Source organism: Danio rerio, chromosome 1 (genome assembly GCF_052040795.2).
Source record: "Danio rerio strain M-AB ecotype USA chromosome 1, GRCz13ab, whole genome shotgun sequence".
NCBI classification, from domain to species: Eukaryota; Metazoa; Chordata; class Actinopteri; order Cypriniformes; family Danionidae; genus Danio; species Danio rerio.
The window spans coordinates 18,536,741-18,608,829 of record NC_141021.1 but is presented as its reverse complement, the minus strand read 5'-3'; the positions used below and the strand labels follow the sequence as shown (position 1 = coordinate 18,608,829).

The 72,089-nt window shown below is 34.2% G+C and overlaps 3 long non-coding RNA genes across 6 annotated transcripts; 1 reads left to right on the top strand and 2 right to left on the bottom strand.

Annotated features, from left to right (window-relative positions):
• Nucleotides 1-50,502: 50,502 nt before the first annotated feature.
• Nucleotides 50,503-53,868, top strand: LOC147846779 (uncharacterized). 3 transcript variants are annotated; one of them, XR_015476461.1, is made up of 8 exons: nucleotides 50,503-50,537; nucleotides 51,258-51,409; nucleotides 51,826-51,881; nucleotides 52,698-52,882; nucleotides 52,967-53,074; nucleotides 53,153-53,209; nucleotides 53,301-53,469; nucleotides 53,563-53,868. It is a non-coding gene; the product is annotated as an uncharacterized LOC147846779 (long non-coding RNA). The 3 variants fall into 3 exon arrangements; XR_015476460.1 differs by having other exon boundaries at nucleotides 53,150-53,209; XR_015476462.1 differs by lacking the exon at nucleotides 51,826-51,881.
• A 2,750-nt stretch (nucleotides 53,869-56,618) lies between these two features.
• Nucleotides 56,619-59,792, bottom strand: LOC147846778 (uncharacterized). 2 transcript variants are annotated; one of them, XR_015476469.1, is made up of 4 exons: nucleotides 59,394-59,792; nucleotides 58,464-58,503; nucleotides 58,221-58,365; nucleotides 56,619-56,879 (listed from the first exon to the last, which is right to left on the bottom strand). It is a non-coding gene; the product is annotated as an uncharacterized LOC147846778 (long non-coding RNA). The 2 variants fall into 2 exon arrangements; XR_015476468.1 differs by lacking the exon at nucleotides 59,394-59,792 and having other exon boundaries at nucleotides 58,464-58,818.
• Nucleotides 59,793-62,059: 2,267 nt separating this feature from the next.
• Nucleotides 62,060-68,727, bottom strand: LOC147846777 (uncharacterized). Its single transcript, XR_015476463.2, has 9 exons — nucleotides 68,657-68,727; nucleotides 66,489-66,596; nucleotides 66,139-66,269; nucleotides 65,964-66,010; nucleotides 65,744-65,834; nucleotides 65,537-65,664; nucleotides 64,185-64,256; nucleotides 63,599-63,686; nucleotides 62,060-62,262 (listed from the first exon to the last, which is right to left on the bottom strand). It is a non-coding gene; the product is annotated as an uncharacterized LOC147846777 (long non-coding RNA).
• Nucleotides 68,728-72,089: the final 3,362 nt, after the last annotated feature.

The window sequence follows — 72,089 nt, the reverse complement described above, 5'->3', positions numbered from 1 at the left end:
AAATTCATATTGGCATTTTTGCTGCCTGCGTGTTTGTGTCTGCTCGTATTTCCTGAAACTGAGACAGTAAACACAGATCAGCTGATGGCGCCTGTGTGTGTGTGTGTGTGTGTGTGTGTGTGTGTCCTGCTGTGAGCTCCAAGGTTCAGCAGTGATTTGGCTTCATGTTTCACAACAGAGAACAAAGACAGGTGGAGAACAGCAGGACTCCAATAATACACCCCGTGAACAGCACTACATCCCGCCCACTCGCACACGCACACACACAGATGATCTTGCATATTGCAAACAATCACTGTTATAATTTGGGAAAGCATTTGGGGTTTGCATTGCTTGAGTTGTTTCCATTTAAACTTAAACACTTTCCCTGAGGTAAATGAAAAGGCAGTGCATTCAAGTTTTTTCTTCTTCTCTTTACTTCCAAAACAAAATACTTTTTTTTTTAACACATACTGTGCATCACAGGAAATATATTGATCCAAACATTTATTTTCATTCACTTCGCTTGGAAATGTTTCATGTATTTTTGCTTTTTACAGTACCACTACTACACTGTAGACTTTTGAACACTATGTGGCAATTTTATGGCAATCTTATTATTGTAAATCAGACTTGGTTCGAGTCTCAGCTGGGTCAGTTGGCATGTCGGTGTGGAGTTTGCATGTTCTCCCTGTGTTTGCATAGGTTTCCTCCGGGTTTTCCCCCAAGTCCAAAGACATGTATGGTAAGCTAAATTGGTCGTAGTGTGTGAGTGAATGGGTGTTTATGGATGTTTTCCAATGATGGGTTGCAGCTGTAAGGGCATCCGCTGCGTAAAAACACATGCTGTATAAGTTGGCGGTTCATTCCGCTGTGGCGACCATGGATTAATAAAGGGACAAAGCCGAAAAGAAAATGAATGAATGAATGAATAATACAATACAATACAATACAATATAATACAATACAATACAATACAATACAGTACAAAACAATGTAATATACTTTGATATAATAGTATTAATAATAATAATAATAATAATAATAATAATAATAATAATAATAATAATAATAATAATAATATTTGTGCAAATGTAGAATACATAAAATGTAATAATGCTGTTTGGTTTAGCTAGAAAATAGTACGTCTTTTTATTTATTAAATTGTTTTCTTAATGTTTTGGTTTGTTTGTCACATTAAGCCACTTTTGCTTCATCTGCTGTAAAATGACTTTTATAACTCATTAATTCATATTTTTATATTACATTACAGTTTTCTGGAAAATTTTCAGACTGTTTTTTACTATTTAGCATTACTATACCCTATACAGCGGGGGTCTTAAAGGGCCATGAAACCCCCTCGTTTCAGCAGGGTGTTTTCACACCTCTACTTTGGAAAAAGTCAGAAAAGTGGGAGTGTCCAGCTCTGTTTAGGGGGCAGTGTCGGAGGAACTAAAGTGGGATGATGTGGGAGTGTCTATTTGTGCACGCGCGAGTTTCAGAGTCAAAATACACACCCACACAGACAGGAGAAAGTGATGGTGTTTAACCTACATGGACATCTGTAGTCGAATTATTTGCCAAATTATTAAATGTTGGACTTTAACTGCAGTTTGGCACTTTCATTCAGGGAATTCATTCATTCATGCCCCTCGCGACAAACAAGATATTTGATTTGAGGAACTGCTGCAAGCGTGTATTTTTCATGCAATGTTTGATACCGCACGGCGAATGAGAGAAAAAAAAACTCTGCATTTCCCGGAAACTTAGATGCACACGACAGGTAGTGTCAGAAAGCCGCGTGTGTTATTCCGGTCACAAAATGCGGTGCTAACATTTCTGCACTCAGTGCAATAGTTAACTTAATTCGATACGAACAAACTGAATAAACAAAGAGCACTGGTCGCTCACTTACCAAATCTGTAGAGACAGAACAATCACCAGCAACTAGAGCCGCGTCTTTATGAAAAGAATACTACAAGCGAATCCGGATCTCAGCGTTTGCAGATGAGAACAGCTCTCAGGTAAACAATAATCCTTCTTAGACACGTAAGTTATTGTTGTCGCGCGTCGCGTACACTGTTAATCCACACGTGACTCAGAGCTCTCACAGAGAGAAAATGAAAACGAAACTTAACAGCAGCAAACTATAAAAGCAACACTTCACGCTTGTTTTGCCAACACAACGTGGCGTCTTTGTGGTGTAAACACGGTGACAATAATGAATATTAATGAAGTTGCACAATAGAGCGCGGTGATTGGTTTGACCCAAGCCTTACTCATGCATTAATGCATCACACTGTAAGACGTAATAAGACTCACTCTGGCACAGACGCCCAGTCTGCACGCTGGAATACACGCTATTATGTCATGGCTGCGACGCAGCTTCAAAAATTCGTTTCAAACAGGAAGTACAAATTTGCTTGAAATAACGAAAAAACAACCAATTTACAATTTTTTAGAGAAATATAGGTGTCCTAATAGTGTTTTTAGCAGTGTGGGACACATATACGACTGTCAACAGCTCAAAAAATGTGTTTTGGTGTTTCGTGACCCTTTAAACTGCCGGCCCACAGGCCATTTGCGCCCCAAAACATATATTGTTGAATCTCTATTATTGTTGTGCAGTCGCATATAGCTACTTGTGGGTTTGACCCCCACCTACTGGACATTGAAGTACTGCACTGTATATACGGGTTACTTTTGGTTTCTTTCAGTGTGCGATCGAGAGTAATGCACATGCAGATTATTTCTGGTGATGAGTTAAACAGTTAAATATACATCCATAAGTGCTCTATTTTTGCTAAAGCTATATTTTTGTAAATATTCAAGGGTCATTTGATTCTAATCAGTTTTATACTGCCTGCATTTTATTGTACGAACGCATCTCCATGTTATGCTGGTGGTGTAAATATGATTATCTTGCTAATATTCAAATCAAATGGTCTCTTTGATAGATTTTCTGCATATGCGTATTATGATTTGTATAAAAAAGTGCATTAGTAAAATTTTACTGCTGGCTAATTTGAACAAGTTAAAGTGAATGTGAATATGTACATACTTTTTTTTTTTTTTTACAAAAATAAAGAATGATATCGAGAAGAACAATTTACAGTAAGGTCACTAAAGTTATCTGCTTTTTGTTGACTTGCGCTATCTGTTAAACTTTTGGTTAAGCAACAATTGATTGGGACATTATGATGATAATAATAATAATTGTTATTAAATCTTAGTATTTCCATAGCAATTTAAAGTACCCCTTTAATATGTACAACAAGAAACAAAAAAGAAGCAGCTTTGACTGCATATACTCTGGGGGAGACTATTTGAGTGCATCAATTACATCAGGTTTCCAATTCATTCTTGTGCTTGAATGCTAAAATGGCCCTCCTATGAATTGTCAGTCACTGATATAGCCCCCTGCCAATTTGAGTTTGAGACCCCTGCTATACAGTATATACTGTCATAAGACTTTCTAAAAATGCACTTGAAAGGAAGTATATGAAAAGATCAACACAATCTCACAGCAATTCGTAACTCTTTGTTTTAATGGCTAATTTGTATGAATTTGTACGTTCTCATTCATAAAATTTAGTAAGATTTCCCCATCCCCCAACGACGGTAGGGTTTAGGGGTGAGGTTGGGCGCCATGTCTTCTTTTTAAATGTATACATTTTAATACAACTAAACTTATACAAATTCATACGAATTAGCCACTAAAATGACAAAACGTAACATACTGTAGTTGTTTCTTCATGATCACGCTGGACCAGACACAGAATAAAACGAAAATAAAGATACATCCAAGTACTAAAAATGGCAATATTGTTATTTTAGGTAATTATGAAGATTACTATAATATTATGCAACATGTGAAAATATCAACTCTACATATTTAACATAAATAAAACTCCAAGCTGTGAAAATTACTGCTAGATTGTTTTTCAATCGTCATTTTAACTTTCCTTTTTAAGTGCTTACTTAAAGTATGACCGTATAATGTGTATAAAACAACACAACTTGTTTGTTAAGTGAAGTCCATTACTTGTAGCCCGTGGAGAATAAATGCTAAAGTGATTTTTCGGGAGAAAACAACACCAAAATGCACAGTGGAAACTCATAAACACTCTGCTTCATGGAGAGAAGCTGTGATTCATAATCAGGCCATTTGTGATTAATCTGAATATAAATTTGCTGAAAACACAATCCCCACATGCATAACTATTTACAACTTAATTTGCTGTAGCATTTTATGTTCTTCACTGTCCTTGATGCAGAAATAGCTTATAGTTTTCCTCTATGCACGAGCTTTTATGCCCAAGCTGTGTGCATAATATAATGTTTTAATATAAACATAGTATGAAGTCTCTCGTTTTAGCTATTAATGTATAGAGAGCCCAATTCCAGAATTATTTTACTTTCATGTACTCAAGCTGTTCCTCAAAAGTGTTATATGAAAATATGCCTTCATAAGTAATACAGTGTGATCAAGAACTTGTTAAAAATGTTATTTTTGTTTTGAAATGCAACCATGTCCTTATAATTTAAATGGATTCTAATCGAGCTGCTTTAACCTTCTTTGTGTCTTGTTTAATGTTTGCTCAATTTCTCTTTTCTTTTCTCCACATAATAAAGCCAAAGTGAAATATGCTTTTTTTAATCATCTTCTGGTTTTGCTCGCTTGTGCTTCGCTCTCCATAACATGGCTACAGCCACTATCTCTGTAATTTTGTGGAGTGCTGCACTTGTCTAATCAAGCACTGACTGTAATTAACTTGGATGGCTCTTAACTTCCCGAGTGTTCTTGTGCTGCACTGAGTGTCTGCGTATTGCATTTATAGTGTAGAGATATTCATCAGCATACACTTGTGTTTGTGTGACTTCTAGTCCACGTATAAAGTATGCGCACAGAAAGTTTGAGGTCATTTTTAATTTTGAGTTTCAGTGTTGCGCAACAAATGTTAGAATAACCATTCAAAATAACACAGTTTCAAGAGTTCACACTTAGCTGATGATTTATAAAAGCTTGTTTGGCATGCTGTCCCGGGAGAGAGCCCCGAGCTCAAGGACTCCTCGAGTCCGGGGCTTCCTCCCGTTTGGCAGAGCGAGAGAGGAGCCCGAGCTTGGTGGATCTCAGAACTCCCCCGCTGCTGTAGCTAAGGGAACACAAGGGTTAGAGAAATGCTTAGTTTTTTATGTATATTGAATGTCTTTGGATGGTGGGAGGAAATCGGAGCACCCGGGGAAAACCCACGCGGACACGGGGAGAACATACAAACTCCTCACAGAAACATCCGCCGGTCTTAGGGGGCCAGGGCCGGCGGTGTTCTTGCTGTAGGGCTCGCAGTGCTAACCACTGGGCCACCGTGTCGCCCAGTCAGAGGTGAAGGAGGAGGAAAAAGGGGAGGAGGGGGGTTTCTTCCAAATGAAGATAAAGTGAATTGAAAACTGTGGTTATTTATAGTGGCTTAGATCTCGAATGATTGGAAGATACTGATTAACAAATTCGAGACCAGCCGTGATAAATCATAAGCACGTGATCCTCCCGAAACTAGTTTATGAATAAACTTCACTTAAAAGTTTAAAACAGTTGTGGCCTATTATTTGGTCCTAATAATTACATTTTTCATGCCTAGTATAATTAAATATTAAATAATAATAATAAAATAAAACTATTTATAAATATTATTATTATTAATTTTATTATTATTATTATTATTATTATTATTATTATTATTATTATTATTGTTATTATTATTATTACTGTTGTTGTTATTGCTACTATTATCAATAATAATAATAATAATAATAATAATAAAAATAATAATAATAAAAAAAAAATAATAATAATAATAATAATAATGCAACCTAATTTAAGAAATAATAAATAAACAAAGAGAAAAAGTGAAAGTTGGCATGTGCACTGTGTATAGGGAGCTTATGCTTGTGGAAATCTTCATTTTTTTTCATAACTGCTTGATAATTCGAAAACCATGCATGTATGTTTTCTATTCAGAAATCAAATGATGGCACTAAAATAGCATCACTTTTGAAATTAGCATCCATCCTACACTAAATCGTGTTAAAGAAAAATGCATACAATAAAAACGACTTTCCTCAAGCAACCGTGCCACCTTGTCCATGTACGGCTGTCAAACTGCGTTTCAGTGAGCTGCTGGGTATTTTTAATACTGTATGTTGAAAAACCAATAGGGAGACAGATATGTGATGTAAATGTGAGCATGCATTATAGTTTACATATCATGCCCTATATGGTGAATGTATTCGAAATGGAGAAAGTGAGTCTTCATTAAATGGATCATGCTATGCCCTTTTTACAAGATGTAATCTAAATCTCTAATGTCCCCAGTGTGTGTCTGTAAAGTTTCAGCTTAGAATAACTCGATGGTCATATATTATGCATGCTTTAAATGCCCCAATGTGGCCAACATGGACCAAATACTATACATCAAAACGAACCAAAAACAGGACATCATGTCAGAAGGTCCATAAAAATGGCCAAATTTTTTTTGTGTGAACGAACCGATACATTTTAAAAGTCTTAAAAGAAAAAATATCATTCATTTTCACACAAATTAATTTACAAGAATTTGTACAATTTAGACACTTTTCTGACAATATGTAAAATGGTTTTATTTTTTGTGAGGTATAGCTCTGGTATTTAATATCAATATCAATGCCAATGTCAATTTCATTTATCTTCATGAGACCCTCTCATTGACGTGTCCTCTTGTAGTGTCCTCTGTAGTGGACATTGTTTTTTCATGAACTTTCTTTGAATTTTTTGAGCTACTCTGTCAAGTCATGTTGTACTGTTCAGAGGACATCCTGGGCTTTAGTGATATGTCATTTGATTGGCCGGCATGCTAGAAACCACTTCTTACACTGCATCCAAAATGGCTGACATACAAACAAGCACATTTTATGGGAAAGAGAGAGGTATGTAAAATTTAGCTTTTTAAATATTTTTTTACTATTATTATATATTTGTTTATTAAACTGTCAGGAACAATACATTTAGCTTTCAAAGCTGTTAACTTGTTTTTGTTTCAAAATATCATCCTTTTTTAAATGTCCACTATAGTGGACACCAGGACCATCTTATTGTAATTAATGACTGCATGTTGTAGGAGGCAGAACTTAAGCAGAGAGGATTCTTTATAAAATAGTTGAGGGAGATTCTGGTTTAGAGTCTGACAATCAGACAATTAGAGAATTATAGACAATTAGAGATTGACAATCAGATTTTAATTGCTTGTATGTTAAGTTTGTTTTGGATTAACATCACTTCTTTTCTTTTCTTTTTTTTTTTTGAGTTCGGCTCTCTTTCAGACTAAACTGTTTCAGGAATTTCAATACAAAAGGAAAAAAAATGGCTTTTGTTTTGTTTTTGTTAAATTAATAGTGGATTTTTATACCTTTACAGCCATATCCTGTACAGTTTTTTTTTGTCTGAGTTTGGGGGTCGTTTCGAACTAAAATGGTCCTGTGGTCCACTAAAGTAGACATGCTGTAAAATTATAAAATGTAAAAACTCTAAATTGTAGATCTTTTTTACCCAAAGGATGTAGGAAATCACAAAAAAAAAATAAAAAAAAAATCTTTGCCTCTCATTTACAGTGGCCGGGAAGTGCAAAACAACATTACAAAGTTTGAAACACTTTTACAAAGCTCGAGACAAATTTACATTTTGAAAAACATTTTTACCTATCATCAGACACAAATTACATAGGAAAAACTATTTTACCAAGGACGAAAAAAATTTACATTTTTTAGAAAAAAATTAACAAGACGCAAAACAGTTTTACAAATCCCGAAACAAATTTACAATTACAGATTCCTTGAATTGAATTAATAACAAAATAAATAAATTGAGTGGGAGAGTTTAGCTGACGCGGTTAACGCAGTTGGGTCTGAACATCGCACTGTGAGTAAATTAAAAAAAGAAAAGGTCCGGTGTAAAGGTGTAAAATTTTGAAGTGTCTATAGCACTTTTTTCCACCACCACGATTACATTGGGAAAACCGACAATCGCTGCAAACTGCGCTTAAATGTTTGACTGGTCAACTGCATGGTATGAAAACCTTATAAACTAGACTAGACTAGACATGCGGATGATCCCATCCCTTACAGCTGTCATTGCATGGCTCAAAGATATTTTGTAGTGTGCAATTTAACATAATTGCCTCTAGGAGTCGCTAATAAAAATAAAACAAACACACACAAGAAACTCACATATGCCAGGCATGAAGTCGGCATGGACCAACGCACATTCTTATGTTCATTTCATCTTTAGTATATCCAAACGTGAGTATGAATTCTAGCGTACACAAAGTTTTTGTACGTACGCAGCGTTGATACATGAGGCCCCTGAAGTCTTTGCCCTATGCTAAATCTGGTCATAAATGTGTTACTTTAACAAAAGTAATACTCTACATTATATTTGCATCCTTTTTTTAATTTGGGCTGGGCTTGCTTGTAAAAATGAATTGTGAAGTGAAATCACCTGTCTGTTTCGTTGAAGGTGCAGCTCAAACAAACCTTTCTGCTGAGCCTTCTATTTAGGGTACATGAAAAAAAAAAAAAAACTCTTTACCAATAAATATTCTGCTTTCTGTTTTTGCACAGGTGACATGACTAAACGTAATCTAATTACACAAGTTAATTAGCAGTTTCCATATATCCAGTTTTTTTTTCTTATATTTATTGTTATGAATTGCATTTTGGCATCTTGATCTCTTCTCTGTTGGCTTTTAATGACAGTGGGTATGTCTGTGTATGTGTGTGTGTGTGTGTGGTCATGAGGTATAGTGTGGATGGAGGGCTGTTCAGAAATGGTAGATGAAATGCCAGTGTGGATGTGAATCGTTTTCGTTCTAAAATGCCATTTAATACTAAGACGTATAAGTGTAAACAGGATCTGAGTGTGTATTTTTCGCAAGCGGGTTTGCAATGGGGGCGGGAAGGAGGTTTGTGATGCAGGTTTAGCACTGTAATGTCTATTGGCCATTGACTCAACCCTAGTGTGAATGCTAAGCAAACTAGGACTTAAATGTATTATTTTTGTTCAGGACTATAAAAACAAACTGAGCTACAAGTATGAAAACAACTGTAGAGTATCGTAAGACTCTCTGAATTTGAACACAGATATGGAGATTTCTCTTTAAACAAATTCTGACACTTATTGGAGGGACACAAGCAAGGTCTTTTGTCTGTACGAGAGGGAAAATGATCTCAATTACCTGGTAATCTCAGGTTCACCTGGATGTGACATTGTTCAGGAGTGGCTGGACCATGCCTAATGAAAAATACAATTCCATTAATCTCTCCAGTCTGAATCAATCTAACACAAAGACAAGTTCAACCAAGCGTTTTAAAGGGGTCTGGCTTCTTCGCAGCCATCATCCAGCGTATTCCCTCTCGGATGATCCCCATTTCAGAAACATCATAGCATTTGCACTACTGCTAAACTGTGTGTTAGGATCGCATGAAGTCCTTTCATGTAAGTCTCAGAGTACTCGTCACAGATTAAACATGAAGCAGCTGCATCGATTCTGTTATTATCTATGCTCTTCAATGTTTTGGCTAATTGCATGAAAAGCAATTTGCATTTTTTTTGTCCATCTGGTCCTGTTTGGTACACCTGCTATAACGTAATGAGAAAGGAAAAGAAAAGAAAAGAAAAGCGTTAATGATGGTTGTTATGGAAGTGCAGGAAACAAAGACTGATGATGTAAAAGATATTTTAAAAATGATAAAAAAAAAAGAAAAAATAAGGTAAGAAAAATGGAGAAGACATGGAGATTTCTAACATATTTGTAGTCAGCTAGTCTTAAGGGGTAAATACTAAACACAATTCTGCTATAAACACCTTTAAAGCTGAAGTGTGTAATGCATTAAATACTCTCTCAGATCAACAGCTTAATATGCAGAGACAAGTAAGTGCAGCTGTTTTTTTTTTATTCAACACTTTGCCATTGCATTTATTTACATTAGATTAGCAATATGTCTATCAATTCCTAATGCATATCTTTTTGTGTGAGTTTATTTTTGCTCCCCATTTTGAAGCTAGCAGCTATCATTTTAAAATGATGTGCAAAAACTGAATTGTCACATGCAAATTGTTAACAACAACAACAGCAACAACAACAACAACAACAACAATAATAACAATAACAACAACAACAACAATAATAATAATAATAATAATAATAATGTTAATAATAACAATAACAATAATAATAATAATAATAATAGTAATAATAATAATAATAATAATAATTATTATTATTATTATTATTATTATTATTATCATTATTATTATTATTATTCAGTCTGACATTGTTTATTTATTTTTTTATTCATTATTAAGATTATCTGCCAGCTTGCTGTCGAATGTATGTCTGACCAATTGACACATACTGTTCTTTGCTTAAACTCGAATGTTGTCATCGTGGTCGACTCTGTTTTGTGTGTTGTTTTAAGGTGGAATGACTAAAAACAAATTATTACTGGGCTATTTTCATAGGACATAATTGCCTTCTGATTATCTTTGATGCTCATTAAGAGCAAAGACAAACCACATTTCAATGTAATAGTATAGACTGACAGTAAATTTAATTTCTTTCATATTAAATCAATTGTTGCTTTTTGTAGATATAAAAACACAATCAGTTTTACTTTTACATTTGAAGAGACATCAAAAAACAAATTAATTTACTCAACAGCTAATAATGTCACAATCTGCTGCTGGTATTTCAATTCATTCTTCAAAACAATATTTAAAACAGCACAAAACAACTCCACGTGATGGTTCTCTATCATCAGCAAGTGCATTGACTGAGTGCTGTCTGACACTAATGTGTTTTTAATCATGTGCATGACTGCATGTTCATTTTAATGTCACATTCATAATAATAAATTAAAAAATAAATGCATTTTCAAATTAAAATAGCATCGCAGCGCATCAAATATTATTACAATGGATGGCAATGTTCACTGCAATTATGACTAATAAAACCCTATGCCTATTAGTCCAAACAAAGAAAAGCGGTTTAACCAATGCTGTTTGTTTGACCTCACTGTTGATGTAGATGTAAGGTGTTTCTGGGGCACATTTTTGACATTTTAAATGCTAATGGGGTATTTCAATTCAAAAATTAAAATAGCTTTCCTGAAGTTTTTTTTTGTGCAAATCCATTGAACTGTTGTTTCCAAAGCTTCAGAAGGAATGCAAAGGCACCATAACAGTATCAAAGGTGAACAACATGTCCAGTCGCCTGAAGCAATATCATTTTTATGCAGAAAGTCATGAAAGCATTTTGTGCGACTTCATGATTTCTATAAAAGCTAAAATATTTTCTCTTGAGTCATTGAATATGTGGATTACGTTTGGATAACTGAGGCTGTGATGAACTTTATTAGATAAACAAAAAATTAAGAAATGTGGAAAGAGTAGCAGGTGCCATTTACAAATTTAGTGTAGACAAAACATTTGAAAACTTTTGAGTCATGGCTTTCCACAACCACTCTTTTATTAGTCATTTGGGTTTTGGCATACTGTTCCCTAAAGGTCTTTTGTATGACCATTGCACAAGCAGTACTTATGCCAAAAAAATATGCACAAAATATGCCCAGTGAGTGTATAGGCTGTATAATGTTGATATATAATGTTTGTATAATGTTTGACATATGTTTCTAGTCCAAATGTCTAAAAAAAATATTCAATCAAGAAGCCTTTTCTAGACGAGCAAAACATACTGGGCTCTATTTTAACAGTCTAGGCGCAAAGTCTGAAGTGCAGGGCGCAAAAAGCATTAGGGAGGGTGTCTAAATCCACTTTTATTTTAAGGACACATACTGTAAATACGCTCTGCACAGTGGCGTATGGTCTAACATGGGTTGTGCTTCTTCTCTTAATGAGTTATGGGTGTGTTTTGAGAATAAACCAATCAGAGTCTCAACTACCATTCCCTTTAAGAGTCAGTTGCGTTGCTCCAAGGTGCATTTGCTATTATATGGCGGACTTTGTAAGTGAAAAAACTGAACACTTTAAAACAGTTAAGAAAACAGTTAAACAGACCATATGCAGCAAGAGAATAATGAGCTTCCTCCGTTCTGCCTTTACTTTCACTTTCTCTCTTTCGTGGATAGGGAAACAATGTTGTACACTCTTAACTGAAGACATGCATTAGCCTACATAATTAATTTCATTTGTTAAGCGCAAATATTTGTTTCAAAACTATTTCTAAATTAATTTCTAATTTCCAAAGTTGTAACCAAAGACAAGTGCTATGCCCCACATAGTCCAAAATCTGACACGTGTACACATCAACAAATATAAATATACATATAATAAATAATACTAATGATAATAATAGCATTATGTAAAAGCAAGTTGTGGTGAATAAACTGAAAAAAGCCCCCTGTGTGGAGAAGGCATGGAGGAAGTGGTTTTTATATTTTTGTAGAATGTAATCATTTTTGTAACATTTTAATCCTTCAGTTCATTTTTATTTGTAAAGATATTTGCATATTGCTGTACATCCAGTGTGTTTTAAGTAATGTGTAAGTGAGGTGTACAATTAACGCGCTCTGGGCTGGATTTTAGACCTCTTTTCTAGACCAGGACACCCATGAGTCTACAAAGTCACGCAAATGTATTTGCTATTTAAACAACGTCGCAGAAAACTGAAAAATTAGGGTTGCGTTGGTCTGAAACTAGCAACATGTCTTGAAAACACGTCTTCTGCCTTATTGCGCCGGGTGTATGATAGGGCCAGCTGTTTGATTTAAAGAATAATATGGCAAAAGTTAAGTGAGTTTTTCTTCAAAACAAGTTAAATTATCTACCAGTGGGGTTAGCAAAATAATCTTATCCCAGAAGGAAAACAACATTATATTGCTTACCCTATTGGCAGATTATTTGGCTTATTTTACATAAAAATAGCTTAATTTTTACATATCATTAATTAAAACAAGACAATCTTTTTTACTTGTCTAGAAAATGCTGCTTGATTTTAGAATTTTTACATATTTGGACTAGAAACAAGACAAAACATCTAAGTAAGAAAAGCAGTTTTTGCAGACAACAAACATTTATTCATTCATTTTCCCTGGCTTAGTCCCTTTATTTATCAGGGGTCGCCACAGCAGAATGAACCATTAACTTATGTTTATCCAGCATATGTGGACAGTGGATGCCCTTCCAATTTCAACCAAGTACTGGGAAACATCCATTCACACTCATTCACACACATAATGTACACTACAGCAGATTTAGTTTATTCACTTCACCTGTACTGCATCTCTTTGGACTGTGGGGGAAACCGGAGCACCCGGAGGAAACCCACAAGAACACAGGGAGAACATGCAAACTCCACACAAAAATGCCAACTGTCCCAGACAGCACACGAACCAGCGACCTTCTTGCTGTGAGGTGCTAGCCACCGAGTCGCCCCAACAAACAAACAAACAAACAAAACAGTAAATACTCAAGTATAAATGTGGAGCGTTTTTATTTTAAAACAAAAATGCACGTCTGTATACGTAGTCTGAATGCACTTCTTGCAGGACTCTGAAGCGCACATTTATTGGACGCTTTACAATCCCAAGAGGTTCTGCTAAAAGTACACTTGTAGTTGTGTTACTGTCAGGTAACTGAAAAATGTAGCACTGTTATGTGCGTTGCACATAAATATTCCTGCCTCAAACCCTCCCCTCAAAAAAGTCAAGACAGGGGTTGACAAAAGAGAAAAGTTGACAAAAGAGCTCAGTTAAAATGCCAGTTGTAAGTGAGAATGTGATGTCCAACCTTGAAAACCTCAGCCTCCTATACTGAAATTGCTTTCATTGAAATCTCTTTTGTGTTTCGCAGTCTCCATTGGGCTTGGAAAATCCCAGAGAAGAGTAATGACAGAATTTTCATTTTTCAATTCAGTACCTAGTGTTTGCCAGATTGCTGAACATTCTGCAATGAGAGCACACACCAAAATGTAGTTTTCATTTCAGAATAGGCTCAATATCTTGGCCAAAAGCAAAGGACAATAATGCATTGTTTGCTCTGGTTCACAAAGCTTCTCCCACAGGCAGCGATGGCAGCATCATATCAAATAGCTGAATGAATCTGTGCTTTTGGTGGGCACCATTCCAGTCAGCTCGTGGGCTGCAGTCTCATTTGCAGTTTGCAAAGTCGTAGGATGTAAAAGTTTGACCCATATTCAAAATTTTCTTTTCTATTAGAGGTGGAGCTACTACTTTTTTTTTTTAAGTTGTAGTTATATCCATACCCTGCAGCCTACCCTTTACAATGAGAAACCATCAGACCTCTGAAAGAAAAAGTGCTTCAATCTTTTAAAAATGTTTCTTTTCTTTTCCCCACAACCTTATATTTCATTTCATCTTCTACCTCGTCTTTTCCTTTCAAACGTTCCTCTTTTTTTGCCTCCTCCTTTCTCTTTTCCCCTGTACTCCTCCTCCATCTCCTCTCTCGCCCTTCTCGCCCTCTCTCTCTCTGAACATCATCTATTTTTAGCGGTGGCGCTTGAAAAGCCATCCTCTTTCCCCATTTGCATCGCAATTCACTTCAGCGAATTCCTCTGCCTGTATTTCAATAATTCATGAATATTAATTGACGCATATCAGATGTGTCTGAAAATTTCATGTGCGTTTTAATGAAGAAAAAGCTCACCCACACTTGCTGTGCAGCACCCGGTCTGCTAGGCGAATCACAGCCAGCAAACAGATTTCTATTTTCTACAAGTTGAAACTGTTGACATGTCACCATAAGCAACATGCAGCGTATACATATTACCCAATGCATCATAGTTTCATCAGTGTGTAGAGGAATGAGCGGATGAGCGAGTTGCCTGTCACGTTTAGCTACCAGCAGCTGGAAACGGCAGCTTTCATGGGAGGCCCATGACTTCATCATCAAAGTGGTTCTTTTAATGTCATCCTCTATCACTATTACCAGGATAAGAGAGTGCAGGAAGTCCACGGGCGCTGCTGCCTCAAGTCTGATGTAAAACACTGTAATAACTTCCTGGGATTTTAAGTTTGGTATTTTCTTGGGAATTTGCTAAACCTGCAAAGATAAAGAGTCGCAAATAACTGCTTTAGCAAGTGGGAAACACTATCTTACTGTGGTTTGTGTTTGATATGATTTAAAAAAATCTAGTATTTTTTGTATTACCCCATTAACGAAAAACATATTCTGAACATATAAGTTTTGAAAACATTATATCTGAATTTACTTAAAAAATGACTTTTGCTACTTAAACTACTTATTTACTGTTTTTCTCAGTCGCTTGGGTGCATTTCTCAGATCACAATTGAAATTCTCAAAACTACTTGTTCAATCTTAACATCATAATGTCACTTGTGCACATCAGACAAGCAGTTTCTCATTCCTCTGAACGAGATGTAAATTCTTTTGTACGACCATGCAAATGATTATGTGCAACGATGTTCTCTGATGTTTCCTATTATCAATTGTTTATGTCACCTTCAGTAGAAAAAAACAAGATTCACTTATGACAAAATATCAAAATTTATTATTTTGGTCTCTGCTGAATAGTCTCATCCCACACAACATTTCACTTTCCGTTCATAACTCTTTACATGCAAAATCGCTGAACAAGTAGTCATAATATTTTGTAATAATGCATTTATCTATACATTTCTATTAGACTTGTTTTCTAAATCTGTCTACAGTTAAAACATTTTCCCAGGTGAATCCTGATTTTTTTTTTTTCTATTGAAGGTGCATCTCAAAGGAGATTGTCCTATACTTTTGTTTTTCCGTTGTGCTATGCAGTGCTGTCTTTTTCCAGTACCACAATGAAATGACCTGTCAACACCTTACAGTACAACCAGCAAAATCTAAAAATAGCCATATTTTACATCAGAACACCCTCCAGCAAACACTGTTATATTGACAACATGACTAAATAATCTGACTGCCTTAGCCATACACCATGACACGAGGACTTGTCGATCTGATAGCACTGACATGTTCATTGACAGAAATTTAGTGTTGAGAGATGAACTATGGATTTCAAGCAGGTAATCCATGATGTTTTGCTGTTTGTACATGTTGTTTTGAGAAATGCACTTACTTTTTTGCAAATTTCAATTCTGTTCTGAGAAATGTTCCAAATTGGAAAGGAAAACTGTAAAATAAATTGAAACATAACGATGCCTAGGTTTTTTTGGGGGACAACTTAACTATTTTAATATTCAATCCACTTCAATTGTGTTTTGTTGGGACAACATTAAGAATGTAATTGTGTTAATATTTTATATATATATATATATATATATATATATATATATATATATATATATATATATATATATATATATATATATATATATATATATATATATATATATATATATAATTGTTATATTATATATATAAATATAATTATTATATTATATTATATTATATTATATTATATTATATTATATTATATTATATTATATTATATTATATTATATTATATTCCTGTATCCTGTGTATCATAATATAATTTGTTTGTTTGATACATTGATTGATTCATTGATTGCTCACCCTATCATATTTGGCATATTTTATGTGGTTTCCATCAATAAGAGTCTGTGAGAATTTTTCCATAAACATACAGTGCATGTGGCTGCATATGTTATCAACTGTAAACAAGCTCTTTATGGAAATATATCATCATTAACATCAGATGTTGTTTACGTTAAATGGGATTTCATGTCAGAGTGAAATCTGCATGTTTTCCTACATGTCAGAGTTGCGCCAGTCTGGTGCATTTTTTCAACAGAAACAGACTTTTTTTCTGAACATTTCCGTGGGCTTAAATTTTGCATTATCAAATAACTGAAAACAGCATTACTTCAAAAATTCTGTTCATGGCTAATACTGGATCATTAAAAATAATAATAATAATAAAAAAAAAAAACATCTTCTACTTTAATAGTCTATTTCTGCGTGTTTTGTTTTTTTTGGTCTGTTCATGGTCTAGTTCAGTGGTTCTCAAACTGATGTACATGTACCACAAGTGGTACGCAGGCTTCCTATAGTGTTACGCGGAGGAATTGCTGAATAATTTTAATTTTTCTAATGTTTGTTATGTATTCTATCATTTAGGTTATTTTCCTCCCCATACTTGTAACAGTTGTTGGGGGAATATCTCATAAATTTTTATCCAAATGTTGACAGGTATAGTTTAATCACTTGGGGTTCTCTGACACACATAGACTACTCTAATGGGCAGTAAGCAAGATCTAGTTTCTAATTTAAATATATAAATGTATTTATTTAAAATACAAGTTAACGTTTACATTTCAAAGATATACAAATAAGTCATATATACATGCAACATATATTTCAAAATTGATCAAATATGTATATAACCTATATATTTATGAGGTCCAAGAAACATTTGCAGGTTTTGATGAATAGACGTGGGGCCCACCTGGGATGGCCAGTATTATTATTCATGATAATACTTTACATTTAAGTGCAGCAGTTTTCTTTTAACGCTTTAAGAACAGTGCCATTTTTAATTAATTTTTAAAATCACATTTCAACTAAACGTTGACATTTTATTTATCTTTATTTTTTACCTGTCAGTGTGTTATTGTTCAAACTATTTCTTATGTATAAAGTGGTTGACAATAGTACATTTTCATACTAATAAGAATTTATCTGCCAGGTTTGTGAACTATGCAGAGCTGTAGCCACTTATTTAGGCCTACTATGTATTTCAATACGAGTCATTATGGTGGTACTTGGAGAGACAATTTTTTCTGAGGTGGTATTTGGTGAAAAAAAATTGAGAACCACTGGTCTAGATGATTTAGTCATATTAAATGTATATTTTCAGGTTACCTGATTGAACAATTGCGGCACGTTGGTTCAGTGGTTAGCACTGTCGTCTCACAGCAAAAATATTGCTGGTTCGAGTCCCGGCTGGGCCAGTTGGAATTTCTATGTAAAGTTTGCATGTTCTCCCTGTGTTTGCGAGGGTTTCCTCTGGGTGCTCTGGTTTCCCCCACAGTCCAAAGACATGCTCTAAGGGGAATTGATTGAACAAAATTGGTCTTAGTGTATGAGCGTATGTGTGTGAATGGGTGTTTTCCAGTTAGCGGTTAATTCTGCTGTGGCAACCCCTGAACAATATTTTAAAGTGTACTGTATAACTTTATAAGTAATACATATTTTGTGCAAGTACGTTTTCAAGCTCATTTCGGATCTTGACAGCTGTTGTAACAATTCACTTTTAGTGAACGTGAAACAGTGAAAAACTCTCGCAAACACTTTTCATTTTGTGCGTTTCACTGAAAGAAAGAAAAACCTAAAGTTCTGGAGCCACATGAGAATGAATAAACAATGGCAGATTTTTCATTTTGAGTTGAACCTAAATGTTTAAAGTTTGATACAGCTGGTTCACAAAGGTTGTAGCATGTATATTTTATAAGGCTCTATTACTTTGGTGTAGCAGCAGGGGTTTTTTGTCTGTTCCTCTGAGAGTTTTGAAATCTTTTGATAATTTTGCAAGTGGAAGCCCTCAAGACAACCGGTTTCCTCCTTCACAGTGCATGAATAGCCTATTCAACACTGCTTCAAATTAATCAGCTTTTTCACAGAGGTTGAACTTGGATATAATTGAAGCACAACTGCTCAGTTATTAGATTATTTTTTTAAATGTGTTCCTTATATTTCACAAGTCTTTTCAAATCTGCATATGTCTTGAAAAACATTGTTTTATTTCATTTATGTGTAAAGAAACAGGGATCCCTTAGAGTTTTTGGGCAAAAAGATATACTTTGTAATCAAAAGTCAATGGAACATTAACCTTAACAGAAACTTTACAACAAAGTTCAAATTATATGCTATAAACCTGTTTTAAATTGCTCCCGTACAAGTAACCTCCGACTACCCATGATTTCAGATTTAACGGTGGGACATAAATATAGCACATCATTATTTTAGACTGCCTCAGGCTAATTCTACATCACATTTTTCAAAGAAGGAACTCTGGGATCTTCACTGTGTCTGTGTGCCTGCATAAATATGGTTTCATGTGTCTGTCAAGTGTTTGAACATTCATTAATCGCTGTCAGAAAGTATCAGGGCCATTTGCAAAATGGCACATTTAAATCTATCACATTTCTTTCTATTGTGCAACAAAAGTATTTTGAATCTGGGTGAAAATCATTCATTCATTCATTCATTCATTCATTTTCCTTATATTGTTAGTACCTTATTTCCTTCACGTATAGTCCCTTATTTATCAGAGGTCGCCACAGTGGAATGAACCACCAACTATTACAGCATACTGTATGTTTTATGCAGCAGATGCCCCTCCAGCTGCAACACAGTACTGAAAAACTCCCATACACTCTCACACATACAAATTTAGTTTATTCAATTTACCTATAGCGCATGTCAGTGGACTGTGGGGGAAACCAGAGTATTGAATCAGCAACCTTCTTGCTGTGACTGCTAACAACTGAGCCACCTGGTGAAAATCATAAAAATAATAACAGCAGGGAAATGGTTATACTGATAGTAAATATGCAAAGTTACAAAACATTTGTGTTTCAAGTAAGTCCTTGAAAGTGCTTTAATTAAAAAAAAAAAAAACTCGGTCAGGTTTGGAACAAGTCGTTAATGATAATTTATTTTTTTCTATTTTTGGGTGAACTTTTGGATCTATTTAAGCAAGTGAATTACTGGGCCCTATCATACACCCGGCGCAATAAGATGCAAGATGTGTTTGGCGTGATTTGTTAGTATTATCAGACCAGTGCAATCGTAATTTTCCTGTTTTGCGCCACGTTGTTAAACAGCAAATTCATTTGCACTACTTTGTGGACTCATGTGTCTTCCGGTCTAAAAAGAAGGTGTGTTAAGGTGTATTGTTGGCTCGTTGCTATTTAAAAAAAACTGAAATGGATTGTGCTATTGACTAACTGAAAGAAGAGCATGCTAGTAATGCCTATGCAGGTCAATACACACAGGATGCACAGCAATACACAAATATCTTTACATATGAAAAAAAAATGTAAGGATTAAAATGTCACAAAAAAAATATTTTTTACAAAAATATAAAAACCACTACCTGCAAGTGGCTACTTTCAGTTTATTCATGACAATTTGCATTTGTATAATTTTATTATTATTAGCAGTATTATTTATTAAATGTATATTTGTTTTAATAAAAACAAGTTTAGATTTGTCCACCTGTGGGATTTTGGATTCGTAGGCATCACATTATGGGGCATACAAATAGGACGTGTGTTTGAATATAACTTTGGATATGTGTGTTTTTTTTTTTTTTTAACTGAATCTAGAAATAGTTTTGAAACAAATCTTTGCAGTTAACAAACAAAATTATGTTTGTAGGCTGATGGATGTCTTCAGCGTAGTGCGTATAACACTGTTTCCTTATCCACAGGATAAGTAGAGTAGCAGTAGAGTAAAAGTAAAATAAAGAGACAGTAAAGAGGTCAAAGGAGGCTCCTTCTTTGTCCTCGCACAGATGGTCTGTTTAACTGTTTTGTCACTAGTGAAGCATTCAGTTTTTCCTCTGATAAATTACAGCATATAAATAGAAAATTCGCTTAAAGGAAATGTGAAATGAGACTCTGATTGATTTAATGCGCTTTATGCTCAAAACACACCCAGAACTCCCTAAAAGAATAAACCCTGTTAGACCATGCGCCGGGGTGCAAAGTGTATTTTTCCATGCCTAAAATAGCAAAAGTGGATTTAGACATGCTCTTAATGCTTTTGCGTTATGCACTTTAGACTTTGTACCTAGATAGAGCCCATTCTGTGCTTAGTTTTTATTCATATCTAGGGATGGTATTGTTAAGGTTTTATTGTTATTACTACTTTTATCGATACCACGGTATCGGTACTTTAAGGATTCTCCTATTGGTACTTTCTTTTAATGAAAAACAAAACAAAACAAATAGAACAGAATTAACAACACTTTTTTATCATTACGTTTTTAATATAAAATAAAGCAAAACCAATAATTGTAAAACAATTAAATAAACATTTTCCTGTAAAGGAATGTACAGTAGTTTGAAAGAAATTACTCACTTTTTAACCTTTTTTTTTTTTTTTCGGGAGAAAAATCAACATGTTTGCCTTTTCTGGCAGACTTTAGAAACTTTCTTGGTTTTCTGTGCTTCCTGCAATTGAAAAATACCCTCTTTTAGTTGCAAAATGCAGTTAAATAATCAGATAATGTTTATGATTTGTCATTAACACATTCACATAAATGTGTCACCGGCGTTTTGGCAATTAACAATGTAAAAATAAGCAGCTTTTTAAATAATTTCTTACTAAGAATAGTTTATTATTAGGCTATATTTGTAAATACAGTCATGTAAAATAATTTTAAGGGGAAATTTTGTGAGATTGCCAACTGTGCAGACGAATATCGCAAACTAGAAAAGGTTGGTCAGTTATGCTACTGTAAGTAATTTTTATTCCAGCCTAATCTCATGAGGAAACAAGTATTTTATGTTTTGTCAGTTTAGTGGCTAATTCATATGAATTCGAAGTTCAGTCGTATGAAAATGTACGATTTAAAAAAAGAGACGTGGCACCCAACCCCACTACTAACCCCAACCGTCATTGGGTGATCAAATCGTACTAAATTGTACAAATTAGATTGTTTTAATTCATACGAATTAGCCACTAAATCAAAAAGTTACAAACTGCCGTGAGATTGCTTCAGTACCGATAGCAGAACCACTAACGTCATCGATAAATCTCGATACTTAGCTTATCGATACTTCAGTCTTTCATAATTTAGCATGGATACTGATAAAGTACCGGGTTTCGGTGCCCATCCCTATTTGTATCTTAATGTTTAAAGTATTTATTTTTCGCTTTCTGTTTTAGATTGTAGGACCTTTAAAAAAAGAACAAATGACTTTGGGCATTTCTCAACCAGTGGTGTTCAAACATCCAACTGTAGTAAACAACTCAAAACATTTTTTGCTTGCACACATTCAGTGCTTAATGAGTGTTGATTTTGGATAATTAACAAAGAGCGTTCAATCACAGTTGTGTGGAAACAAATCATCTGTTTAAAAGTGCATAAATAAATTACATCAAAACATTACTGTTCTAGCTGCACTAATTTATATTTACTAATGGCAATCAGAATCAGCACGACCCTGTTTATTGTAAAGTATATGAAACAGATATGAAACATTAAATATAGCCAAGTTGTGGTGAAAATATTCCACTATTGCATTTGAGCATTGTTATTTTTATTGTGTGATGACAACAAGATCACATTGTCACACAGATGCATGTTTCACCCTGAAACTGAAAGATCTCGGAGGTCGTATGAGACAGCTCTGCGCTTTCCAGCCTGCTTTAATTAACTCTATAGTGCACTTGAGCATTAGCTTTGATGTGGAATCAATGTATGCTCATGTATGTCTGCAATAAATCAAAGAAGCATATGAACTTAATTAAATGAATGAGTTCATTTCCTGGATGGGGATCAACAAAATGTCAACTCTTTCAATTTATACCTCTTTATTTGCTGCTTAGCAATGTTATTTGTCATGTTTGCATTTATTGTGAGAGAGAGAGATCCATTTTGTGAATGCATGCATGCCTTGTGTGTATGTATAACAAAAAGAGTGTGAGATAGAGAGAAAAAGGCTAAACATAATTATTTCAGCTATACTTAGGACACCACAAAATGTAAAATGCTGCAAAAAAGCTATTCTGTTTGGCTCTAAAAAGAAGGAACATTATTGAAGACATAATAATCTTAAAGATGATCTGTTCACTAATAACTATTTTATTAGTTTTGTTTTGCAACTACATTAGACATATTTTATTTTGCTGCAAAATATTTTTGGAAATAACATAATGATTGAGGTATGTTATACAAGAAACTATTTCAGTCTTTATATTGCAAACATTTATTTTTTCATTCATTTTCCTTCGGCTTAATCTCTTATTCATCAGTGGTCACCACAACAGAATGCACCACCAATTATTCCGGCACATGTTTTTATGCAGTGGATGCCCTTTCAGCTGCTCACAGTACTGGGAAACACTCATACACTCTTGATTACACACTCAAATACTAGGTCCAATTTAGCTGATTGAATTCACCTATTGCACATATCTTTGGATTGTGCGAGAAACCGGAGCACCCGGAAAAAAAAAAAAACACACGAACTTGGGAGAACATGCAAACTCCACACAGAAATGCCAAGTCGGGACTCAAACCAGTGACCCTCTTGCTGAAAGGCGACAGTGCTAACCACTGAGCCAAGTGTTAGTAGTTAAATCTTTGTAATGATTTGTGAAAATTGTTTCTGCTTTCTAATACATCCAATTTGGCTTTAGCATGTAATTGCACTGTCACCCTTATTAAAATTGAATTAAAAAATCAATCAATCAAATATAATTCATAATTAAAGGTAGGATAGGCAGTTCCTAAAGCCATACCTACTCTAAATCACATGAACACACACAGGATATTGCATGCAATTTGGCATTAGCATTTCTTTTTATTGTCTTCTTTATTAAATTGTGACAATAGAGAAACTTTTTGTACTGCCCCTCTGTGTGTTTACTTCCTTCATCACTGCCTTCTACAAAATGACTTCATCACCATTGTATATGAGGACTAATTATGATGAGGTGAAATTATATAAAAGAGTTTTATTTATTTTTTTATTTTTTGACAGAGAGTCTGACCTCCAGTGTGGGAAGTTTTGTTAATTCAATTCAATTCACTTTTAGTTGTATAGTGCTTTTACAATGTAGATTGTGTCAAAGCAGCTTCACATAGAATATCATAGTAAATTGAAACAGTGTCAGTCCAGTTTTCAGTGTTTAAGTTCAGTCAGTGGTCAGTACACAGGTCAGTGTAGCTTAGTTCAGTGTTTTAATAATCACTACTGACAGTTCAAACACTGACAAGCAAAACCATCGATTCGCAGCTCTACAGATCCCAAACTATGCAAGCCAGTGGCGACATCTGCGAGGAAAAAACTTCACCTATTGGCGAAAGTAAAGAATTAAAAATCCTTGAGAGAAACCAAGCTCAGTTGGGCACGACCATTTCTCCCATGGCCAAACGTCTTGTGCAGAGCTGCAGTCTATGCGTAGGGGGCTGAAGAAGCTGGACTTCAGCGAGACTCGTCTGTCCCCTGAGCATCACAGAAATCAGTCTCATGCTCTCCACTCCTCCATGACCACCAGAGCGTCTGCACAGGATACGGCCAGGTCCAAAAATATAGAAACCTTGGGATCATCTCGTCGCTGGACTTTGATAAAATCAGTGACGCTGTATAGTCTCTGAGGTCCTCGGGATGAGTATCCCCAGGTGGAAATAGAGAATAAAGAAAAAAAATCAGAGTAGCTGCTGTTCATAGTGTATATAAACGAGATGCAAAAACCAGCGTGGGGCATATTCATTAATCATACCACTATGTGATGCATTGTGTTTATGCTTTATTAAAAAGATAGGTGTCTAATCTTTTTTTGAACTGCGAGAGTGTGTCTAAGCCTTGGACATTTTCAGGAAGGCTATTCCAGAGTTTAGGAGACATAAATGAGAAGGCTCAACCCCCTTTACTTGACTTTACTGTTCGAGGTACTAAGAGAAGTCCTGAGTTTTGATATCTTAAAAAGCAGGTTGAATTGTAGCGAGACAGAAGGTTGATTAGATAAACAGAAGATTATTTAAAGCTTTTAGATAAGAAGCAATATTTTATAATCAATACATAACTTAACAGGCAGCCAGCATCACCAAGTTGTGGTTGTGGCTCTGCCTGGGCGTTTGTCTGAGGAAGAGATGTGGGTGATGCTCACATTTACACATTGAACTGTCTTCAAGTTACCTGGTAACTGCTGACGTGTACTTGTTCTTTCATATTGTCGTGCTGCAAAGTTACCTGTGTAGGTGTTTGAGGACGACTGTGACAACTGATGCAAATCTGTCTCTTCTCACCATCCGTACTGCCATTGAACTGCTAACCTCTTCAAACCACCATACTGCAAGTAAATTTATAATTTTGAGCTTTTGTCAGCTAGTTTCATCTTCCAGGTTTAAAAAACAATTTTGGTGGTGGGGTCAAAATCGATGATGTAGCTGTTACATCCCAGGACATATTTGTTTTCTCTACTCTAGTAGGAAATAATGACCATCACCTGCTGCTACTTACAAACTGCTCACTGATTGGAGGACAAGAAAAGCAGTGGGCATTTAAGCAGCATGTCTCCACTGGAACCGTCGCTGTGTCCGAAACCGCATACTTCCATAATATATAGTATGCTAAAATCAGTATATGAGCCGAGTACTATGTCCAAATTCATAGAATTCGAAAAACAGTATATGCGAGTAGTACCCGGATGACTTACTACTTCCGGCGAGATTCTGGAGTGCGCATCCCATGCATGCTGCGCTATCCCATGATGCCGCGCGAGCGAATTCATGAATGGGAGTAAAGTGACGCAAATTACAGGTACGTCACTTGACTATGTCAAAATGGCGAATGTAGTACGTCCGAATTCCATTCATACTTTTCACATTCATACTGTATAGAACGTACTTTTCTAACGGCCGAGTAGTACGTTTAAATTTAAATGCAGTACCTACTGAGTAGTAGGTGGTTTTGGACGCAGCCCGTTCTCGTGTGTGTGTGTGTGTGTGTGTGTGTGTGTAAAGGCCCTTGTATGAGGGTTTATATTTTTCGTTTGATCATTTAAAACATTATCTGTTGATTCAAATCTTTAATTTGTTTAAGTTCTGTTGATGGTGTTGCCCATCTTATGTAGCTTTTTCCTCAGAAAACTCTCTTTGATTGTAAGTTTACTTTTGTTTTCAATACTACTTTGTTTTTTACTTTTTGTTAATATGGGATTGGGTTAGTAGAGAGGGGGTGCCATTTTCCTTTTTGTAACTTTTCTCCTGTTTATGTTAGTAAGAGAGTGAAAGTTTTTTTTATGTATTTTTCTTTTCTTTGATAGATTATTTAGTTCCCTTTCTATCAGTTAGAGAACTTTTTTTGTTTGTTGTTTTTGCTTGAACTTTTTCTTGAAGCTTTCTTGGAACCCTCCCTTAATCATTGAATAAATATTTTGTTAATTTTTATTCAAGTTGCAATTTCTTTTTAGTCCTTTAGTCCTTGCTCATGGGACCTCATTGCTGTCATACACAAACACACAAAGCTTCACTAACATTCCTTTGTGTACCTGTGTTCTCCTAGAAAGAGTTGAGGGAACATAACATAGTGCTCATCTGCCAGTCCAGAGTTAAAGAGTCGGGTTGTCATTATTATTTATAGACCGAGTTCTCTTATCTCTCTTATGTTGGTTTGTGGACAAAAGTTAAGTGGGTTGGAGAGTCATGGAAGAAAGTAAAGAGCGTGTGAGGAAGGGGAAAAAGAGGTGCCGGATCAGATTTCAGGGGTGCCGGATCTGGATCTGGCTTGTTCCAGCACAAATTAAGCCCTGATTGTATGTATTTGTTCTCATGATCCACAGGGTTTGTTGCTTGGTTTTCCCCGTGATGCTGTCAGGGCCAATACAGCAAAGCTGTTTAAGTAGTAAATATTTTTGTCGGGAGACTTATATGAGAATTGGAGAATGGCAGACTTTGTCTTTTATCAGTGGAGTTTGTTACTATTCAGGTACATAGCCTATATCCATACTGCTGTGTTTGCCCATGTTTAAAATCCTCAACATTAACAACAGGGCTAATGGTTGAAATAGATAGGGCAAGAGACCTGCTGCACTGCTATCCACTATGTCTGCATTCAGACCCGGGAATTTAGGAGCAGAGAAGTCCTTATCATTTATAGTGTTTATATAAACATGATTGTCTTAATAGTGATATAACAAATTGTGGTTATGTGCATTATATGAAATTATGAACAATCTATCGTACAGTACATGTAGCAGGGCATTAAAATACTGTTTATTTCTTTATATTTTAACTTTGCAAACTATAAAATCATGTGTCATGTTTTGTGTCTGATTTATTTTAGTCTGATTTTGTTCCCCCTCTCTTTTTTCCTTGCTCTGCCGGCCACGCCCACTCCACCCTCTGCTCAGCACTTTACGTCCATCATGAAGTATTTTTTGAAAATATTCTGAGGTTGACTTGAACTGAAAGAGGGGGGTTTTCATGATCCTTTAAAAAAATAATTGAAAAAAGAAATTAAAGCACAGGCAGTTTCAGAGAGGCTAGCCATTGCTTACATGCTGTTTACGTAAATGTGCACAGAGACTTAAGACCTGAAGTGACAGGATGAGGAAGATTTCTTCATCTCATTCACCACTGAGAAAACATAACAGTTCAACGCGTAATATTACAGTAGTACGATAACAATAAAGGCGTGTGTCCACCAATCCATTTTATCCAGAGGCACCTGCAATTACCAGAGGCACATGCTTATAATGATAATGCTTCTTTTTCACAACGCCAGCAGGGTGACATGCTGCTGTGTGCCCAACTTTTTCTAAATGCGCTTGCAGTTAAATAATGTTCAACTCTGAGTTAAACCACAATCCTTAATGAGTTTTGTTAAATGCAGAATTGTGCATTATCTTTAATATGAGAAGCTGAGTTTTTATGGAGGAGCGCAGACATGGTGGAAACAAGGCCTGTCAGCCTGCATAGTGGGAATACACTGATGATGTGATGTGAACAGGGTGCACAGAGGTTTGTAAAGTCAGTCTAAATCCACAACAGGAAGGTAGGACAAACTATTGTAAAGTTTGGATCAAACATTTCATCATACACCTTACATAGATTTAAATAGATACATTTTAAGCACTTAACTTAATGAGTAGCATTGAGAGAAGTTAAGAAAACGTGTTTTTAAACCAAATCACCCTGTCTATAAATCTAGTTTTACAGGCCAGAGCCAAATTGCATGTATTTTGTTAATCTGTAATCAATCATTCATTCATTTTCTTGTCGGCTTAGTCCATTTATTAATCAGGGTCACCATAGCGGAATGAACCGCCAACTTATCCAGCACGTTTTTACACAGCGGATACCCTTCCAGCCACAACCCATCCCTGGGAAACATCCACACAAACACACTCACACATTACGCACAATTTAGTCTACCCAATTTACCTGTACCGCATATCTTTGGACTATGGGGGAAACCGGAGCACCCAGAGGAAACCCACGCGAATGCAGGAAGAACATGAAAACTCCACACAGAAGCGCCAACCGAACCGAGGCTCAAACCAGTGACCCAGCGACCTTCTTGCTGTGAGGTGACAGCACTACCTACTGCGCCACTGCGTCACCCTGTAATCAATCAATCAATAATAATAAAAAAATGAATAAATAAATGAACAAACTGATTAATGAACAGATTAATAAATGAATGAACTAACAAATTACCAAAAAAATGAACAAACTGATTAATGAACAGATTCATAAATAAATGTATGAATTAACAGATTAACAAATGAATGAACAAACAGATTAATGAATGAACAAACAAACAAATGCATGAATAAAAATAATGATTGAACAAACGGATTAATGAACAGATTAATGCATTATTGAATAAATGAATGAATGAATGAACAAATAACGAATGATGAACAAACACATTAAAGAATGAATAAATGAATGAATGGATGAATGAACGAAGGGATTAATAAACAGAGTATTGGATTATCAAATAAATGAATGAACTAACAGATTAACGAATTAATGAACAAACAAATAGAATAATGAATGAGTGAATGAAGGAAATGTTATAATTCACATGGTGCATTTTTTTTTTTTTTTTTTTTTTTTTTTTTTTTTTTTTTTTTTTTTTTTTTTTTTTTTATTAATTGTTAACAAAACATACAGGCTGAAAAACCTATATAATGAAACATATCAATTCAACCCCCCTCCCCCCCTCCCCTGCGGTCTCTTGAAACTGGGCTTTACAATGAATAGAAGTTAACAAAAAAAAAAACTAAAACAGAATACAGTATCAAATATCAATTATACAAAGCAAGGCAATCATTCTGGATCCTGATCATTTCTTTGTGCAATAAACAAGGAGATTTTGTCAGCAGCTAAAGTCCAGATCTGTAATGTACTCATTTGTACCAAGTTCACTCGCGCCGTGGATAACTCCAACATTATAATGTCTTGAAGTTGTACCAACCACTTGTACATGTCCAAATTATGTGGAGGCAGCCAATGTTGGGCTAGTAATTTTTTAGCAGAAGTTAAGCCAGCCAGCCAAACAGCTTTTTGTAGCTTGGTAAGGTTCAATGTAGAATCATCACTCAGTAGTAGAACAGAAGGATTCAATGGTACAGGATATTCAATAATTTTTGATAGGATGACACAGATATCATTCCAAAATCTTTGTACTTTCTCACATTCCCACATCATATGGAAAAAAGATCCAAGTTCCTGGTTAGGACATTTATCACAGAAAGGACTGAAGGAGGCATTGATACGATGCCTTTTGAGTGGGGTCCAGTAGGTTCTGTGACAAAAGTTATAGTGAATGAGTTGGTGATTGGGATTTTTAGATGAAGTAAAAATGTTCTGCCATACTCTTTCCCAGTCTGTGACACCCTCTTCTAGTTGACAATCTGTTTCCCAACAGCGCTGTATAGCTAAATTCTTTGCTGTACCCTCCAAGGCCTTTCTGTATATCCATGAGGTAAAATGATTAGTAAAGGACAGATCAAACCAAGTAATGATTGGATGAGTGGGAAGATTGTCCCCCCAGGGAACCCCGTAGGCCTTCATGGCCGATCTTAATCGCAGATATAAAAAGAGAGAGGAAGGTTCCGTTTCATACCGCTCGCAAAGTTCTTGAAAACTTAATATGCCATTAGAACCAGAAATATCTTTTAGTGTATAAATACCTTTCTGCATCCATTTCCTTGAAAGAAATGGTGCACCCCCAGATCTAAGATCATTATTATTCCAGATAGGTGTATGTATGTGCCATTTAGGTGAATGATGAATGTATTTTTCCATTAATTTAAAATTTACTATCGTATTGCCAATAATTGGACCAAAAGCTTGTATACACTGCTTGTTATTTAGCCCGGAGAACAGAATATCTTGTAATCTATATTTATCAGCTAGTTTCATTTCAATTTGTCTCCAAGGAACTCTAGATAGCGGGTTCAGCCAAACATGAATACATTTTATTTGAAAAGCTCTGTGATATAATTCGAAATTTGGAAGAGCTAGACCCCCATTTTCTTTTGTACGTTGTAGAGTTTCAAATTTTAATCTAGGTTGCTTACCATTCCATATGAATTTACGAATCATAGAGTTAAGTTTGTGCCAAAACTTTTTGGGGGCGGGTAACGGAATCATCGAACTAAGGAAATTAATTCGCGGCAAGATGTTCATTTTAACACTTGCTATTCTAGCATGCAATGATAAAGGCATTGAGGTCCAAACCCGGAGATCTTGTTCTACCCTAGATAATACTTGAAGATAGTTAGCGTCCGGGATAGTTTGCAAAGATGACTGAACAGCAATGCCTAGATAAGTTATGGAATTTCGTATGGGGACATTATATGGCAGCTTAATATGTTTAGCTATGGAGTTTAGAGGAAGCATAGAGGATTTATCCCAGTTGATTTTGTATCCGGAAAACAAACTAAACTTTCCAAATACATTCAGTATAAGGGGAAATGACGTTTGTAAATCTGAGATAAACAATAGTATATCATCGGCATAAAGAGATATGCATTGTTTGTGAGATTTAACTGAAAATGAACAAATGTCTTCTTGTCTTATCAGCTGTGCTAGTGGCTCAAGCGACAAAGCAAATAGCATGGGGGACAACGGGCACCCCTGTCTAGTGCCGCGCCCTAAATTAAAAGGTGAAGAATGTAGACCATTAGTTATAACAGAAGCTGTTGGGTTCCTATATAATACCTTAATCATATTAATAAAATTAGTACCAAGGCCAAAAACCTCCAAAACAGACCAGAGATAGTCCCACTCCAGCCGGTCAAACGCCTTTTCTGCATCCAAGGAAAGAACTGCAGCTGGAGTAGGACAATCCCGGGCCTCGTGTATGACATGTAGTAATCTCCGGATGTTGTCTGATGCTAATCTACCTGGCATAAAGCCCGTCTGATCTGGATGAACTAATTTATTAATGTATCGTTGTAATCGCAAAGCTAAAATTCTAGCATACATTTTAATATCTGTATTTAACAGGCTAATGGGTCTGTAATTTGCACAGTTTGAGTGGTCCTTTCCTTTTTTTGGGATCAGCGAAATAAGTGCTATATTCAACTGAGGGTGAAAGGCCCCCGTATTTACTGCTTCATGAATGGCAGCCAAAAAGATAGGACCGAGAAGATCAAAATACTTAAGAAATAACTCTGCGGGAATCCCGTCTAAACCTGGTGCCTTGCCTTTTTTAGCACCCTGTAATGCCTCTTTGAGTTCTTCTAGAGTAATAGGTTGCCCTAACTGTTCTGCTTCTTCATTATTAAGCTGTGGTAAAATTAGAGAGTGCAAGAAGGAAGCACAGTTATGACTTGGGAGAGTACATTCAGATATATAAAGTTTAGAAAAGTAGTCAGAAAATGCTGAATTAATTTCTTTGGTATTCCTAACTGGTCCTTTGGCCGGGTGATTGATTACGTCAATATACGCTTTTGCTTGATTTTGCTTCAGTCTAAGGGCTAAAAGTCTGCTTGGTCTAGCACCATTAGAGTAATAATTCTGTCTGGTTCTGTGGAGTACAAATTCTGCTTTCCTTCTCAGAAGATCATTTAGTTCAGTTTTAGAAGATTGAAGTTTATTAACGGTCAACTTGGAGAATGAAGATTTTAGGGAATATTCAAGTGATTTACATTCTTTTTCTAAATAGTCAATTCTCTGATTTTGCATCTTTTTTAAATTAGTAGCGAAAGCTATGGAGAAATCTTTTATAAAACCTTTTGTAGCTTCCCACACAAATATGGGGTCCTCAACAGAGCCTATATTAAATAAAAGAAATTCAGCCAATTTGGCTTTTAAGTCTACATCGAACTGGCTATTCAGTAAAAGCGAGGTATTAAAACGCCACCGCAGAGATCTTTCTGCAAATGAATTACAATTGAAATCTACCATTAAAGGATTATGATCTGCAAGAATAGCTGGCAGTATCATTATCTGGTCAAAATATGACAAAAGGTCTTTTGAGCATAATAAATAATCTATTCTTGAATACGTGAGATGCCTTGTTGAGAAAAATGTGTAGTCTCTACTTGAGGGGTTCCAAGATCTCCAAATATCGACCAAATTCAATGCCTTTACAAAATTTTTGAGTGCGGCCGAAGAGTTAAGCTGGACTTGATTACATGAGGAAGATCTGTCCAATACTGGATCAATAACTGCATTCATGTCCCCCCCAATAATCAGTGAGTAATCTATAAGTGAAATCAAGTGGTTAGCCATCTTCAAAAAAAATGTTGCCTCGAATATTGTAGGGGCATAGATAGAAACAAAAGCAATTTTCTTTCCCCTTATATTAGTGCAAACATAGGCAAGTCTACCAGATTGATCTTGACTTTGTCTATCAATCTTGATGTTACAGATGCGCGATATCAAAACAATAGTGCCTTTAGTTTTAGTGTTATCAGTAGAAAAAGCTGCAAGTTTATAAAACTTATTCTGTAACCTCTGAACATCTGACTTTTTCAGATGTGTTTCTTGAATTAAAGCGATATCAACCCTTTTCCTCCGTAAATAAATCAAAAGTTTAGCTCTCTTGTTTGGACTGTTAAGTCCTCTAACATTAAGTGATATAATTTTGTATTTATCCATAATCTATTTGAAAAACAATACGAGTTTTAAGAGTTTTTCCACAACCAGAATTTAACTGCCTAAATAAAGCTAAAACAATGCAAAAAAGTACAGACAAATAAAATGAACAAATACCCCCTGAGACCGCAAAATTCCCCAACATCATAAGGGCCCGTGGCAGCATACACCTTCGTTCACTAGAAAGTCAACGTCGACCACCCTCTTCCATTAACCACAGAACATAACTGTATACTTACTATGAACAATAATGACAGTCATATATAACTAGAGTAAATAATTTAAACATTTGAAATAATTAAATTTATTAAATTTATAATAATTAATAATTAAATAATATGAAAAAGAAAAAAAACACTAAGTCCACAAATTATAAGTTAGCTAATGAAAAATAAATACATAAATAAATAAAATAATAACAAAATAATAATAACAACCCCTACAAGGTATGAAATAATACGTGAATAAATGAACTTGTCTCAACTCTCAAGTTCTCTGAAGCAGAACATTAAATTGTATGTTTTACATGTAGAGCAGAGGTGTTTATTCCAAACACGTTTATGGACTTTTTATTCATCCATTGACTCTGAAGGCGCGGATGGACCTTGAAAGGACAGTTTACGTCTCACACCAGATGCGTGGCCATTACGGACTTCTTCTAAGAATTGCTCCGCTTTTTTAACCGTATCAAATGATTGTTGATTACCGCCATGGTTGACACGGAGAACGGCCGGGTAGATCAGAAAGTTTGGGATCCCCAGCGCATGCAGCTCCCTTTGAAGACTTCCGAATGCCTGCCGTTTGCGGGAGGTAAATCCACTGTAATCAGCGAAGAAACGCAACAGGTGATCTTGATCCCGTATCGCCTCGGTTTTCATTACTTCCCGGGCACCCTGAAGTATCGCTTGTCGGTCTGGGTACCGTAACACTCGAAACAGTAAAGTGCGGGATTTACCAGAGCCGTAAATTCTGTGCGCTCGATCAATTTCAATTGGACCCTTGTTCCTCAGCGCTGGTATCCAGATAGGGAGCATCTTTTGAAGAAATCCTATTGGATTATCTCCTTCCCGGCCTTGTGGGAGCCCCACCAGGCGCACATTGTTACGGCGAGACCGGTCCTCCAACTCGGCAATTTTCGAGGTGAGATTTTGCTGCTCGGTTTTGCACACATTTAAATCTTTCTTGATCTGTCGTGTCTCCCCCTGGATCTTGTCCACTTTTGATATCAAGTCACGTACCGTGTTCGTTTGAGATTGTACTTCTTGGCGGAGCTCTATCAGAGATGATTTAACATCTTCCATTGCCGCTCGAATAGCATTCTGAACCGTTGTTTCCAACGAGATTTGTTGTTTCGAAAGCGCCTCCGCCATAACGTCAGTTAGATTAGCTTCAGTGCTAGCTAGCTTCATCTTTTTCTTTCCCGAGGGGGTTGTAGACGGAGAAGAGTCTTGTTTCCTGGATGTATACATTTAAGTAATACTTTCACACGTCGAAAATACTGACTGTCGATACTTATAAACTTGTTAAACTAGAAAAGGAAGAGGGTTTGGACGGAGCATCAGTGTCTCTCAACCATCGCGTGCAAGGGTCACGTCCACATGGTGCATTTATAAGTATATCACAAATTGTTCCCAAAAAAATTAGAAAGCTTTTTATGATTAGAAATCATGCAAACTAAGATGGCAACACATTGATCGATTACATTCCTTAATGAGCTAAAAAAAAAAAAAAAGACACGTCTGCCCCAACAGGTCATATAATTGAATAACTGGAGCAGCGGATCTCGGTAAACACCATCTCAGATGTTGTTTTCATCATTTTGAAATGCCTGAATCTGTTATTAAAATGATTTGGTTAAATGTCAAGTTTCACTTCAGACAGTAAACAGTCTCAAAAGCTCCTGTGGAAAAGGTTTATTTATGGAGGGAATATGAATTATGCTTGTTTCTCTGGTTGTAACAATTTCAGTTTTTATTATAAATAATATGTTTCAGTTTTCTAGAAATTGTTTTCAGCATTTATTATTATTATTATTATTATTATTGTATTTTTTTTCTTGTATAATCATTGGAAATTAAACTACAGAATGTGTATGTTAATTTCAGAGTGGTGTGAGACTATGCCTTATAGTTTGAGCACATTCTGTTCTGGCTTAAAGGAAAACACAATACAAATTCAAAGGAACAAAATTCACTATAAATTCTTCAGAAAAACTTTCATAAGTCTTAAAAATGCCTCCAAGTCCTTATAAAAAAAGAGGCTCAGAATAAGTTTAAAAGAATGAGAGGAAGGATTTACTAGAGTAACATCAAATGTGCAGAATTAAATAGTAGAAACTTGATGACGTTACAGTTATAAAAAAAGGAAAATAAATTTTATTTGTACAAACTGTAGAACTAATAAAATTCCAGTTGCAAAATTGCAGTATGAATAATTACAACAGTGTTCATTAATTTTGCCATCACTTTAAGATATCCAACAGATCTTTCTCAAAAAAACAAAACAAAAAAAAAAAAAGACTTGCATGCATTTTTGCATAATTATAGATTGTGAAAAGTAAATTAAATGAAAAGTTTGATTGTAGACCCTTGAATGATGATTAAAATTACAGGAATTAAAAGAAAAAATCAGAGTAACATTTCATATTCAAGTTGGCATCACCGTAAGCTATTGAAGTCTTTCTTAAAAGGCTTGCATGCGTTTCCACATAATTATAGATTGTAAAAGTAAACTCCACAAGAAGCTGAATCATAGGAACTTGAATGACAGTACAATTACAGTTGAAAACTGAATGAATGATTCCCTTTTTTAAACAAATGATTCCCTTTTTTAAAAATGTTCTATTAGAAGAGGAAAAACCTATCAAAGCTGACATATACTCTATACACCATTCCTTTTATATGAATCCTCACAGTACACTTAAAGAAGTTGAAAGTACCATGTTTTAATACTAAGAAATCTGACTCCCATTGAGTTCCATTATTCCTTCATAGGCATCAATCGACCCGATATTTCATCACAAGAAAGGTTGACTCTTGTGAGGCCAATGCTAGATAAAATGAAGCTCAACGAACTCCTTGATAATCATTTTTTTCACCTCTTTCTTTCTATCAGAAAGCCATCTGAAATGGATGTTTAATGCACAGATTCAGTCAAAGGTTACTCAGAATCTCTTGCAGTTACAGGCAGACAAATGTATCCTTCTCTTCATTGCTACCTTCTTTTTTCCATCAAGAACACAGTGAGCCCAGACTGATTAAATTGGCGTCCTCACCTGCACCGAGTTGAACTAACCCAGGGTTCTTCACATCACAGTGATTATTTCAAATTGAAAGGGAAAAAAGGGATCTGGAAAGACAGAGGCGATAGGAGGGGGTAAAGAAGAAGAGAAGGCACGAAGAGAACAAAATATGAATACAATTGCCTTTGAAATTTCCTTTTGTTAGAACAGAAATGGATTATGGGTATTTTAGATACTCTCTGCATGGGCTGTGAAGGTAAAAGCTTCTGTTTTGTTACACATATGTTTGTGTTAATTTGTTGAGAAAACGAGATCCCTGCTACGGGAGGTTTGTTTCTGGGCTGCAGTAATGCTAGACTCGCAGAACTATTGCTGTATAGTCACTGTTCACTGTTCAAAAATTGTGCACTACCTGACAAAAGTCTTGTCATCGATCCCAGTTGTAAGAGCAATACATGAACTTTATTGAGCATGTCTGGGGTAAGATGAAGGAGGAGGCATCGAAGATGAATCAAAATAATCTTGATGAACTCTGGAAGTCTTGCAATAATGTTTTCTTTGCCATTCCAGATGACTTTATTAATACGTTATTTCAGTCATTGCAGAGATGTATGGATCCCGTCCACCAAGCTCATGGGAGTCAAATATATATTTTTTTCCCCACTGCACCATGACTTTATATTTTATACTGTACATTATTTCTGTTAAGTGACAAGACTTTTGTCAGACCTTACTGTCATAATTAAATCATTAAAAATCAAGGCATGATCATATTTTATTTTGATAAAATAAGCTTAATCTAGAGGCCTTTGCCTTTTATATAAGCCACTTCTGAAGACTTTTGTCAGGAAGTGTATAGTATATGAATACTCTTATTCTTTTATTGCACAAAGAATCAATATATTGATCACAGGTGAAATTGAGAACATTTATAATGCTATAGAAAAGCTCTGTATCAAATACAGTATATTTAGTGTGTATCAGAAATAAATTATATACACAAACAATTGCAGTGTATCATTTACTTAAAAAAAATAGGAATAGGAATAATAATAATAATAATAATAATAAACTTTATTTATTTACAGACATAAAATCTGCAGCAGTAAAAGATATAAGGATGAATTTACACAATAATTAAAAACACATAAATTAATAATAACAATAATAATAATAATAATAATAATAATAACAATAATAATAATATCAATAATAATAATAATAAAATTAATAATAATAATAATAATAATAATAATAATACTATCAATAATAATAATATTAATAATAATAATATTAATAATAATACATTGAAAAATCATATAAAAGTCAAATAAAATTATAGGGTCTGTGCAAAAACATCTAAATGATGTTTAACAGAGCAAGGTATTTTTCACAGAATGTCTGAAAATATTTTTTCTTCTGGAGAAAGTTTTCTTTGTTTTATTATGGCAAGAATAAAAGCAGTTTTTTTATTAAAAAAAAAAAACTATTTAGAGCAAAATTATAAGCCCCTTTAAGCTATATATTTTTGATAGTATCCAGAACAAACCATCGTTATACAATAACTTGCCTAATCACCCTAACCTGCCTATTAACCTAATTAACCTAGTTAAGCCTTTAAATGTCACTTTAAGCTGAATAGAAGTGTCTTGAAAAAGATGTTGCATTAATCAGTAGAAACAGCCAGAAATATATGACTTTTTCCAATGCATCAATGGGTGTTTAAGGAGAAAAAAAATCCATTCCCCATACTAGTTTATTACTGAAGGAAGTTACTGCCTGACAGAGCAGTTTTTATGATTGGATTCTCATATTTCAAATATGCGACAAATAGCAGTGTAATGTGTTTTTGATGATGAAGTACATTACAGTACCTTAGGCATCATTTCCCTTGGCCAAGCCCTTGCGTTCAGAGCCACAAACCTTACAGTCTTTTCAGAGGCCCAATTATGCAAAACAGATCAAGCGTTCAGGCGTGGCAAAGCCGTTTAAAGCGTTCCACGTATCACCATAGGTTTCCTTCGCTTCCGTGGCAAGATTAACTGTGTGAAACAGTGCCTTTAATGAAAAATTGAGGCTGAGAGAAAGGCAAGAAGAAAACTAAGAAGCCGGCCAATTAATTTGTATAAAACAATTTATATTCCTGCAGCAACTTCCCTGCTTCCATTTTCTTTTAACACAAAATAGCACGCGGAATGTTTTACATTATGCTGCAAAAATAAATAACTATTAGGGTCATGTTTGATGCCAAGATCATTTTGGATTCTAGCAGGACTTTGCAGCCCGTGGGTCACCTTTGATTAATCAATTAAAATCAAAGGTTGTTTAATATTCCAATGAGGTTTTCTGTCAGCATAGCATAGAAACTAACACACACATGCACACGCACACACACACACACACACACACACACACACACACACACACACACACACACACACACACACACACACACACACACACACACACACACACACACACACACAAAATCTGCAATCAACTCTCTTTCTACACCTACTCATCTGAGTCTATTAGAGCTGTAATTTACTGACTAGCTGACTACTTGATGGTGTAATTTTATGTCAGAAGGTCAAACACTATATAAGGAAGGCATCAATCAAAAAAACTTGGAGTTTGTACAAAGAAACAAGTCAGTTGCAGAGTTAGAACTTATTTTAAAGGTCCACTATTGTGCTTCCACGGTGAAAAATAAAAGTAACAATATATAAATAAATAAATGAAAATTCTGTGTATATACAGTATAGGCGAAACCATTTTAATGTCTTAATATATAAGACATTATATATTAAGAAAGTGCTTGCTTTATTTTATTTTATTTTATTTTATTTTATTTTATTTTATTTTATTTTATTTTATTTTATTTTAAAGTTCGAATATCATTGTGAAATTGCATGTAATTCCAAAATGACAATCCAATATAACATTAAAATAAACTAAAGAAACATAAGTTTGTATCCAGTGAACTTGGTTCGAGGCTAGAAAACTTGTGAATGATGCAACTAATACCATAAGTGATGTAAACGTATAGAATGCACATACAGTAGAATGTAAAATATTCAGTGAGGGTGTATGGTAAACAGAAGTTACTGTTCGGTGCATACCTCAGTTTTTGGGCTCACAAACAAAAAATAGTAAGCACTGGGGATTTATTGCTTATTTTGATGAGGCATATGTTTTTTCCCCGGCTACAAAACTGAAAAAAAAAGTATTGTGATATGAGAGTACAAAATATATGCAGAATATGTGGTCCTTTTTTTACTGTGGATTGGCACATCTGTTCTGACTATATTCATCATTGAAGTACTTGAACTGTGTTGTGATCTCTGTACTGATTCTGGATGAATACATGTATCATTGCACTCCTATTTTATTGATTTAGAAGCAAATTCTAAGCGCATTGTGTAAAAGCATTAAGGTCATGTCCGAATTTACTTTTGATATGGATGGAAAAATGCAGTTTGCGCTGTGGCGCATGGTCTAACAGCTTATTCTCTTAATGAGATGTGGGTGTGTTTTGAACATAACGTGCATTAAACCAATCAGAGTCTTATCTCCCATTCCCTTCAAGAGTTGGTTGTATGGCAGACATCCATTCATTAGCCTACATATTTAATTTTGTTTGTTAAACGCAAAGATTTGTTTTAAAACTATTTCTAAATTCATTATAATTTCCAAAAAAATAAAAAATAAACATAAATAACGAAGTGTGGTCCATCCAATGATATATCCAAACACAGCTTTTATTCTTATGCCTCATGTGGTGATGCAGACGTCCCCAAACCCGACAAGTGGACAAATCTAAAGTTGATTTTAGTAAAACAAATATAAATATGCATATATTAAATAATAATTTCGTAACATTTAAATCCTTTATTATTTTTTTAAATGTAAAGATATTTGTGTATTTTGTGCATTTGCTGTGGATAACTAACGCGCTCTGCACTGGACTTTAGAACAGCTTTTAGTTAGTCAAGGGCAAGGTCTATTACAATTTCTTAAAATAGTAATACGCCAACAATGCGCCTTAACCCACATCCTTTATAAACCAGCACACCCATGAGTCTAAAAATGGCACAAATGGATTTACAATTTAAACAACGTGTTGCAAAACGTAAAGATTAGGGTTGCTCTGGTCTAAAAATAGCAACAAATCATGCCATACACATCGTGTGCCCTATTGCGCTGGGTGTATGATAGGTCTCCTACTTAATTTTTAGCAGTTGAAGAGTTTAAATGTTGTACATGCTGGGACACAATTCAATTTTGGATGCTGCAGTGATGTCAAAAATATTGAATATACTTTTAATATACCCAAAGTTGATATACACTGTAAAAATATCCATAAATTAGCAGTTTTCTTTATTTTTTGATTCATGTTTTTATTTTTTTTTTCTCGTTGATTTATGCATTTGAATTGCATTATGGGACCTTGATCTTTCTTCAAGCAACATTTAACCTTGAAAGTGACTTTTATTAACATTTTAAATAGTTTTAGGTTCTATATGGTCTGGGTTGGTGTTATATACAAAACACTGATGATAAGCTCACAGTATATTTTCTGTAATTTTAAAAACTTATTTCTCTATATATTATTTATTATACGTTATATTATTTCATACTATTGAAATCTCAAGAAAAGTGTCTTCTTTAAACTGTAGAGTATAATTTTCTGTAGAGATCAAGGTTCCATAATGCATAAACGGAAAAGTCTTGTAAATCACTAACATGGAAATCATTAATTAACAGATTTCTTTACAGTAGTATACAGTAAATCAGTAAAACCAATTGTATGAATACTTGTCAGACATATTTGAGACAATCCTATTTAATTACAAATCATATAAAACATTAAGATGTTTTATGCTATTTATTTGATGTTGTGTAAACAACTTCACAGCAACAATACCACATTTGTTGATACTGTATATCTGCATATCACTTGTGTGAAAAGGAACAAACATTGTTGGTGTCATTCTGCCCTGTAGAATTCATTTTCTGTAGAAACTGCAGTCAGAATATGTTTAAGACACTTTTCAGACACTTTTATCTAAAGCGACGCAGACTACATTCAAATTATAATTAGTTTTTAATCATTTCATCATGCTTTCTCAGAGACTCATAACCATGACCTTGCTTGCACAGTTCTGTTTGAGCCTCATAGAAAAGCTACAGTCCAGCTGATGTTTCTGAACAAAGCTTTAGACTTCTAATGCTCCACACGCCACTACTATAGATGAGAAGTCTATAATCAAAGAAGAGGCTACATATCGAGATCATCCGTCTTTTTTCTCTCCGTCCGTGTGGGAGTTGGAGGAGATCTCACAGCTTCAAGCACAGCTGGCAGGCGTATGTGATCCTCAGCTGAGAGCTTTCTGTCAGCTCGGTGGCTTATGAGAGTTTCAGAGAGGTGGTCTAGTAGAGCTCTTCTTGCTTTGAATATTGATGAAGTGCCAATTAATTTAAATGCTAACCAGCCAACAAACCTCAATTTAGCTGCACCAAATAGGTCAGGGTACATCAGTTCATCAAATTACTTTGGTTGACATTGCAAGACCTACAGTAGGCCTTGTCCACACAAACACAGATATTTTTAGAAAAAAAAAGTAAAAAAAAAAAAAAATATATATATATATATATATATATATATATATATATATATATATATATATATATATATATATATAAACAATTGCTGTCCATATGAAAACAAAAACACACGGTGATGCTCTGTCAAGGGCATGCTGAATCAACTGGCAGCAATCTTTTCAGCAATCACCCAAACCTGTGAGAACAAAACCAGGACCTCCACCTCTCCACACAACAACCCCAAACTGCGTGTGCCTCACACAGGTGAGTGGGCTTGATAAACCACCTGTAGAAAACACACTCTTTTATCTTTTTGACACTTTTAACTGATTAACCAGATTTGCGCAGGACACATTCTTACAATCATCACACATACACAGACCCACACAAATATTGTGCATTTATGAATATGCTTCACACAGTCGAGTGAGCTTGACAAACCACCTGTAGAAACACTCTTCTCTCTCTCTCTCTCTCTCTAAAAAAAAAAAAACAAAACAAAAAAAACACTTACCCATACTCTAGGAACTATTTCTCTGAGCACTAACACTTCCTTTGTAAAATGAGCACTTCTATGTATTGCCTCTTTTTGTTGAATCAATGAATGTCTCCTCAATTGTTTCAATAGTTCACACTTTGCTGATGATAGATTATAAAGCTTGTTTGGCATCCTGTCCCGGGAGAGAGCCCTGAGCTTATAAGATCCTCGAGCCCAGGGCTCCATCCCGATACAGGGCAAGAGGGGAGTTTGGGCTCAGGTAGATCTCGAAACTCCCCTGCTGTTGTAGCTAATGAACAAATAAGGATTGCTATGAAGAGATAACTACTTACTGGTAGCATGTCTATGGTGCCAATTTGGATCAGTCAATTTAAGTTGCATGTTTTTGGGCGGTAGGAGGAAATCAGGGGAAACCCACGCGAGCACAGGGAAAACATGTAAACTCCGCACAGAAATATCGACTGGCTTGGTAAGGACTAGAACCAGTGGCGTTCTTGCTGTGAGGTAACAGTGCTAACCACTGGGCCACCGTGCCACCCATCTAGGAGAGGAGGAGAAATAAGCATGGAAGGGGGATTCTTCAAAATGAAGATGGCTGTTATATGGAACTTAGGGTATTAATGGAGACTTAGGAATTGTCTGATTGGTGAATCATGAATTGGCTAATGCAGAACCAGCTGTGTCATCATAAGCGCGTGATCCTCTCGAAATTAGTTTATAAATTTACTTCACAAGTCGCTTTGTACAAAAGTGTCTGATAAACGTAAGACTAAATGTAAAAGCCTATGTTGGGTTCACATCAAATGCGGAATTACAGCAAGTATTCGCTAGAGTAAAGTTCAAATCAATGCAAATCCACAAACAGAAGCAAATTAGCATCAAATGGTGATGATGTTTCCTGCGAACATGCTAAATTCTCTTTAGTTACATATACTGTGCAATTAAAATTATTATAATTAAATTTGAGAGGAAAATTTGCAAAAAGTAAAAACTTCCCCTGAGAAAACTAGAGCAAGTGGTGTGGTGTTCCACATTTGGTGTGAACACAACATTAGAATAATACCATGTTGGCCAAGTAGAATGAATAAAACAGCACACACGCTGATGTCATGAAGCAAAAATTACGGTTTTAGTGGCCACACCAAACTATAACCAGGAGTTTTTGATAAACTTTGGTTTCAATCACATTATTAAAATCAATTACATGATGAGTTAAAGGGTTAAAGAAGAACGCATTTAATTTTGGCATATTATTTCCCTAAACAAGACAATATTTTTGGCTTGTCAAGCAAATGCTTTTTTGATTTGTAGTGTGGGCCCTGTTAACACAAAAACAGGGTTATTTTTTATTCACTATGGGGTTGAGTCTTAATATAGCCATAACCTTTTTCTGTGTATCAGCTAGCAGAATGATTTTTGGTGACAAATAATATTTTCACACATATTTTGAGAAAATGCTTTAAATTACAAAAAAAAAAAAAAAAAAAAACCTCAGCGATACACTCTGAGCAAATTTATTACCCTTTTGTTATGTTTGGGATGAAAACATCCACTGAATTTAACTTATGTAAAAATGCATCAGGCAAATATATTTAATTTTTAATTATGTGCATGAATCTGTAAATTAACCTCACTCCTGATCAGAGCTACTAAATTTCTTCGAAAATTACTGGATTTTAACTCTTTAATTGGCAAATTTATAAATGATGTCACTGTTCTGGTGAAACACACACACACAAAATTACGTATTTTCAAAATAAAAAGTAATTCTGGATTTTAATTGACCTTTTATCACAGTTTTGAATGTGAAACAGCATTTCCTTTGATGCAATGTTTTTGATCGATTTTCATTTTTTCTCCCTAATTTACCGTTGGTGGCTGTTTCTGACCCATTGACTTCCATCTCAGCTGTCAGAAGTACATGGAGTAAAAAAAAACAAAGGCTGTGTGTTTATGCAGCATCAAATGTGGTTATAATAAAAGTCAATGAGGCAAAAACAGCCACCAACAGTAAATTAGGAAGAAAAAATGAAAGTCTAACAATGCATCAAAGCCAATGTTGTTACTAATCGTTCACATGTTCAAGACTGTGATTGAAAGTTAAAAAAAAATCCAGTCCACAATTAATTTTATATCAAAAAATTATATTTGTGAACTTGGCAGTTAAAGAGTTCAAATCTTGTAGATTTCTAAGCAATTTAGTAGTTTTGATCATGACTGGGGTTGATTTATGCAAAAGAAAAGAAAAGAAAAGAAAAACATAAAATAAAAATATTTATCTGATGCATATTTACAGCAGTTTAATTCAGTGGATGTTTTAATTCCTAACATAACAAAAGGGTAATACTTTTAAACAGTACACAAGGGTTAAAACAAACAAAAATTATTTCGTAATGGTGTAAGCAAAGTAATCTAGTTATTTAGCCTGTTTTAAGAAAATAAAAATCACAAAATATATCTCAAAACAAGACCTTTTTATTTTCTTCTCTAGATGATGCTTCTTGATTTAAGAATTTCTAGATATTTGGTCTAATAACAACAAAAAAAATCTAAGTAAGAAAAGCATTGTATTGCGTGTAGATAGATATTGAAAACTATTAAAAGTAAAGGCATTGATGTCCATTTCCATTATAGAACAGGCAGATAAAATCCACATCCAACACATGAAATAGCAATGAGATGTGAAACCAGTACGGACCCATGACCCATTATTGCTGAAAGTGACATTAATTGCTCAAATAATTTAATGTAAGCGCAGCGAGTGCACACATTTCTGGCTGAATTCAGCGACCGCCTTTATGATGGATCTGCTCTTTTGTAATCCATCACAAAGTTCTTTCCCAATTATCATCATCATCAGCTTCAACAGCTTCACAGTCGTCCTGTGATAGAGAGATATAATCAAACACTTTGGAGTCAGATTCGCACAGATGCAGTCACATATAGAGAGATAATTGAAGTACCCATAACGTTACCTAATAACAGCGCTGACTAACAAAGGACTGTTCAGAGTTTGCTAAAGTCTTTGTGTCTGCGTGATAAAAACACTGGTGAAGAATGATGTCTGTCGAGTGTCAATTAGCTTTGCTTGCTGATGTGCTGTAGGTGTTTTAGATTTATAGCAGAGGAAGAGTGAGATTCTCTAGAGCTTCTAAAAAAAGATCACAGGAGCCAATATTTGAGGATGGAACATGTTAAATCAAGACAAATCTACAAACTCAAGATGACAGAATTCATAACAAATTATATGAAGTTTTTTTTTTTTTGTTTTTTTGGGTGTCATTAGAGAAATGAATACATAGAAAGAACATAATATTAAGTACTTTTCATAATGAACCACATCAACAGCCATTGAAAGTGGTAAATCGCTTTAAAAATATATTTTTGTATGAGAGTTTCATATTAGGTTGTACTGCTTTTTTATACATCTAATACACCAGTGATGTTGCTGCAAAGGTTAAGTAAATTATATGTCTAATTCTAAATGCACAGTAGTTATGTTGGACTATTTGCAAATAATATTTGATATACAAATGCCACACAGGGACTGAGCCGAAAAGAAAATGAATGAATGATACAAACAAATGTAAAACTTAATAAATAAATAAACAAATATATTTATTGACATTTTTATAAGTTTGAATAAAAATAATCATTGTATAAGAATTGATGTAATAAATCAAAACAATACAAGATAGGAGAAAAATATTTATTTTATTTATTGAATTAATTAATTAATTCATTCATTCATTTTCTTGTAGGCTTAGTCCCTTTATTAATCTGGGGTCACCACAGTGGAATGAACCGCCAACTTATCCAGCAAGTTTTTACGCAGTGGATGCCCTTGCAGCCGCAACCCATCTCTGGGAAACATCCACACACACACACTCATTCACTATGGACAATTTAGCCTACCCAATTCACCTATAGTGCATGTCTTTGGACTGTGGGGGAAACCGGAGAACCCTGAGGAAACCCACGCGAAGGCAGCGAGAACATGCAAACTCCACACAAAAACGCCAACTGAGCCAAGGTTCGAACCAGTGACCCAGCAACCTTCTTGCTGTGAGGCGAAGGCACTACCTACTGCGCCACTGCCTCGCCCTATTTTATTTATTTATTTATTTCTTCATTTTATTATTATTTTTAGTTTGTTTATTTATGTATGTATTTATTCATTTATTTATTTGTTTGATTGTTTGTTTGTTTGTTTATTTATTTATTTGTTTATTTATTGGGTTTGTTTGTGTTTGAGCGAGAGTATGTTTGTTTGTTTATTTACATGACTATGTATTATACTATATTGTTTTAAATGAACACAAATGACAAGAAGTCACTTTGGTAAATATTTACACATTAAATAAAATAGTCGGTGCATTTGATTTGTTTATTTATTTTTGAAAAAAAGTCTCCAATGCTCACCAAGGCTTTGTTAGATTAAAAAAAAAAAAAAAACAGTAAAAACTGGGTAACACTTTATTTTGATGATCCATTTGAGTAAGACTGTCTGCTTAATACTGCTGATACTGCTCCTACAACAGACATTTAACTGACTATAAAGACCCGTTTCCACTGAGTGGTACGGTTTGGTATGCTTTTATGTCAAAAGATACCAAAAACCGAACTGTACCGTATCACTTTTTGGGTACCTTTTACAAAGGGTACCTAGCACAACAAAAGGATACCAGAAGGTGGAGCTAGCTCAGACAAACCTTGTTGTTGTCTTGATGAACAGCCACAAAGCCAAGAATAAAGTCTGATGTGTCCTGTTGCTGTTTTACGAGGCCGTCTAAAAGTGCGAGCGGTTTTACTTTCTCCAGAGAGCTCGTGTGCACTCACCACATGTCTATATTTGAAATAACGAACTTCTTGAGCTGATGATAGTAACATGAGTGTAATTATTGAACTGCTTCTGACATCACGGAAACTGGTTCTGGAGGGGTTTCTGGAGACTGTGAAATATGTCCCAGTAGGGACCCAACCAATACGTCTAGGAAAAATTTCTTCCCTCTGTGTGTATGTGTTTTTTTTTTTTTTTAACCTTTTTGCATAGTTCATCGCTTTATTGATTCTTGCTGTCTGTCTTGACCGTTTGCCTCTTAATCGAACTATGTATTGGATTGTCTTTATTGCCTCTTTGTCTCCACATCTTCGGATCAAAAAGTGAAAAAAATACAATAAATTGTTAAAGGTTATTAGGACAGAAAGAAACGTTTTCTAATTTATTAATATTTAAAATGTCAACCTATGTTTTCACAAAGCTAGATGTTCAGCGGGCATTTTATTTGTGCATCCTTGTTGACTGAAAGTGTTCTTCACAAATCTATTGTATTGCATGTATGTGCGTAGTCTACAATATATGAGATAAAACATCCTGAAAGTTCATATCAGTGATATAAAAGACATACATAATATTTACAGGTGGGGCTGCATTATATAAAAAGAGAATATGAACAAAAAACAATGACTATCCTGAACTTGAAATACCAAAGGTCATTGTTCTGTCTTTCTCTCTGGCTGTCTCACTTTTGCCATTGGAGAAAAATAAACAAGAAAACAAACTTTCCCTACTAGACACTGTGAACAATGAAATTCCTGAGTAAGGCAGTCTGGATGGAAACTAAATATCCTCATCATTGTTAACACAGTGAAATATGCTAACAGCGGGCATGTGTTTTACAAACATCTTATACAGGAATATTTTTGCTGATGTTTTGTTGGAGAAGAATAGAGTGTAGCTCCTGGATAAATTATAAAAATATACTACAAAATGGCAATCTATGTGAGAATACAAAAGTCAATACTCTATTGGTTAGAAATCTGCTTGCACACAGTGGATGGAGCAGAATATAAACTATAAGTATGAAAGAAAAAGAGCACTGCAGTTTTTATTAAAAGTTAGGATTTTTATTATTTGTGTTTCCTTTTTAATAGTCTATATTAGTTGTTTATAAGTTAATATTAGTTACTAATATTAGTTAATATAAAATTATTCTTTTATTCATTCATTCATTTTCTTTTGGCTTAGTTCTTTATCAGGGGTCGCCACAGCGGAGTGAATACACCATACACCACCACTGTCATGGCATGATCACAATGGCTTACAACTAATAGTAAGCCTTGTCTCAGTGTATACATATCGTAGTATACTAGAGGCCAGCTCTAGGGTTAACAGAAGTCAGAGGTTGTGGTCTTAGACGTCATCGTTAGAGTGCTTGCTTCCCATATCCGAATAATTGGTTAAGTAAAGACTAGAAGGTAATACAGCTTCTGATACTTGGACAATATACCATAATGTATGTGACACTGTAAAAATTCAATTACTATTTTTACGTGTCAGTGACGTGTAGGCTTTGATTTGGGATAGGAGTAGACATTAATAAAACACAATGTAATGGGTAATTTATTTAATCAATTCATTAATTTTCCTTCAACCCCTTTTTTATTAGGGGTCGCCACAGTGGAATGAACCATCAACTATTCCAGCATATGTTTACACAGTGGATGCCCATCCAGCCTTAACCCAGTACTGGGAAAGTTAATTTAACAAGTAATATAAATATTTATTGTTAACTTCCAGCCCTAGTTGTATCTCTTCTAGCAACGAACTTGCTCGGAACAGTTGGACAGCGTTATTGTACTGTAGTACAATTTTAATTGTATTATTTGTCTCCTTTAAAAATTGTTCTTGAGAATTTTTTTGTTTAGATTCTAATTTAGATTTTAATTCTTAGCGTTATTATTATTATTATTATTATTATTATTATATTTTTTTGTTATTGTTGTTATTATTTCAAAGTTCACGAGTGGTTTTATAACCTTTTCACTGCAAATCATATTGTGTATGAGTGTGTATGTGACATAAAATTTGAATTTAAAATCAAACACAGTACAAAACAGTAGATGGAATTCACATGCCTAAATGCACAGCACATCAATCAAATGCTTTACTAACTGTTTTCTTTTCATTGAAAGGCTCTATTTTAATGATCTAGGCACAAAGCTATATTAAGGGCATGTCCGAATACACTTTTGCTATTTTAAGGATGGAATAATAAGGTTTTCACCCTTGCTCATGGTCTAACAGGGTTGTGCTTATTCTTTTGAGTGAAAGGTGTGTTTGAGCAACATGAATTAAACTAATCAGAGTCTCATCTCCCATTTCATTTAAGAGTCAGTTGCGTCGCACCATGGCACATTTGCTATTTACAAAGTGCATTTTACTTGGCAGACTGTGCAAGTGGAAAAAACTGTACACTTCATTAGCGTTAGAACATTAGCGTTAAAACATTTAAACAGACCAATTGTAGTGCGAGGATAAAGAACGAGCCTTCTCCAGTCTGCTTCTTTGCTTTCTATTTTCTTTACTTTTACTCTTTACTCCTTTACTTTTGTGGATAAGGAAATGGTGTTATAAGCACTCCACCGAAGACAATTATTTGCCTACAGATTTAATGTAGTTTGTTAAGCGCAAAGATTTGTTTCAAAACTATTTCTATTTTCAGTTCTAATTTCCAACAAATTAATAAATGAACAATAATAAAAAAAAAATGTGGTAAAAAAAAACTGAGTTAGATCCAAACCCACATCCTATTCCAACACATTCTCACTCCCAACTCGTCATATACTGACGCTTGGTCAGGAACCCTCGGCGTAAGTTATTGACGCACAGGGTACCCCTTTAGCGTCACATTTAGACGTGCAGGGATTCCCTATAGAATCTGTACCTGAGCCTGAAGCGTCATAGGGAGACGCTGGAGGCTCGTATAATTACCAATAGATGTCAACGCACTTTTTAAAACCTGATTTACGCCTATTATCGCAGTTTTCTTCTTTTAAAAATATGTAATTTTTATTTTGTTCATGAAAAGCGTCTGTAAACTGGGTCGAAACTACTGTATGAATAAACTTCGGTCCACGTGACATCCCTTCACGGTGAGTTTAACGCCGCTCTGCTATTGGTCAAACTGCATCAACGGTGAGTTCTCAGATGAGTTCAACTGTCAACATTAAATAGTATGTTAATGCTGCATAATCTATTTTTATTGGAGATTAGTTGGTGTTTATAAATATTTTATCATTAACTTTATATTTAGTGAGTGAAAATATATTCGGTTGTCCAGTTTAGGTTAACTATAAAACTATACTACTAATAAAACTTTGATTCATTCATATTATTTATTATTTTTTTACTTAAAAAATATTACATTTCAAGTACTGAGTTTAAAAATGTTTTTGGCTGATCTTTTTTCATTTTAAATTATTCATTGAAGTTGGGGTCATTGTATGTGGCGATCTATTTTTTACAGTCTATACTCGCTATCCCAAGGTTCATTGCGATCCCAAGGTTCACTGCGTTTTCCACAAGGTACGTAAAAAGTAAATAAAGACGATTTGTTGATAAAGCATGTACTGTAAACTAGCGACGTTATCCAATTACATCAAGTTCATTTATTAAAAACATATTTTTCTCAAATATAACGTTGGTCATGCATAGCTCAGAACAATATATACATTTTAAGATAAGGAACAGTGTTACCAGATTGTTGTTTTCCACAATAGAATTCGTGCAAAATCTTTAACGTTATATGATATGCAGTATGCAACTCTAATAATACAAATGTATTCGTAATTGTTTCAATATTAAAGAACATCAAGTGTTTCCAAAGGTTAATTGTAAAAACAATTATTTTCCATGCCTTTAAAGGAAAAAAGGCAGAAATTTTGCCCGTCTGAGCACATTTTTAATTTAATTTTATTTTTATTTTAATCTACCACACACACACACATATGTATGTATATATATATATATATATATATATATATATATATATATATATATATATATATATATATATATATATATATACACACAGGTGTAAATTATAAGGTGTTCACTGTTCAGATATGAATATTTTTTCTTTGCTCTTTTCAGGTTCTTTAGATTTCTTTAAAAATCCAATTTTGTTTTCTAATAAGCAAAAAGTAAAGCCACTTTACCCATGTCTATATGTTAAATTGAACTTGTCTTTCTCTCTATCTCTGTTAACACATTTGTATTTGTTTGATTAATTCTTGTGTCTTTCAGCCTGTTTCTGCCTATCACCATGAGTGATTCCTTGATACTCATATTTATCATCAAGATCTCAATTATAAGCTCAAGTCTTGATGACAACTTGATGATCTGCAGGAAGCACCACCATGTATAGAGGGCCAAGACCACTCTGGAATCAGTCAAGGGTTAGTAAAGTTTTTCATTCCATGTATATTAAATATCTACATTGTTTAGGCATATATGATTGTATGAGATAAAATGCATTTATTCTTTCACTTCTATTGTAATAACAGAAAGAAACGCATTAGTTTTACTATTACTATTGTTTATGAAAAACATTATAAACTACAGTATAAGCTCAAAAAATATTGTGGCCTAACTGTTTAAAACTACTTGTTCTGGGTGTTGATTAGTGGCCAACCATTTTTTTTCTTTTTCAGAAAGTATTTTGTTTTGTCTGATTTTATGACACCTTATAGACCATCAACTTTCCACATTGGGGTTTAGGAAATTAAACTACTAATGCTGCTTGTCTACTAGTCTTAGGATAAGTTAGAATTGTTATAAATGTTAATTTCTTTGTTGTTTTTATCTGGTACAGCTCATATGAACTCCAATCTTCCCAACTGTGAGAGGGCCTTGCTCCAGTGACTGTTGGTGTGTACTTTAATGTTTCCATTAGTCCCTGTATCTGTAGATCTAGGTGACAGTGGGCTAGAGTAAAAATTTGTTTTTATTTAAACTAAGGCATACTGATGGCCTTTATCTCAGATTCGGTCATGCAAGTATTAATATATCCTAAAATATTTTTATATTCTTTCCATTGGTGGAAAAGAGTTTGGTATAATTATTTTTAATGGACTGCCAAGTTCTCAGCAGACATTTTTCTTAGATATTCTTGAGTGGGAGTCTGTGCAATACAAGGTGGATAGTATTTGCAAGGAAGAGCCCTTCATCTGTCCTGCTTCCACACTAGATATACTGCCAATTTAAGTAGATGTGAACCATAAGTATAACCATTTCATGAATGCACAAGGTACTTTAAACTGTATGTGTTGAAACTAAATTAACAAGAAAACAGCTCTGTGATGTTCACCTAAGAAAATTAGATTAGAAGATATAAACTGTCATGCACTTGTTCTGTACTGTTTCATTCCTTTTTCAAACACTGGCGTTTTTGAAGGTTTGTTTACAGCTAAGGATTAAGGATTGACAGGAAGATTTGTGGACTACATCAACTAATGACACTACCTCCAAAGAGTTGCAAAAAGCTGTCCAAAGTTTCAGCAACATCTTTAAGCCCATGATTTTAGTGTGTTTCATGCCTAAGCACATGAGTTTAAATCTGAGATAGATTAACTATATGATTATCTTAAACTGATCTACAGGTAAATGCCAAAACTTATTGGTTTACTTATTTGCTTGTTTGTTTGTTTGTTTGTTTGTTTGTTTTTTTTTGTATATGTTAACCAGGTGAAATGGAGTGAGGCATACCAGGATATGCCTGGTTTTACTCTTGGGAAGGAGGTTGAACAGTGCAATATTTCTTCTATAGGATTGCAGTGACCAGACATGCTACTGTAACTCTCATGGTCATGTGCTGGAATTAGCAGATATTCAACAGTTTGGCCATCTTGCTGACCTATTGATATCAGAAGGTAACGATATCCAGTAGAATTTGTTTTAGATGTTCAGTAACCTATTTAAATAGTATTGTGATTTTTGATTGCTTATCACTGTAGACCGCAACAGCTCTGCAAAGCAAGTTGGAAAACAGAATCCATGAAACTGGCAGTGACTGGAAACCAGTTGGAAGACTTTGGTCTGTGATGTAGAGGAGTGGGCAGACAGTGAGGAAATTCTTATTAATATTACATGTAGTCATGAAAAATTGTAAGTGTTACTATTATTGTCATTTTTTTCAGTAGCAGAAGCAAAGACAACAAAAAACAGAAGTGATATGGATGTCTTCGTCATATGGCATGGTATGTACACTAGACTTCTGTCAGTGTTGATTCTTTAAAAGTTGACGTATAATCCTTGTTATACAACTTTCTTTTTATAAATATATTTCAGACTCTGCTGACCCAGCAACAAAGAGGAGGGTGTTCAACATCATCCTGCTAGTCAGGATTCTTCAGGAGAAGCAGAGGATTCTTGTGGCAGAGATGGCCAACCACTATAAATACCTTTCAACTCATCCTGGTTCCTTCAAAGAACTTTCCTGCTTGTTTGCTACTGAAAAGTATGTATTTGTATTATTTGACACAGACATAAGCATAAGGTTACCCAGTCCAAATGATATTAATATATTTTTATGTTGTTGTGTTCTTTTAAGATTCGACATGTGGCCTAAACGAAGAGGGGTTAAAAGGTCTATGGATCATCATTCTCAGAAAGCAACAAAATAACTGAGAAATAAACAACAATACGATGGTGCAATCTAGAGACCTGCAAGGTACCTGCAAGTTTTGGCTGGAGCAGAGAACATACATTTTTTAAATAAAGCTCCAGCTGATGAGTTTGACATTGACTGTGGATTTTCTTTTACTGTAATCCAGAAGAGGATGACCTTAACCCTGAATCTAAAGCATGTAATAAAATCTGTAAAAATAAAATAAAATTTTCATCATCTATAACCAAATTGTTGTCTCTTTTTTTTTTAAATACATAGATATGTACAGTATGTAAGCATTCCTCTAAAATCAATCAGTGTTGTAAATTAAGAGCATTATTGTATGCCCAACTGCTTACAACATATAACGATTTAAGGAACTCTATATTAAAATAAAATTATTACATTAAATGACATTAAGAGCTTTTAAAATATTAATTTTATGATACATTTTTATGATAAATTTAATTTTTGCATATACTTGGCCAAAAAATGTACATTATTATGGTCAACTGCTCAGATACCTCCAGTCAATATGTGGCTGAGTCAGGCAACCAGACTTCTACCTCTGAACAAATTAACCTATGATTTACATCAAAGATCTGATGGATCTATTTGGTCCTCATGGATTTTTCTAAAAAAAATAATAATAATCTCCTTTTATTTTTGTCTTTACTTTGAAACATTTGTATTCATTTGTTAGAATGTCTAACAAAAAACTGCTGTACTTGTGAGATAACAGTGCCACTGTTGTTATGCTGAAAATAAAAAATAACTTTGTATAATGTTTTATTGAATGCAAGATAAAAAATAAAAAAATAAAATATTTTCCAAGAGATGGATTGCGGCTGGAAGAGCATCTGCTGCATAAAAACATGCTGGAAAAGTTGGCGGTTCATAGAGCTGTGGCGACCCCTGGTTAATAAAGGGACTAAGCCAAAAAGTAAAATAAAATATGTATTTTTTGTAGACATAGAACTTCACAGTAACTTATAAATACAGCACAGAACTTTTTTACTTCTAGTTTAGATAATTTAAAGGTTTGCATATTTATTTTGTTGGTTCATGGCTATATATTTTTAATCATTTTGAACTATTCACAGCATTTGAAAGGATATCTTATCGTCATTGTTACCTCATTTCTCACTATTTTCATGATTCTTACAATGCAGCAAATCTTAAAATCATTTGATCATAAAGAAAATAATTAACAAATTAACCCACATGCAGGACAAAGACATGATGTGGAATCATTATTTAACACAAAGTTCATCCATTGTCATCAAAACATACTGTTACAAAACAGTTGAAGTTTTAGAAAGTAAAAATAATCAGATAAAGAGTGGTTTTCAAACAAATACATGTCTTTAAAAAGGTTATATTTAGAAACATTTACATATTTTAAGAGCTTTTATCCATATTTCAAATAAAGTGAAAACAATTAAATATCACATGATGACCATTAATGAAAAACACTTACAGAATTACATCCACACATTTTATTCTGAACTCATAATATTTGTGATGAACATAGATCACTATTGCTAATAACTTGTGATTAAAGAGGATACTAATGTTTAGCTTTTTTTTTTACAGCTTTTTTTTTTTTTTTACCACAACTGTACATGTGACAATACAATTTCTTGTCCATGTTGAAGATAATACATCTACATATGTTAACTGCCCTTTTACTCAAAGGGGATGAGTAGAGCCCCATAGAAAAGGAAAAAGTATTCACATTTCAAACGAGAAATGAGTGAGAGAATATCAGCAAGACTATTATCTATGCTATGTTCAATAAATAATGTTGGATATAATAGTCTGATATATACTGATCAAGTCAATAAAAGCTGTTTTAAAAAATACTCATTGTAAAATAACAAATTTATGTCTGGCATTCATATATGTCATAAATATATGCACAATGACCTTATTCAGATAGTCTTTAGTTCATTAAAAATAGTATTTGTTCCATTTTATTACAAAAAGGCTTTAAACTACATTACCCACAATCCTTTGTCGCTGTATAGATGGGACGGGAAAGACATGGCGCTACAAATTGTAGTTCATTGAAAGCTGTAGTTAGGGTTAACTTTAGGGTTACGATCTTGGTTAATCGGTAACTATTTGAAACGCAGCGATAACTCATTGATAAAGGACACTGTTAGTAAAGTGGCAAAGTTAGCAAAACATAGTTAGCAACACGAAGGATCTTTTAATTTGGCTTAGAAGTTATAGTCCAATCACAATGTCGCAATCTACGTCACACTTTGTCTCTATTTGGTAATCTTCCGGTTGAAGGTAGATTATAATAACCTTATAATATAACTTAAATATCAAAATGTGTATTAATATTACATGTTATTTATTGTCTTATTAAAATACAAATGTATATTTACCGTGAGATTCCTTTGTGGGGGTAACCTGATGTGCAAAATTATCATAGTAAAACCAGATCATAGGCAGTATACTAAATTTGAAACGAATAATAAAATAATAAAAAAAGCATCATGTTTGAAAACATTTCCAGCATTTCCTGTAACTAAACAATGCGTCCTGTAGGTATACAAATATAAATATATGTCAAACTTAAATGACAAATATAGTGCCCATTAAATAGTAAAAATAGTAGTTCATTGTAAATGAGAATGCAAATAAACACAATACATTTTTAATGAAACATTTATAATTTATTTATAATGCCACAAAAAAAAAAAATCACGCAAACATGCAAAAACCAAAAATATATGTATTTATAACAGTTTTTAATGCAATAATATATTACCAAACATATATAAATGATTAAAAACAATTATAATTGAAGGAAATGTATATTTTGTATTATCATTATTATATTTATTTTGTAATATTTATTCATGTCATACATCTGGTATGTCAAGCTCAAGTAAAACTGCACTGCAAAAAATCTTTTCAAATAATGCCTTTGGAAATGCCATTATAATAAACAGCTTTCACAACAACAACAAGTCAAGTTCATGACCAATGCAAATTATGTTTATAATAACAACTTTCTGAACTTAAACATCAAAAGTAGAATAAGTTCAAAACATATTCAAGTATTTACTGAAGAATAGCAAAAACAATTTGTACAAAACACTGAGAACCAAAGTGTGCTTGGTGAGTCCAGGTGTTTATGCTGACTAGACTGTCATATTGCAATCCGGTTAGCATGAGGAGACTTGGGCGTAAAGTGTCAGCAATTCCTGGAGGGCTCCCATGTGTTATTCCAGGTTTTGCCACTGTAAAGTATTAAAAGTGCACAATACCATTACTGAACAAAGAATGAGTGTTAGGTTTCATTTAGAAAGTTCAGTGATATTTATTTATATATGTAAAGTGTCATTAAACCTGGCACTCTTGAATTAACTGTATAATAGGTTAAACATTTCCAGCATGTTTCCATGTATTCCAAGCAGATCTGTCAGTTCTACAAACTCAGAGATCAGGATAGTGACTGCTCTTCTCATTATGAACACCCTTATCCTTCTCATACATTTTTATCACCACTGATGTCCACTGCTGTAGTTTTCATTGAAGGGAATGCTGACACAAATTCCAGCAAGTTTTTTTTTTTTTTAAATAGTCGAATATGGGTATTATTGGGCCAAAACCTTAAAAAATTAAAGATGCAAGATTTGAATCTTGATGAACATATTGTTAATTCACTTCTTGCAATTTAAAACACACATCTCATGTTTGACTCATCAATTATATGAAAACTACTACAGCATACAGTGCTCCATCCAAAAAATATTTCTAAATTATAACAAGCTTATTGTTTTACAAGGCTAAACATTAATTTCATGCCTGCATGATTCACTGCTTTTACTGTAACCCATTACATTCTTAACTCAAACTAGTTGACTTTATAAAAAAAACTGCATGGAAAATGTTGCCTTAAACCCTTTATGTTTTACACAAGGTGAAACTAAACAGCCCTCTTTAAATTAACCTAGAACCTTTACAATCTTCTTGGACTTACAGTAATATTTTAATTCAAGTATGGCTGTTAAGTTGTACCTTGTATAAAATGTAAGGGGTTTAAGGCACTGGGTTTCTATACAATTTTCTAGTAAAGTCAACTAGATTGGGTTAAAGGAATAGTTCACTATTTACTCTCCCTCAAGTGGTTGTAAACCTTTTTTTAAAAACTTCCAAGTTACTTTGTGTTGAACATGAAGGAAGTTTTTGAAGAAAGCTGAAAAGCTGAAAACATTGACATGCATAGTAGGAAAAAACAAATACCATGGAAGTTAATGTTTGCAGGTTTTCATCTTTCTTTAAAATATAAATTGTGTTTAACTGAAGAAAGCAACTCAGACATATTTGGAACAAGTGAAGTATGAGTCATTAATGACAGTATTTTCATTTTTGGGTGAATCTCTTTAAGAGTATACTGAAAGAAATGTCCTACTCCATGTAGCTAACTTCAGCTGCATGTGTAGCCCCATAAGTACTTATCTAGAAATCAAAACAATAATCACGTTAGTCCCATTTTAGGCCTTTTATATCATATTGGCCACAGAATGGACTACTTAGTGTTGCAATGAAATTAAAAAATTAATAAAACTATGACTTACCACACAATACAAGACAAACAGTGAATTTTCAGCTCTGCCTTTGCTGTACACAAGATGAGGTTCCAGGTTCAACACTGATCTTGAGTGGGGCAGTTGTGCAGCTCTGTGAGGTTGTGACTGTTCAGGTGCAGTGCTGTGAAGAGTTCTTTATTAAAAGAAAGTACATTCTTTTAAAATCTGTACATAATAACAAAGAAAATACAATGATTTTAAATAATGATTCATTCTGAACAAAAACCTTACCCTTAGTCAAGATGAATTCATATGTCAAAAGTTTCTGCATCTAAAATGAATAAAAACAGATGTGACATTAGTTAAACCCACTAACTACTAGATACATCAGTACTGCATTAAGCAGTTGTAAAGTAATGTAAGTGTAGTCCAAAATGAGCCTTAATCTGTTTAAGATAATGATTTAAAAAACGTTGCTTGTGTTAAAAACAATCCAGCCACTTGTAATACATATGATCAATGGTAAATTTCTGAGAAGGTGCAAGGTAATCCTTGAGTTTTACCATTACCATCCTGACTGACATAATATTGGACAAAGAAGACAGCTTGTTGTGCCTCTTTACCACAATTTAGAGATGATAGATTCTTTCTTTTATTAAATAAATTGGTAAAGGCCAAATTATACTTGTAATAGTGTAAGATATTCATTGTGACATACATCAGCTTAAGTTATACTTGAGCTTTTGTTATGTTATATATATATATATATATATATATATATATATATATATATATATATATATATATATATATATGTGTGTGTGTGTGTGTGTGTGTGTGTGTGTGTGTGTGTGTGTGTGTGTGTGTGTGTGTGTGTGTGTGTGTGTGTGTTTTAAGAAAATAATTGTTTTTACAATGTAGCCTTTAAACCTTTGGAAACACTTGATGTTCTTTAATATTGAAACAATTACGAATACATTTGTATTATTAGAGTTGCATACTGCATATTATATATAGATTTTGCACGAATTCTATTGTGGAAAACAACAATCTGGTAACACTGTTCCTTATCTTAAAATGTATATATTGTTCTAATGCATGACCAACGTTATATGTGAGAAAAATATGTTTTTAATAAATGAACATGATGTAATTGGATAACGTCGCTAGTTTACAGTACATGCTTTATCAACAAATCGTCTTTATTTACTTTTTACGTACCTTGTGGAAACCCGCAGTGAACCTTGGGATCGCAATGAACCTTGGGATAGCGAGCATAGACTGTAAAAAATAGATCGCCACATACAATGACCCCAACTTCAATGAATAATTTAAAATGAAAAAAGATCAGCCGAAAACATTTTTAAACTTAGTACTTGAAATGTAATATTTTTTAAAGTAAAAAAAAAAAATAATCTGAATGAATCAAAGTTTCATTAGTAGTATAGTTTTATAGTTAACCTAAACTGGACAACCGAATATATTTTCACTCATTAAATATAAAGTAAATGATAACATATTTATAAACACCAACTAATCTCCAATAAAAATAGATTATGCAGCATTAACGTAATATTTAATGTTGACAGTTGAACTCATCTGAGAACTCACCGCTAATGCAGTTTGACCAATAGCAGAGCGGCGTTAAACTCACCGTGAAGGGATGTCACGTGGACCGAAGTTTATTCATACAGTAGTTTCGACCCAGTTTACAGACGCTTTTCATGAACAAAATAAAAATTACATATTTTTAAAAGAAGAAAACTGCGATAATAGGCGTAAATCAGGTTTTAAAAAGTGCGTTGACATCTATTGGTAATTATACGAGCCTCCAGCGTCTCCCTATGACGCTTCAGGCTCAGGTACAGATTCTATAGGGAATCCCTGCACGTCTAAATGTGACGCTAAAGGGGTACCCTGTGCGTCAATAACTTACGCCGAGGGTTCCTGACCAAGCGTCAGTATATGACGAGTTGGGAGTGAGAACGTGTTGCCTATTCTTATGCCCTATATGTTGATGCAGACGTCTTCAAAACCTGACAGCTGGACAAATCTAAACTCGTTTTTATTAAAACAAATATAAATATGCATAAAATTAATATAATACTACTAATAAAAACATTATACAAATGCAAATTTTCATCAATAAAATAAGCCCAAATTGCCCCAGATGCATGATATGGCCCGAAATATCTAACCCAAAATCATGCAACAAAGTCATTGAGTTGCACTTCAGTATGAGATCAATATGATTTGTGAACAATAAACTTGTTTTATGAGCTAAATCACTAAAAGAGTATGCAGAGTACTGAACAGTGACCTAATTTCTAAATATTTTGATGCGCCAAAAAAGGCCTGGGGTGTTTTTGGCAGTTTAATTTAGGATATTAATATCTGACGAGTCACAGCCCAGACAGCACACATACGTTGGGCCCACGTCGTGCCGATTTTCAAAATTCCATCGGTGCGATGTCGCTCAGGGAGCGTTTGCTAATTGGCAAAATGTCGCCGCGACGTCGGCAAATGATCGGAAACGCTGTCCGGCCGATGTTAAGACGACGCAACCGGAAATACCGGCCGCTCCGCGGAGGCGCTGTTCTCAGGCGTTTTGCTCATACTTATGGACCACTGGCTGCAGCAGCAGCTTATTTATAATAAACACGACACACCACTCTCAATAACAGTTGAAGATTTATTAATATTTTCACAAACATACAGATAGATTAACATACTTTTATCACACATAACCATGTTTTACCACGTTTAAAACAAAACCAGCAAGTTGTACTATAACCATGGCTGAACTACTGTGCAATAAAGATTTTAAATACAAAATCCATTGCAGCATTTACATTAAGACCATAGGAATATTTAAAAGTACTTCAAAACATGTACACTAAGGGTGACTATAGTTTACTATAGTAAAAACACAAATAACTTGTGTCAGCACATGTTATAATGCTTATAATTTCTTAAATAGTGTTAAAGAAAATGCATGTTTCCAAGACTATAATCTTAAAATACAAGATAATACCAGTCATGTGTTCAGTATCCAAAAGACTTTCCTCAGGGAGTTACAATAATAAAAGAGTACACAAACACAAAATAAACAATATTTACAGTAGTAAATAAAATCATACAAATTAAAATAATTGTCTGATAAAATCTTATTAAAGTCTGTAGTCAATTTATTTTTTACAATTTTTTTATAAATGGCATTCAACAATTTGCAATCTCCTCTGAACTAATAACACATCAATAATATAAAATAACAATACTTTCTCAGAGATAACCAGTTTTTTTTAAGCAAACTCTAATGCACAACACAAAACAGATTTTGTCATTATATATATAGGAAGATATGAATGCTGTTTTTTGTATCAAAGCAAGTGTAGCAGGCTGTTGCATATATATATATATATATATATATATATATATATATATATATATATATATATATATATATATATATATATATATATATATAATCCCTTAATTTCTGTTTAACAGAAATATTTTTAACACATTTCTAATCACAATAGTTTTAATAACTCATTTCTAATAACTGAGTAAATAGTATTTGACTAGATATTCTTCAAGACACTTCTATACAGCCTAAAGTGACATTTAAAGGCTTAACTAGGTTAATTAACTAGGCAGGTTAGGGTAATTAGGCAAGTTATTGTATAATGATGGTTTGTTCTGTAGACAGTCAAAAAAAATTGCTTAAAGGGGCAAATAATATTGACCTTAAAATGTTTTTAAAAAAATTCTAAACTGTTTTTATTCTAGCCGAAATAAAAGAAATAAGACTTTCTCCAGAAGTTTTTATATATATATAAAACTGGTTGTAAATTGTGTACAATGTTCCAAGAAAACAGACAAAATGAAAAGAAATAACCTGTCATTTACTTTTGTTTTATCTTGTGGAAAGTTGCTTACACATAAAAGGGGATAAATAGGTGGAATAAAAAGTGTGTTGCCATCCTCGAAATTGTTCTTGTATGTTGTCTTCATCTTTAGTCTTCACAAGTGAGGCTGGCCCAAACCGGGACTGCAGTAGCCAAATCTAATCCTTGTTGTGGGAACCCTTAAATAAAGCAAGAAACCAAAAGGAGAAAGATTAGCATTGCAGCAGTTCATATTACCACAAATATATATTATTTGTTTCATGACATATAACTGGAGTATGTGTTATGCAAGTGCCTAGCTAAAATAATTAATTTAATTTTACCTTAAAGAGTATGTCTGAGCACTAATTTTCAGAAAAGCCATTTGAAAGTTAAATTCCTTGTGAAATCATAATGAATGTTTTTTTTTTTCGGTTTTTAGTATCATTGTGTTAGTATAAATCTGTATCTAAATATATGTCTAATCTTCAGATACCACATTACATGCAAATTAAACTAAGTTTCGTCAACTAAAATGTCACACTGTACACCACATTTAATATATAATAGCTAGGGCCAGGAGGAATCTGCAGATGTTTTTTTGCTATTTCTGCTGAAAATTTTGGTGGAGGTCTGCGGATTTCTGCGGAATTATTTTGGGAGTATCATAACTTAAACCTTAATATATGAAATAAAAAAAATAATATATTTAAGTTTTATTTAATGTTTAAAATGCAAATCCAATTAGATTCACTTTATTTGGTAAATAAAGCAAGTTTTTTATATAACATATCTAGTAAGACAGAAAATATTACTGTACAAACCTCATTGTACATAAATCAGACGAACATTTTAACATTAGTCAATAATATTACTGAAATTAATTAAAAAACTGAATAAATATAGATTTACACACATTTACTCAAGTAAATAAACAGAATTAATGATAGGCTAAACATCTGCGGAGTTCTGCAAAAATTCCGGGTGAGCCTAATCATAGCTTTATTTCTGCTACAAAAACAATTATATGTAGGCTATAGAGGAGGATATATAAAGAAATTATATATTCAACTCTCTAATTAAATGCACCTGATGCAGCTAATCGAGTCTTTTAGGCTTATTTGAAAACTTAAATGACGTGTTGGACCACAGTTGGACAACGCTCAGTGAGAATACTTTTTTGCACAAATTCTTTTTGTTTTAAAGAAACATGTCTGATTGCTAGCAATCATCAAAGAGCAAACTTTTTTGTTTTTCAAATAAATACTATGCTCTTAAAAATAAACTTTTCATACATCAAGAATACTATTTAAAATGTTTTATATTAAAAAAAACAGCTTGAGGAGAGAATCAGTACATTGGAATACTATTTTTTCAGAAGGATCATGTGACACTATTAATTATATACACTGTATTAAATTCACAGTATTACTGCTTGACTGTATTAATTAAATAAAGCTGACACTATCAGAAGAGAATTTACCATACCAACCTAAAAGCTATGAAACAGTAGTGTATGTTTAAGATGTTACTTACTAGTCCTATTGTACTTTGGAGAGGTTGTCTGAAAGGAGGATCCCTTCAACTCAGCAGAATTCTCAGCAGACCATCAGCGTACACCAATCTAAGAATAAAATAAGCAATTTGTTAAAAACCAAAAATATATATATTTTATATTTCCAGGTTTATAGGAAAGAAGAAAGCTAAAGCAGATTTAAAATGCAGGAAAAAAATAAAACCTATTGACAATTTAATGGCACAACATACCCCACACTAAGCACGCTCAAATGGTTAATTTACATAAATGACAACTGCTGCACATTATACCAATATTAACTGTTAAGGATTCATTCATTCATTTTCTTTTGGGCTTAGTCCCTTTATTAATCTGGGGTCGCCACAGCGGAATGAATGGCCAACTTATCCAGCATATGTTTTATGCAGCGGATGCCCTTTCAGCTGCAACCAATACACACTCGTTCACACACACTTATACACTATGGTCAATTTTAGCATACCCAATTCACCTATTTCTTTGGACTTGGGAAAACGGGAGCACCTGGAGGAAACCCACGCCAACACAGGGAGAGCATGCAAACTTCACACAGAAACACCAACTGACCCAGCCGAAGCTCGAAGCAGCGACCTTCTTGCTGTGAGGCAAACGTGCTACCCTCTGCGCCACCGTGCTCTCCTGTTAAGGAATCAGATTAATATAAATGAATTGACATGTTTATTTAGTGTCTGACACATTAAATATTGCATTTTTAAATATTGTTTCATTTTAAGATTTATTTCAGAATTAACTATAGTACCTGGATATATCGTCACATTTTCATGCACAGAAGCATTTCCAAGAACATAGAAAAACAGAATAAAGGCCAACTGAAAAAATAAAAAATAAAAAAAACTCTGACTGAATGCCTTAAGTAACTAGCTAGGAATGGGCAGGTATAAGATTCTGAAGGTATAATCTTAGATTAAAATATCACAGTTTCACAGTATTGTGATTACTGCTCTGAAATGTGTTTTTTTTATCTCTGTGTAAAAAACAGCTACTTTTTCCCCATTGAACATGATATGTTTTATTTTAAGAAACATTTTAAATATTTTGTAACAGTAAACATGCCAGGCTAAATAATAATTTAATAAAATAGTACTATCTTCATTAGACTCAAAAACACTGAGTTCTTGTGAAGGCATAATAAGCTATTTGTTTTTCAGATGTTTGCTGAATCGTGAGCTGACCAGTAGCTTTTGATGTGGAGGGTCTTTTGCTGCTGTAGATAATGTTGGACTATTTTTTTTTTGGACTATTTTTTTAAGTCTTTGATAACGCGCTAAAAACCATATACAATGCATCCGGAAAGTATTGATAGCGCTTTACTTTTTCCACATTTTTAATGTTTCAGTCTTATTGCAAAATGTATTAAATTCATTAATTTCCTCAAAATTCTACACACAATCCCCATAATGTGTGTTGACCCGATTTTAGTTAATCATTTACAAGTCAATATTGCCTATACGGATTGTAATTTTAAAAAAAATTAACATGTAAAATTGCAGTGTTAATTGCAATGCCATCAAAAATTTTAGACGCACCAGTGCAAAAAGCTAGTCTAGAGCACTTGGAATGCTGGTGTAGTTCTAGTTAAATTCAGTTCAGTTAAAACTGTATATGCAGCCGGTCTCAAGTATAGGATTTAGTATTTAACTAATCTTAGAAACTAAACATTTACGAGTCTGTATTAGCCAGCTCATGTACTACAATGTAACATACTGTATATTGCCACCTTGATACTTAAGCTTTCTTTAAAATATTTTGTGTTCAACCGATTAATTAATTCTTTCATTTAATTTTTTCAGTGCAATAGTATAGCTTACACTGGTGTATTTGTATGGACCCCCCAAAATAGCGGAGGCCACTTTCTGGCCAACCAAGTATAAACTTCTAGCCTAGCCACTGTGAACTACCTGTCTGTCCTGCTCCAGAACTCTTTGTCGGCTGCTTGTATGTCTGGATAGTCTTTTAACACTGACAAATACAGCCTCTGCACATCCTCACAACCAGGAGAACAGAATGACCTGAAAAATATAACCAACTGAAATCAGTTGAAATGTATTTGGTCTTGTGATGATGACACAAAAATAAATTATTTTTCACAAAGGATGTGCTGTTACCTATGAAACGGTCTATAATGAATGATCTTTTGATCCTGTTTCCTTGATGTCATTCACTCAGAGATGGTTTGGACATTTGATTGTATCTAAACTGTAAAGAATTTAAGTTACAAAAACATTGATAGCAGGACCATTGATCTTGTAACTCATACAAATTGTTAAGTATTGAACAAGTCTGCAACCAAACTAGTCAAGTTAATAATACTAATCTCAACTCAACTATGATTAGTTGTCTTGTTTCTGCTGCCCAGACGGTCTCTCCACCTGCTGATAAAAAAGGAAAAAGTATGGTATTTTTACAACAATGAAACTGCAAACAACTTAACTATAAGGGGGTAAGCAGTGAGCATCTTTTATTATAAGCAATTTACTGAATACTTTGTCACTGGTATTACCTAAAAACCAAACGTCCCAAGTTTGGCTCATAGCTGTCCACACATCTGCCCAGTAGCTTGTGGTAATACTGAAGACACTGATCAGCTGGTCCAACTGAGTTTGGAGTTGAACTGCAATTAGGCATCCAATACTGCAAAGAAAGAGAAACTCACTTTGGGTTAACAAATAATGTAATCCCATCCACGCATTTCAAGTAATTGTGCAGTTAATTCTCTTATTGAATTTTCTGAGAGCTTATGAATATATTTTGTCTTCCCAAAATAGCATGTACTGAAACACAATATATTATATAAATATAATTTAATAAGAGCGTGACGTGGTGGCACAATAGGTAGTGCTGTCGCCTTACAGCAAGGATGCTGACTCGAGCCTCGGCTGGATCAGCTGGCATTTCTGTGTGGAGTTTGCAAATTCTCCCTGCGTTTGCGTGGGTTTTCTCTGGGTGCTCTGGTTTTGCCTACAAGTCCAAAGACATGGGGTACAGGTGAATTGGGTAGACTAAATTGTCTGTAGTGTATGAGTGAGAATAAGCGTATATGGTTGTTTCCCAGTGATGGGTTGCAGCTGTAAGGGCATCCACTGCGTAAAACATATGCTGGATAAGTTGACAGTTCATTCCGTTGTGGTTACCCCAGATTAATAAAGGGACTAAGCAGAAAAGAAAATGAATGAATGAATTAAATAAGAGTTAAACTGATCTGTTAACATGTCTGTCAGGAGCTGATCTACCTTATAATTAATTTTTTTGCTTAATTTTTTTTAAAAGGGAAATCAATACCCACACATATACATATATATACACACATATATATATAAAATGTATATAAAAATATAATATATATAAAAAATGGTTCCAGTAGTAACGCTCCTTAAAGTTAAACTACATATTCACATTCCTCATCTGTCTACTGTTACATTATACTAATTACTGTTACATACAGTGGCCGAGAGTGCGAAAGAGAGTAATAAAACACAGACAAAGAAGACAGTTTTGTCACTTTTTCTATGCTATTTGTGAGATTGTGTATGTTGTCAAACTGATGAAAATGTTTTCTCAATTTACTTTAACATTTTTATAACTTACAGCCGTTGTTACATTTAAAAGTATTTTAAACATGGATGGACATCTAAATGCATATAGGGCACATCTCAAAACATTATTAAATTTTTCCAGATAAATCAATTTTGAATTAAAACGTATATTAATCTCTAGACTTGCATCTCCCTGATCTTTTTAAAAGAACCGCCCCTCGTTTGCTCATCACTGTTTGACAAGTGTCTGGCAGTCCGTCAAAAATATACTTACATATAAAGATGTTCATCAGCTACACGGCACTTAGGTTAAACTTTGACCTCCTTTTCAGTTGATGTGGAAAACAAAAGCAAAAGAAAGACAAAACAAAACGACATATCATGCCTGTACAAATCAAAATTTATTCATTTAGGGCTTAAATTGACTTGTTTGAGGATGAGTTAAGGTGTAAGGGATGGGTGAACGGTGTAAATATACATGTAATTCATAGCTATGATGTAAAGCTGAATTTTCAGCATCATTACTCAAGTCTTCAGCGTCACTTGATCTTTCAGAAATCTTTTTTAAAGACGTTGATTTAGTGCTTGAGGTTGAACTAATATAATGGTGATTATCAAATGGTGCTGATTTGCTGCTCAAGAAACATTTCTGATTGCTATCAATGCTAAAAACAGATGTGATGACAAATAATTTAGTGTAAACTTTTTTCTAAGATTTAATAAATCAATTAATCATAAAAAAATTAAACAAAATGAAAATAACAAATATTACTTCATTAGCAGCAAATCTGCATATTTATTAAGTTCTGAAGAATCATGTGATGTGAAATTTAACACCACTCACATGTTTCAATGTCAAAACTTTCTTAAAATAACTGCAATAAAGACAAGTAACAGATGCATAATATATAGACATGTAACATTTGCATAATGATGTGCAATGGAAATTCATATGAGTTAATCCTCTGCTTAAAGTTACTTGTCTTTTCTGCATCTCTGTGATCAGCTCCCTTCAGAAATTTAGGAATCTTGTGTTATGTTTTCTGTAGCAGGGGGTTATTCTCTCACTCCTGAAACCACAGAACACTTTTTTACTTAACATTTGTTTAAGATAACGTTACTATGAAATATCAAAACACGATTGAACTTTTGATTCACGGTCCTTTACAGTACAATGCGTATTAGACTAACGTTACATATGGAGTGCATTAAATAAAACATTGACAAAACCTCTCATCTACACATAAAGAATAAATAAAAGCCTAAACTTTAACAAACAAGTTTAACAAGAGCTAACATTAAGTAAGTTAACGTAATATTACCCCGACGCTAACGTTACCAGTGCTAATATGCTAACAGACTTTTACGAAGACTTACCACTCTTATATAACATAATATTCAACTGAATATTCATCAATTGCCAATAATAAAAGTGTGAGGAACAGTTTTATGTAGTATTTGCTTTGTTTTAGGGACTAAACTTACCTGAAAACTGTCAAAACGGCAGCTTGAGAGAAGTCGTGTTGTGTCTTTCAGGTGGTGTCGTGTCGTGTTGTAGCTTCGTTTCCCATAGCAACATCCCCTCCTCTCCAGTGTTGGAATGAGACGCGCGCGCGCACATCAAAGTCATGCAGTATTACATTTATAAACATGATCACTCCATAGACTATTTAAATAATAACCTTGTATTTTATATATTGAATTTAAAATGTATTTAGTAGTTTTATATACGCTATTATCTTTAAGACGAGCTTTATAGCCTACTAATCTGTTACAAAACACTTATTTGTGCATCAGATTCACTGTCAAAAATAAATAAATATAAATGCAAGTATATATAAAACAAAGATGTCACTCTGTAAAAAGGTGTTTATTTTAATTAAACAGCCGAACATGCAGAACATACTTGATTTTTACACTGAGAAAAATGTAGGCTATTAGAAAAAGCCACAATAAAAAAAAGCAAACAGCAGTTAACACCAGAAAAAAACAACGTTTTCATTATTTAAGCATAACAACAAAACTTTTTATATTTTAATGAATTGAAATCATGTGTTGTAGGCATTTTGGTCAGTTTTACTGCATTAATGTAGACTATTGCTGGACCGACCGACGCAGTTCACATGATGCATGTCGCGTTTGTCTAATTTATTATGCACGCAAAAACTTACTTGTAAACCAAATATGTTGCCGGATTCCTTCATGGGCATGAGAGATAAAGTGCTTATGAAGTGCTTCGTCGGCCTCTGGTCGTTAACCGATGCAGAGCCGACGTTTGTTGAGCTGGAACAATAGAACACACGACCGAACGATCATGCGTATGTTTGGCCGACCATATACCGATGTTAGAATTAAAGGGGCCGACGTGTTGACCTTCGGCCGACGTCAGCCCAACGTATGTGTGCTGTCTGGGAGATGTTCTGCGTGGGGACCATTTCCTCCATTTGGGACACATTGTCAAATGTTTTGTAATTGTCCCCCCTAAAACTTTTGAACGATCTCGGGTGTCTTTAGAGGATAATAAACTAAATGCTACCTGATGTTTCCTAACTCCGAATATGACAGTAGATTGACTGCACACCCTGTTAAACATCCACACACAAGAAAACAACCCTGCAGAGACTTAATTAAGCTTTTATTGCTGCACAATACACCCTTTTCCCACTTCACTTTGTGTGTCAGTGTAACTGACTTCTAACTGGGTTACAGAGGTCTCTCACACTGTCAATTTGAGTCTAATACATTCTAACAAGCCACCTGTGCTGGTTCTTTTGCTGCTATATGAGTGTATGTGTTTCTGCCTGTGCTTAGGGTATTTTTCCCCCTTTTCTTTTTTTTTGTGATGTTTGGTGTCACTGCTGTCTTAAAGTGGGTTGACATCTCGTAGAAGTCCTTCTGTCAGGAATTGTATGCACCTGAGACTCTTCATTCAATGCGTGTTGTAACTCTTGAAGCAACAAGTTAAAGATGATGTAAGTGCAGTGACATACAAATGTGCATATATATAGATTTCTGTCATTCAAATACTGAAATTTGTAATTCTTGGAACATTTCGTTTTTTTTTACTGTGATCTGGGGCATCACTTATCAAATGTGGTATTCCTGTATTTGATTTGAAATAATTTGTCATTTGTGATTAAATGCTACTAAATCGCAAATGACCTTGAAAGCGTATATTTGTTTTAAATCACTGCCTTGTCACCCCCAAATTATTGTCATTAGCATATAAAAGAAATATAAAAGAATATAAAAGCATATAAAAGAAAGGCAGCATGGTGGCTCAGTGGTCTACACTGTCGCCTCACAGCAAGAAGGCCGCTGGTTCGAGGCCAGTTGGCATTTCTGTGTGAAATGTCCATGGCCGCATGGGTTTCCTCCGGGTGCTCTGGTTTCCCCCACAGTTCAAAGACGTGCTATAAGTGAAGTAAATGAACTAAATTAGCTGTAGTGGATGAGGAAAATAATGAACTGAAATTAAATGAATGAATGAACGAACGAATGAACGAACGAACGAACGAACGAACGAACGAATGAATATAAAAGAGAACCAGTAATTCTTAAAATCTGAATTCTGAATTCTTAACTGGAGAGTGTGGAGTGGTAAGAATTGCTTAGATTTCCAAGTACTAGGATTGCTCTTTATGTCTACTCACTTCCACTTTTCTGTGTAAAAAGTATAAATCTAAACACTGTTGTAAATTTTATTGTATGCACATTGTAAAATCAAATGTATAGACCATTTTGGGTGATGTAAAAATATCAATGGTCCCAATGTAATTCCTGTTTTATATTTTTAATTTCCATAGCTTTAGAGAATCCAAAAAGAGCCACATATTGATAAATATTTTTATAATTGCTGATTTAACGTGAAGTTATGATTGAATTTCTTGTTACAGTTATAAAATAGTTAATGGGCCAATAACATCACCACATTGAAATGATCTGTATATATATATATATATATATATATATATATATATATATATATATATATATATATATATATATATATATATTTCATCTTCTTATGATCTGATCGGCCCATAAAACACTTTGCAGACTGTCTTGTTTTTCTGCCTAAGTGATTGACAATCCTGTGAGCTGTCACGCTCTGAAAGTAAGATGTTTCTTTTCCGGACAGATCAGCCGTGTGACATAATTTGCAGCTCATTGGTTCTTTTTTTTATTGACATGGGGCTGACCCAATCACAAACTTCCATGTAGGGCTCTGTGTAACGTAGGTAAGTGAAGTAATAAAAACAGTGAAGGTTTAAGCCAGGGGTGTCCAAACTTGGTCCTGGAGGGCTGGTGTCCTGTAGTTTTTAGCTCCAGCTTGCCTCAATACACCTGCATGAATGTTCCTAAAAAGCCTACTAAGACCTTGATTAGCTAGCCCAGGTGTGTCTAACGGGGTTGGAACAAAACTTTGCAGGACACCGGCCCTCCAGGACCGAGTTTGGGCACACCTGGTTTAAGCCTAAAAGCCAGATATATGAAATAACATGAGATTCCTTTCATTCATACACTATTTAAACAATAATACTATGGATGGCAAGTTTTTCAATATCATACAGTATTTTCAATACCATACAATATCATACTTTATTTGTATTGTTGTCAAGGCACATAAAATCAAACAATTCAACCAAATGGCAAAAAGAAAAAAAATAATTATGTTCTTCAGATGTCAAACTTTTGATAATGTGAGTAATTTAGAGATGATAGAAATTGACATATCCTTGGTACCAGTGGTGTAGTGGTTAGTGTGTCGACAAATGCACTCCGGTGCTCAAGGCTGATCCTATCCTGGTCCTACCCCTCTCTCTGCTCCTCATGCTTTCCTGTCAATACTGTCTACTGTCCTATCCATTAAAGGTGAAAACCCCGAAAAAATAATAATAAAAAAAGAAATGTACAT